The sequence below is a fragment of the Mercenaria mercenaria genome, chromosome 3 (assembly GCF_021730395.1).
Source record: "Mercenaria mercenaria strain notata chromosome 3, MADL_Memer_1, whole genome shotgun sequence".
In the NCBI taxonomy this organism is placed as follows: Eukaryota; Metazoa; Mollusca; class Bivalvia; order Venerida; family Veneridae; genus Mercenaria; species Mercenaria mercenaria.
In genome coordinates, this window is record NC_069363.1 from 101,360,421 (window position 1) to 101,432,509 (window position 72,089).

The 72,089-nt window shown below is 35.2% G+C and overlaps 2 protein-coding genes across 2 annotated transcripts; both read left to right on the forward strand.

The window, feature by feature from the left end:
- The first annotated feature begins 11,368 nt into the window (after positions 1–11,368).
- On the forward strand, positions 11,369–44,426 carry LOC123523822 (uncharacterized). The gene is made up of 4 exons (XM_045301529.2): positions 11,369–12,601; positions 37,117–37,287; positions 40,154–40,297; positions 40,980–44,426. The coding sequence occupies exons 1-4, from the start codon at positions 11,713–11,715 to the stop codon at positions 42,395–42,397; spliced, it is 2,622 nt and encodes an 873-aa protein (XP_045157464.2). The 5' UTR covers positions 11,369–11,712; the 3' UTR covers positions 42,398–44,426.
- Positions 44,427–61,068: 16,642 nt separating this feature from the next.
- On the forward strand, positions 61,069–70,903 carry LOC123523725 (regucalcin-like). Its single transcript, XM_053539885.1, has 5 exons — positions 61,069–61,260; positions 61,973–62,152; positions 68,706–68,921; positions 69,200–69,370; positions 70,518–70,903. The coding sequence occupies exons 1-5, from the start codon at positions 61,083–61,085 to the stop codon at positions 70,721–70,723; spliced, it is 951 nt and encodes a 316-aa protein (XP_053395860.1). The 5' UTR covers positions 61,069–61,082; the 3' UTR covers positions 70,724–70,903.
- Positions 70,904–72,089: the final 1,186 nt, after the last annotated feature.

Consider the following 72,089-nt stretch of genomic DNA (forward strand, 5'->3'; position numbering starts at 1 on the left):
AAGCAAAAATAGATTAAATTTATTAGTTTTGATTTAATGTCACACAGACATCAACGACTGTGGTCAAACAGGATCAGTCCAGCTTTAATGGTGGAGGACAATCACAAGTTCCCCATCCAAGAATTTAATTGAGGTACAGGTTGGTATTTGTTTTGAACCATGCAAGCATAGTCGGGTGGTCTTCTGAACAGAATTCGAGCACACAGCAAAGAGAAGCAAGCAGGACATCTGAATTCAGCGACTCCGACAAGTTAATCTCAAAGACATCGACCTTTATATAACCGAGCCTCTGAAGCAATATGACAAAAATGTAAAATATTAAATTCATTTTGAGAAAGTTTCCAACATTTCTATCAGCTCTATTCTTTGTACATATGTAATATTAGCCACACGAATCTTCATTTTACAAAAGTATAATGTAATGAAGAGAAAAAAAGAAACATTTTGTTTAGATTAAAGATAAGATAAAATAATAGTAAAAGTAAGCTTATATTTCACTTTCAAAGTACTAGAATGTCATAAGTATGGAAAGAGAAAGTTAAAAACCCCTAATTAGTGATCTAAGCAAGATCAAAGATCAATGAGTTGATTAACATATTTATAACGCTACAAATTATGGCTATTGACTAAATACCTGGAAGATTATCGTAATCTTTACTTATCAGATTTAGGAATGGTCAGCCTGGTGCCAACCTGTTTGTAGGACACAAGAGCCCATATCTTCACACTTGTTAACACCTTCAAGTTCCTTTAACATCTGATCGTGAAATGAGGTTGTCCACTAAGATAACATGTTTGTTTTTTTTTTCTTAAAGTGCAATGGTGCAAAATTATTGCAAGAACTTTGGTTTGTACATGAAATTGTATGTTTTTGGCTAAGAAACCGTAATTCATTAGTTTTCTAGAGAACACAGGTTTGCTAACTGCACTATGTGCAGTTCCGGTAATTAACTAAGTCTATTTATTAATTGAACGAGAAAAGCTTCTTTTGAATACACTATGATAAAAACTAATTTGAGACTACATCAGTCGGTGCTAAGATTATAGAATCTTTGACCTTTTATGACCAAGAACTGTCACTATTTAAAAATGTATCTTAATCATACATTTTGATCAAGATAATTCTATATGAATTGATAACAGCACGACTTTTATTTTTCAGCCTGATGTTAAGAGCATATGATAAAAGAACAAGAGCTGTCTGATGACAGCGCGCTCGACTATTCGAAGAATTGATTGAAGAATGGGGTCAAAATATTTCCACAGATATTCAGACAAAAGAAATAAATAGATTAGACAAACAATGTTCCTGTATTTCTTTGATTTCGATAAGTCTTGCACTAAATGGCAATGTACGAACCAATTTCAAAGTCCAAAAAGGGCCATAATTCAGTCAAAATAGTTATGTACTCTTGTCTACAGATGGAAATCATAATGATAAACAAGTGTTCAAAGTTTAAAAGCCATATGTCAAAAAGTTTTGACAAAACGTGGACTTGTATGAAAACAGAACCAATTTCAAAGTCCAAAAAGGGCCATAATTCAGCCAAAATAGATGACAGAGTTATGTACTCTTTCCCACAGATAGAGACTATTATACTAAACAAGTGTTCAAAGTTTCAAAGCCATATGTCAAAAAGTTTTGACAAAACGTGGACTTGTATGAAAACAGAACCAATTTCAAAGTCCAAAAAGGGCCATAATTCAGCCAAAATAGATGACAGAGTTATGTACTCTTTCCCACAGATAGAGACTATTATACTAAACAAGTGATAAAAGTTTCAAAGCCATATGTCAAACACTTTACAAAAAATATGAACTGGTACGAAAAACTTAACCAAGATTTCTAAGTCAAAAAGGGCCACAATTCAGCCAAAATCCATGATGGAGTTATGTACTCTTGCCTATAACTGGATATGGTGATGGTAAACAGGTGTTGGAAGTTTCAAAGCTTTATCTCAAAAGACTTTGTCAAAATATGAACTGGTACGAAATATTAACCCAGATTTCTAAGTCAAAAAGGGCCATAATTCAGCCAAAATCCTTGATGGAGTTATGTGCTCTTGTCTATAACTGGACATGGTGATGGTAAACAAGTGTTGAAAGTTTCAAAGCTTTATCTCAAAAGACTTTGTCAAAATACGAACTGGTACGAAAAACTTAACCAAGATTTCTAAGTCGAAAGGGGCCATAATTCGGCCAAAATCCATGATGGAGTTATGTACTCTTGCCTATAACTGGCCATGGTGATGGTAAACAAGTGTTGAAAGTTTCAAAGCTTTATCTCAAAAGACTTTGTCAAAATGTGGACTGGTACGAAAAACTTAACCAAAGTGTGACGCCGACGCCGACGCCGTGGTGAGTAGGATAGCTCTACTTATTCTTCGAATACACGGGTATGAAACGTTGCCTGCGGCACAAAATGTGCCGCACTGAAATGAAGGCATCGCGCCTCCGACGGCGCAGGCATTGCGCAGGATGTTTACAAAAATAACGAGCAAGGTGAGTAAAATTGAAGGTTTTTGGTTATTGTCTTTTTACAGTAAAAACTTTTTAGAAATCGGGAATGCAGCGGGGTGTAGTTGTGTCTTGCCGACAAATTCATGCCCAGTTTGTGAAGAAATATGTAATATTGTTATTTTGCGCGTGTTTTTCATCGGATACAGTAACGTGGAAATTACAAAAGTAGTGAATATTCCGAGTCATTTCACCTCCTGCTGAAAAAGAAATGATGTATTTCTGTAGTATATTATATAAAGACATGGTATCTGATCGATTGAGATAAAATACATGCCTAGGAAAAGGCATATCCCCTCGTTCTGGCCGACTTTTCAGTCCAGTGCCGCAGGCATCTCGATGGTGCCGCAGACATTGTGAGAGGCGCAGTCATCTTGAATACTACTGTAGTCAGTAGTACGTACAATTTCGACCTTCTAACATGTATTGAAGTACAAAAATATCAGTAACAATGTTGTTCCTCCAGTTATTGTAGTTGTAGACAAATCTTCTCAATCCGAACTTAGTAATATAAATAGCTATTTAAGAAGTTTGCAGTATTTTTCTCGCTGTTTTGGAATGGGCCAGGGAAAATCACGTCATTTTGTATCGATTTGGGATTCATTTTCTCTCGTAAAATAGCAATATTCAATTACTAAACATCCCATTTGTAACAATTATTGATGCTTATAGTTCAAAGCAAGGTATGAAAACCAGCATCGGAGCACAAAAACTGTCATAACTTTTGTTTATTTTTCAACCAATTTTAATGTTTTTGTTTCAGCATCGAGTTTCTTTTCTTTACAGTTTGAGCGTAACTTTTTTATTAGCGGTGAGCTGAATTCAGTACTCCCCCCCCCCCCCCCCCCCCCCCCCACCTCCAAAAAAATATAAATAAATGGTGAGATTCGCAGTTTTGTCGTTCCGAAAACAAGGAACGCAATAAGACAAAACACACACACACATAAAAACATGGAATTTCTCTCGCTCATCTCGCACCATGTTTTTCTGTAACAGTATATCAGCACAAATTTAACTGTTATGTCAAGATATTTAGATACGAATGAAGAATATTTAAAACGATACTGTTCCCAAGTTTTGTGTAGAAAAGAACCAATGAAAAAATTGTCCAAATGGGGCTTAACTTGTTCTAATTATTTCTGAAATTCTAACAAAATACTTACGTATTTTACCCACTCTTTGTCGTTCAACTATGATTTAGGTCTGTGCACCGACTGTACACATAAAGTTTCGTCTAATCATAAGGAGAAATTATTTTTTTTTTCCTTTTAATATACACTGAATGCATGTGCATCTATCTGAAAATATAATATATCAAGATATTTAACTATCGATAACTTCATTGCTTCTTTTCCACACAAAACTTGGGAACGGTATCGTTTTAAGGGAAGTTCAGTGATTTTTTACGAGTTTTTTTGTGTGTGTGTGTGTGTGTCTTTTTTGCCGTTCCTTTTCTTCGGAAAGCCAAACAGTGATTTTTCGCCATTTTTTTTTTCGGGAGAACGGGGAGGGGGCGAAATTCAACTCATCGCTTATCAAAATAGTACGCCCAAACTGTAAAGAAAAACAACAACAACACAACTTGATGCTGAAACAAAAACATCAAAACTGGTTGAAAAATGACAAAAGTCATGACAGTTTTTGTGCTCCAATGCTGGTTTTCATACCTTGCTTTGAACTAAGTATCAATAATTGTTACAAATGAGAATGTTTGGTAATTGAATAATGTTTTTAGCAGAAAATAATCCAAATTCGATACAAAATGATGTGACTTTCTCAACTGGGAGGCACCTGGTCCCATCCCCCAAAAGAGCAAGAAAAAATATTGCAAACTTCTTAAAATAGCTATTAAAAATTACAAAGTTCGGATTGAGAAGATTTGTCTTACACAATAACTGGAGGAACAACATTGTCATTAGTATTTTTGTACTTTAATACATGTTAGAAGGTCGAAATTATACGTACTACTGACTACAATAGTATTCAAGATGACTGCGCCTCTCATGATGTCTGCGGCACCATCGAGATGCCTGCGGCACTGGACTGAAAAATCGCAGAACGAGGGGGTATGCCTTTTCCTGACATGTAGTTTATCTCAATCAATCAGATGTCATGTCTTTATATAATATACTACAGAAATACATCATTTCTTTTTCAGCAGGAGGTGAAATGACTCAGAATATTCACTGCTTCTGTAATTTTCACGTTACTGTATCCGATGAAAAACACGCGCAAAGTAACAATATTACATATTTCTTCACAAACTGGGCATGGATTTATCGGCAAGACACAACTACATCCCGCTGCATTCCCGATTTCTAAAAAGTTTTTACTGTAAAAAGACAATAACCAAAAACCTTCAATTCTACTCACCTTGCTCGTTATTTTTGTAAACATCCTGCGCAATGCCTGCGCCGTCGGAAGCGCAATGCCTTCATTTCAGTGCGGCACATTTTGTGCCGCAGGCAACGTTTCATACCCGTGGAATAGTCGAGCTAAAAACTTGTGATATGATGTTGAGAACCTAGGTTATCAAAGACAAATTAAAAAAAGATACCGTGAACTTACCTTAAGTTTTTAACTCAAAACTACGTTCGCAAAACTATGCTTTGGAATGGAAACGTAAGTTTTTGAAGTTTGTATAAGGATTATGATAACCTATGTTCTTAGAAAAATAATGTGATATAAATTGAGAACATAGGTTCTCGATCATACAGGTTCTCGTCTGGGAACCTAAGTTCTCATTTGAGACAATTACCTGCCCTACAATTAAAACAAGATCATCCATAAATTAAGTTCAACGTTAAATTACCTTACAAGACCAATCCCTTTCTAAACACGAAACAAATCTTTCATGGTTTTTGGTTTAACGCCATTTTCAACAGTATTTCAGATTTTGTTATTTATTTATAACAAATGTGAAAGAGATGCGTTTTCAAAGTTTTTTTTTTAAATGCGGACAGTGAGCTTAAATCTCTGATGCTTGCTAGGAGGGCATTCCAAAGCTTTGGAGCTGCATGCTTGAAACTTCTGTCACCATACTTTACTGTTCGACTCCTCGGTACAACCAAAGACACCGGGCCATTTACCGAGCTTAAGTCTCTACGAGACTTGTACATGTCCAGCATATCGACAATGTACTTAGGAGATTCATTGTGCATGGCTTTGTATGTAAGTGTCAAGATTTTGAACTCAATGCAGTGCTGAACCGGAAGGCTGCCAATGCAACTCCTTCAAGACCGGCGTGATGTGTTCGTATCTTGGAGTCCTGGTTATGATGCGGGCCGCTGTCTTTTGTACACATTGAAGTTTTTGCGGTGAATCTTTGGAAATTCCATACAGCAGCGAGTTACAGTAGTCTGCTTTCGATGTAACCAGAGAGTTCAAAAGAGACTTGGTAGCATCAGCTGTGATGTACTGCCTGATGTGGCCAATTTGCCGAAGTTGTGCGTAACTAGCTCTACACAGAGTGTTAACATGCTGTGTCGTGACCATGTTTGAATCTATTCTATCACCGAGATTCTTCACACAAATTGATAGTTTAATCTTTCCCAATTTGCACAAGTACAAGCCTGTTTTCCTAAGTAACTGCCAACTTCCCCACATGAATCAGAGTTGGAGGACAAATGATGTCAGACACAATGTACTAGTATTTTACCAATTCGTCACGAAGAACATACGCCCCGCCCGAGGATCGAACTCACGACCCCGCGATCCGTAGATCTGTGCTCTCCCTATTGAGCTTAGCGGATGGACTGACTATGCATTTGAAGACAGATAACTGACTGTACATTGGATGTCATAGAACTAACTCTATATTGGAAGACAGATAACTGAACTGACTGTACATTGGAGGACAGATAACTGACTCTACATTGGTGAACAAATGACTGAATCTACATTAGAGGTCAGATCACTTACTCTACATTGGTACTGACTGCATTGGAGAACAGGTTACAGACATTGGAAGACAGATAACTGACTTTAAATTGGAAGACAATGAGTTGACTTTCACTGGAGGACAGCTAACTAAACCTACATCGGAGGACAAATAACTAACTCCACAATTCAGGACTGACAGAACAGACACCTCTTTGACTTGAGAAATCCTAGTTGGTAAGAAATGTACTGACTCCACATATGAGGAGGGACAACTGAGTCCACCTTGAAGGACAACAGATTCTGCAGTTGAGGACATAGGATACACCCTAACTGACAGTACAGACTCATATTTGATTTCAGACTTCCTAGCTGGTAGGAAGAACATTGGAGAACAGAAAACAGATCGTACATAGGAGGACAAATAACTGACTCTACATCGGAGGACAAGGAACAGACTGCTGTACGTTGGAGGACGGGTAACTTGACACTAAATTGGAGGACAGAGAACAGACTGTACATTGGAGGACAGATAAATGAATCTACATTGGAGGACAGAGGACATATTGTACATTGGAAGACATTGGAAGACAGAAAACAGACTTTACATTGAAGGACAGGTAAACGACTCTACATTGGACTGTATATTGCAGGATAGTTAATTGACTCTACATTGGAGGACAGAAGACAGACTGTACATTGAAGGACAGACAACCCATTCTACATTGTAGGACAGAGAATGGACTGTACATTGGCAAGCAAGACTCTTGTTTGATTTGAGAGATGATTCTGCTTGGTAGGATAAAAACTGACTCTACATTGGAGGGTAGGGGCTATCTTCTTCATTAGAGAACAGGTCAGAGACCACCAACTCAAAATAGTACAGGGAAATTTGCTACATTTTATATGTACTGAAAAAAGTTTTATTAAACGAATTTCTCCCGCCATGGCAAAGATGTAAAGAGAGAATCATTCTCGAAATCACTGTTCGTATATTTTGGCCGATATTTTGGTGGAACTAAAATAGTTCTTTAAAAGTGTGATTAGATATACATGTTTCGATTTATCGAAGGCCGTACACGCTATAATGTTATAATGGAAGTCTTTTGGAAAACAATTGGTGTTCTCTAACCAACAGATTATATACTCCTACTGACGGCATACTCGTCTTTGACTGAAGAGACCCTAGTTGTTAGGAAGAGGACTGACCCTATATTTAAACCGCGCCCTGAGAAAATCAACATAGTGCGTTTGCGACCAGCATGGATCCAGACCAGCCTGCGCATCCGCGCAGTCTGGTCAGGATCCATGCTGTTCGCTAACGGTTTCTCTAACTGCAATAGGCTTTGAAAGCGAACAGCATGGATCCTGACCAGACTGTGCGGATGCGCAGGCTGGTCTGGATCCATGCTGGTCGTAAACGCACTATGCTGGTTTTCTCATGGTGCGGCTCATTTGAGGATAGAGAACAAACTCGTCAACAGAGAACATTTAATACACAAATGTAGATCACTATATGGCGGTATCCCAATTTTCGTTAAATTTCGAGTCATTGCACATTAATAGCTTTACATGAAAATTAACATAAATACATGTATAGATCACTATAGCGCGGTGGCACACATCGTTTAATAACTGCAGAGTTATTGCCCTCAGTAGGCATTTTGATTTTGATTTCGGTCTCGGTACTTTAGCTGCGACGGAGTACTAGTTAAAAACACTCGTGCTTCGTTTTTATCTTCATAACGGAAATCTGTGGGAAGTATTTTGCCGGTCTTGGAGCAAGACACTCATTATCGTCTTCTGTCAACGCTATACAACCAAAGAATCTTTTGTTATAACATGTGTTTAATTCGGATATTTACAGATATCTCATGTTGAAAGTTAAAGTTAGCGGATAAATCGATGTCGTTCAGAGATCAGTTTCCGCGCAGTCTGGTCAGGATCCATGTTGTTCGCTAACGGTTTCTCTAACTACAATAGGCTTTGAAAGCGAACAGCATGGATCCTGACCAGACTGTGCGGATGCGCAGTCTGGTCTGGATCCATGCCGGTCGCAAACGCACTTTGCTGGTTTTCTCATGGTAAGGCTCATTTGAGGATAGAGAACAAACTCTTCAACAGAGAACATTTAATATACCCTAACCGAAAGGACATACTCTTCATTGAATGTGAAGAGATCTTATACTTCCCTTTTGAGGACAAACAGACATAATGTCAAGTAAGTTGTAGCTGTCCTTTGTTATTATTTTAGACGAATTTGGTATGACAGATTTGTTTTATTATCCCACGCCGAAGGTTGAGGGATATAGACTTGGTCCTGTCCGTCCGGCTGTTTATCTGTGCGTGCGCGCGCGCGTGCGTGCGTGCGTGTTGGACCGTCCGTTCGAAATCGAAAATGCTTATATCTACAGGGAGTTTTGTCTGTACCTAAGTAACCTTTTGATGGAATTTCATGAAGCTTTACACAAATGTAGATCACTATATGGCGGTAGCGCAATTTTCGTTAAATTCAGAGTCATTGCACATTAATAGCTTTACATGAAGTTAACACAATCACTAAAGCGCGGTGGCACACATCTTTCAATGACTGCAGAGTTATTGCCCTCAGTAGGCATTTTGTCAGCCTGGAGTACATTTTTATGTCGGTCTCGGTACCTTAGCTGCGACAGAGTAGTAGTTAAAAACATTCGTGATTCGTTTTAATGTCCATAACGGAAATCTGTGGGAAGTATTTTGCCGGTGTGGAGCAAGACACTCATTATTGTCTTTTGTCTACGTTATACAACCAAAGAATTTTTTGTTATAACGTTTGTTTAATTCGGATATTTACAGATATTTGATGTTGACAGTTAAAGTTTGCGGATAAATCGATGTCGTTCAGAGATCAGCTTCCGGAAATTTTTAGATATATTTGTTAAACACATACTAACATTTCTTATTTCAATGCTTGTTAATGGCTTAGCAAATATGAATGATATTTTAAGCGATAATATTTGTTCAGTTATGGTGGGTTTATTAAGAAAAGACGATGGTGACTTATTGATTAATTGTACTCTATAATTATACTTTATCACCGTTAAAAGTGCGGGTAAGTTGTTTGAAGAAAAATGAGAAATGAAACACCATGTCAATAAATTAACCTCACTAAATAGGTTTTAATGTTAGTTAAGTCCGTGAAAAATATCAACAAGATCCCGGATGGTGTAGAATGATATAAATACCCTCAAGGTCGACGCCAGTAGAACAATATAACAGGAAGTCGCAGGTTCGAGGACCGCTGAGGAAGTCTCAGCTATCAAAGGTTCTACAAAGTTTCGAGATGAAAAAGAGGGTGATATACATCTTATATAAAAATAGTACGTGAGAACGCACTGGGGACAAAGACTGCTTTTTATCATATGACAACATTAATTGTAATGACATTATGAAATAATACTGTCATTTACAAAAGTTCATTATTGAATAAACTTAATTTCAGGGGTTGTGGCTTTAAGTTTCGCAAGTTCCTCAATAATATATCAAAGAAGAAACAAACAAAATTCAGAAATATACATATTTCAATTAATGTTAAAGCTGCAATGGCTATGTAATCAATTGGTAAATTAAGACTTATTTTGTTAATTTTTTATGACCAGTGCAGAGCTAGAACAATATTAGTTAGTACACCGAAGTTTGAACACAAGCCTTCTTACATTTCAGGTGGACTCAATATTTTGCTACCAAAACATGTACTACGCCTTTAGGGAAACATAATCTTTTACAGGATTTTGAATACCGTTGTTTTTTTATTGTAAATTCGTCTACAGATGACAGTAAGGTGTCTTTATTGTTCAGTAAGCCAGTTAATATCTTAAATATCCATGACGCTCAGTATATAAAAAAAAACCTTACGCTTACTAAAATGCTTGCCGGTCGATAGTCGAATTTTGCTCAAGGTTCGAAGGTTGAGTATTTTACCTCATGACATTAGAAAAAAATCATTTTTGTTTTCTTCAAGTTTTGACTTTAGTCCAGCAAAACTTAGTGTTGAACTTTAGACCAGTCAATAACACAAACTATGGACCGGTTATTTATGTAAGGAATCATAGTATTACAGTAATAATTAAAACTGTTAGCATTATGATTATGTCTAAAACGTACACGAATTCTGCAGTAGAAATATCACACAATTTTGGACTTAAATAACAAATAAATACAATGGTACAGAAGCAGGGCGAACCAGACGAGAAGGCACTTCAAGCTGATAATGTGACTATTTAATATGAATAAAACTTTATTACGCAGGTTTGTCATGATAGTAAGTAGGCCTACGCAACACCAAACTCCCCTTCAGTTGAGTTTAGGGGAGAAAATCCAATAATCTTACATAAAGGCAACTAGATACTGGTTTTTGTCCTTAGAATAAGATTGAAACTAATGACATAGTACAATGTACTCTCCTATCAAGATTGTTCTTGAAAAATAGGCTATTTTCAAGCACAAGTTGTTCACATGCCGCATAATCATTTTATATCTCCATTATACCTGAAAGTGTCTAAATAACATGTTCTTTTATGATTTTATTCTTTGTGTTTGAAACAATGACCAGCTGTCTCAATAGGAATTTTGCGTTTATTGCGCTTTCGACCTCTGTGCCATAAAACTTCACTAAATATTATTACTCTGATTTGGACATTATTAAATGTTGACAATAAAAACTACAAAATGACCGCATGTCGGGTTATTTAGCACTAGCAATTACGAAAATATTTATAGTTTGATATAAAATCTGATTTTAACAAAGCTGAACATAAAATTAATAGTTTTTGTAACTTATCTATGCATGAGAAACTATTATTACAATTTTTTGGATTCAAAGATTGATTTTATTTTAAGTCGAAATTAACAAGAGATACATAAACACGTTACTTACGTATAAATTATGTTAATTATGTATATAACTTTATTTTTTATTTACCGAAAATGGGTCATGTGACGTCAAGAAATGAGGCAATGACAAGACATGCAATTAATTCATTTCTTTCCTATGGCTGGGTGATTACCTGACATGTCGTAAAACAATATGATGAATGAGACCAGGAGACAACGCTCGTTTATGTCTCCTTTACCGAATGTTTTTGATGTTTCTATTGTGAAATAGGCTAGTTTTTATGTGTGAAAATCTTAGAAAAGTTTAATAATCTAGTGTTAGTTTTTGTGTGATGTTTTCACTAAATAATTGGATTAATTCTTTGTGCTTCTGTCGCCGCCGGATTTCAGTATGAACAACTTTACAGCTTTTTAGGGTGTAGTTTTGGAACCATATATACTAAAATGAAGCTGCTAGTGATAGTTATAAGTATTTTTGGAATACAGCAAATTATAGGCGGATTTGTCAGGAATACGAGATATAAACGGTCATTTTTAGGGTCTGATCAACTGGACAGGAAAGGACGAAAATGTCACGACTTTTGTTCAATGATTCCCGAGCTGTGTCGGAATGGCGGTACGTGTGTAACGGACGAAAATACGTGTATAGGAAAATGTATATGTGCCCCGGGTTGGACGGGCCAATGGTGCCGTGATCCTTTTATAATTCCTGATTTTAGAGAAGATTTGATCAAAGAAAATGATGTAACTACTGCGAGTGATTTAAATGATATTGTAGAAAGTCCTCCGTCCGCTAAAGTTGCACGTGCAATGGAAAGCACGAGTCTTGTGGACGAATTACGCGATGGTATTTTGAAAGAACTCCGCGGTAGATTCTTTACACTAAGACCTTTGTTTTCCTCCACTAGTACTCCGTCGAAAAGAGCCATTGTTGGTTCGTCGGCGGCTGCGAATGAATCTATAGATCCTGATGACGATTTGGCAATGAGAAAGACCTGCGAGAAAAATTGCGTTAAAGGCGACTGCATAAAGATTAATGCTATTTATAAATGTAAACTGCGCGTGAACGCCACGGATAAAAGTATTCCAAAAGTTTGTGGCCCGGGCTTTGAGTGTGATCATGGTGTGTGCGACTTGGAAGCCCTGAAGACGAACTCGTATAATTGTATCTGTGAGAGTAATTATGTAGGTCAGTTCTGCACGTTGAAATGTCCCTATGACTGCGGCGAGCACGGGCATTGTGATATACACGTGGCTGACAATACATACAAATGCTTCTGTCAGTGGAACTACACGGGACTTAACTGTTCGGAGCTCGTGCCAGAAGATCCTGGTAAGTCTTTCATACATGTATATACATTACGTAAACCAGTGTGCCATTATGTTAGCAGTGACCAAGTTCACCAAATGAGAATGATCTGTGAATACTTTATTTCATAGAGATGTCCGTGAATGAAGTGTTAATTTCTTTCATGCAGTCTCCCATGTAAGGTTGTCAATCTTGACACACCCGCTTCTGAAACATGTAAAAATCGGCCTATATCATACTGGGGAAAATCTACCTATATTGTATCGAGGAAAATCGGCCTATATCATACCGCGAAGCTATACAGTTTACGTAAATTCTTCAGGTAATTTCTGAACACTTATTTGTGGCGCCTCTGGCAATTCCCGACTGCTTAACAAACGCGCACTTAAAATTCATTAGGTCAATCAATCCAAGCTGATAATCACGTTTCATCAGGTTTTCATTTAACGTCATCCGCCGTTTGAAACCGTTAGACGCACGTTCGACAGTTCTAACGTGACTCGTACAAAGTACTTCGTGGAAAGGTCAGGAATAACGACAACCACGCAAAGGAGAATTTTTGGACGTCTGAATTTTAGCTATTACATGTTGTTCTTTACCTTAAGAAGAGTGTGTCCTTTTGATACTTTTAGAACGTTGCAAATGTTTCTTTTAGCAGATGTGCCTCTTTAATTTCATCCGTTTGACGTCAACAAGTCTAAAAACAATATAGATCGTGTCCTTCTTTATTCTAACCGCAAAGATTTCAACGGCTTAAAAGCAATGTATTCAGAAGCTTAGAAACATAAACGTCCAACACGGCTTTACGCTTTATTATAACGGGATGGAAAATAGCTTATTAATATATATCCTATACAGAGAGGATAGTATCCTTGGTGGGTTTTTTTTGCCGAAGTTCAAGGACGAATTTAAGTAGGTGAATTTAATGAAGTTTGTATGAAGTGTGATATTTTACCTGTACATAGCTATTAGCAGGTGACAAAAGCAGTCTTGTTTTTATTTTTACTCGTGTTTTTCTTACGAACGTTCCAAATTTAAAGTCAATGTCATCTTTTATTATTCTCCGACATGAACCAGGCGTAACTTAGAAATGACAAAGTTAGCTTTGTTATGCTATTGTTCAACATACTGAGACTAATATTGATACGGCTGGTTCTCAGCTTGCTAATGCATTTGCAATCGTGCGCACAGAAAGCAAGGTAAAAACAGCATCCATGGGATCCTTTCGTAATACCCACTCGTCGTAACAGACCGGAACAAGTAACTTCATTTAATTGGAACTTGACAGATAAGACCATATTTTATGAGCTGTATCACGGTGTGAAAATAATGACCATCGAAATTCAAAGAAGAATGTTCCAAACTTATTGAAAGTACGGGTTCTTCTTTAGTAAAATAAAACGCTGTCGAACCAACTTATCATCTCGTATTCTGCACACAGCTAGAATAATAATTTGTAGTTTTAAGACACTGTCGTTAAATCGCTTTCCATATTTGAAATATGTTAAAATTTATATGTGTTTCACATATATTGATTTAAATTCATTTCCCGGATTTTATTCTGCTTGCTTCAAAAAAAAAAAACAAAGAAAAATATCAAACAGGGAATGCCACGCACCAAAAGCGCAGCCTCCTCAAAACGAACCCCCCCCCCCCCCCCCCCAGCACGCAAACGCGTGCACCACACACACACACTCAAAGCTTACACATCAGGACAAAACGAACAACACACACACACACACTCAAAGCCAACACATAAGGACAAGACGAATAATAAGCATACACACACGCGCGCACACAAAGTCAACACACAAGGACAAAACGAACAAACAAAGGAACACAGTGGGGCACCGCCTTGGAACGGTCAGTGGCAAAAACACCACTGGGGAGCTTAAACCGGTTTATGGTGCGCACCCAACCTCACTCTTACCCCCACCATGTTCAAAGACATGGGACAGTGTAAATAAAAGTAATCCCCTCCAAGTGAATCTCTAACACACGTAATGGAAACAAAAAGGCATGGCATGTAAAACACAAAAATGCTCGTGTATAAATATATAAAAAGCAAACCTTAAGAACCAAAAACGTATGTACTCAATGCCTTCTCAGAAGACAGAGCAACAAGAGAAACACCCTTAAGGGCCCGACGAAACAGGCCAGAAGACAAATATCAAAACAGTTCAGTCCTGGTAGGTTTTAAAAACTGCTCATCATAGAGTCCTCCCCCTCTTCCGTCAGACGCAATCAAAGAGGGAAGCGTAGTGTCCAACTGTAAACGGGTTGAACACTAAACATGCAGTATGTCTCAAAACAGTTGGGTCGTAACCTCTTTTAATAAAACGTTTGATAATCTTTCCAAATACATTTGGAAAATTACCATGACCCAAGATCTTACGAAGTTTGTAAACCACATCCCCATAAAAAACGGGTTTAGAAATACCTTCTCGCAGAAGTGTCTTTAAATTACTATTGAATTTTAAAACTAAATCAGAATTACGATAATAAAATTTAGTAAAATATTTACGCAATTTGTAATAACGGTAGCCTTGCTGAAGAAGTTTACTTGTAATATGTTGATTACGTTCATTGAAATGCTTGACATCAAACCGCATATTGGAAACCAGTCATAATCGTTTTAAATGTATAAAAATGTTGAAAAATTCTAAAATATATATTCATATCATGAAAAGACTGAAGGCAGTTATATATACATATACCTTCAACGTTGTAGTGAATTATCTGAAGTAGAATAAACGTAGCTTTTTTTTTTCTTGACAAAGTTAAATAAAATTGATAAACGGATTAATTGTTTTCCATTGAAATTGTTCTACATGGTCAAATTTGTTACCTCTAGATTCGTAAGGAAATCTGTTTCTGGGTTTGAAACCATCTTAGCTTTAAGTTGAAATGAATAAGCTCGGAGCCAAAATTGCCGCTAGGCCTTTTATGATTTTATAGGTATTTAGGCGGAAATATCTGGATTCTTTTAATTGTATAATCAAGATTATTTCTTAAACAGAACTGAATGCTCTCCAGCTAGCGTGGACTTGTTAAAATAGGTGGGGTTGAGCCATAGTTGACAGACAGACAGAAAGACAGACAATATGTCATCTTCTGTAATAGTTTACTGAATGTCTGAACAGGGTACACTTTGATTTTTTCTCTCCTTTTATTAAAATTTAATTCATTGAATTAATTTTGAAAGGTTAATTTATGATAATGGACATACTTATTATATGTGTCGGATCTTAAGTGTATACAATTGTCATTTTTGTTATACTCTTAAGGATACCTGTGTGCGCGCTACATGTATACGTGCTACTTTCAACACACGTACATGTTGCATTGTTTGTCCTGTAGTGCACACACGTTCATTCTTAGTATTTAAATATTATAAACTATTAAAGGACTTATGGGAGTTTTTCTTGAATGTTACCGCACATCCAACATAAAAAATTTACTTGTTTTCCTTAGATGTATGTGATATATGCATTTCCATTTTATTCAGTAAGAAAGTATATTAAATTACCAATGCGCATGTACATTATATTGCATGTATATTTGAGTAATATAAAACTAGGGAAATGATCAATTTATCTTTTTTGTCAAGAGGAAAAACAGACAGCAATGTATGTTATGTCAAATGTCATGCATATGTAGGCGGACGTTACAGAGAGTTCGTTTTCTATTTATAACTTTACGAGTACATCACAAATCATATGTTATTATTTCATTTTGAATAAGTGTATGTTTTTAGTGACACGAAAAACTAAGTTAAGTTTGGTTCAAACCAAATAACACAGAAGTTGCATAAATGAAACAGAATGATCAATGTCGACTCAATTTTAAAACGATATAAAGTCCGTACACACGTGTCAATACACCATTTATCCATGTTTTCTTTACGCGCAGAACAAACATTTGGAACGAGCGAATTGGCACTTGAAAATAAACTGCTGTTCACTCCGTGTCTAATAAAGTATACATCCCTCAAAGAAAAAATATTTTGAGGTAAACAGTATGGTACAGATATCCATGAAAATTAATTTGATTAAAGAGAACTGAGTATTTAATATGTAGTTAAAATCCACCTAATATATAATGAAACGTTGGAGTGTAAATCTTGTGAACTGATGGAGCTAAACCTGAATGTTGTTTTCTCTAGGCGATATGTATTTCTGAGTGGGTGATTCAAAAATACTTCAAGCTTTCTCAATGAATGATCTCTAATATTAATTACTCGTCAACCCATGTGAACAGACCATTATGTATAACATGTAATTCAAAAGGAAATTAAAACTTAGATTGATTTGAACCTATTAACAATTTATAAAAATTGGCTGCTTTGGTGTTTTATGACCTTTTTATACAAAGTATGAACAGATTGAGCTAATGTATCACTGCGCTTAAAAAATTCAAATGAGGAATTTATGTTCATAGATGGGACTTTTAATTAACAACTTGAAATAAATACACATACACTGAGATTTACTAAAAATAGTTCATCATAAATGATGAGTATTTCGTACCATATTTTTGGCACACGTTGTGTTCTTTCCAGATGGTTCTGTTTATTGATAAAATTTTAATGGGCACGAACGTTGGTTAAATGTGCTTGGTCATAGTTAATCTGAGTTGGAAAAGCGGATCTATAAATACTTGCAAAACGTCTACAAATATAGAATGTGTCCATCGAAGCAATATTAAATGTAGACTAGCCACTAGACTTATAATAACTGTATTTCTATATTTTTTTCCTTTTTTAAATTCAATTTCATAGAGACAAAAGCCAGTCTATTTTAGAGATTTTCACACAGGACTGATGTTGAAATTATCAGTCTAGTACAATCCGAAATGTTCTCAGAGAGATGACTGGCACCTATGGCTATTAGATTACCCATGGATAATTTGGTACATCATGCTAGTGGTCAAGTGTTATGCTGCTGATCATAAATCTGTTTACCTAACTGATTTTTAATGGTGATAACTGAAGTACCATTCTCATCTAGAATAAACCATTTTGCTACTTTTGAAATCTTGATGTGTCATCTTGCAAATATATTTATTAACAATAATATGTTAATTTTATTTAAAGGATTATTCTAATCAGTAAAATTCTGATACTAAAGAATGGATTTTAAAAGTTTATGTCATTGTCAAAAGCACATTTTAATTAAAAGATATGTTCAATGAGTTCAAGTTTATTCAAAGATAAAGAAATTGCTTTGTATAATATGTGGCAAAAAAGAAGATTATGATTGCTACCATATAAAACTTTTTAAAGGTGTTAATAAAACCGAGACTTATTGTCCCACTGGAAAGCCAGTAGATATAGACAAAATTATGAGAAAGCTATACCAAAATTAAAAGAAACACAAGTGTCAGCAAAAATGATTTCTATTCAGTGACCAAGCACCATACTGCAGTCACTGCAGCACTAAACAAAAAAGACCTTTTATTTTCTTAACAAAGATTGACAAATAACAAAACTATTGAAGGTCGTTGCATATATAGGAGGCTGGTGCACCATTCTTATTGCCAGATATCTAATTCTAATCGCTAAATACAATATTCTTGCTCTCATAATATGCAAAAATTTCAAATATCTAATGTTTATAATGCTGAAAGATAATGCTAATTGTCCATTGATTTTATGAAATAAAGATCTGCATCATGTTTCATGTGTCTGATTTGAAGCATGTTCTACCATGTCATGCCAGCATCGGACAATGCATGTTAGCATTCAGCTTTGTATGGTGCGCCATGCTAATATATTGCTGAATGTCAATTTTAATGCTAAATGCCAATAACCTTATGCTAAATACATATTATTTAATGCTAAATGCCATTTTTTATTAAATTATTTGTCATTTAGCATGACGCACTGTCCTTCCACAGTATTGATTTGCCATCGCATTTGACAATTATGACTCAATGTTTAAGATTTAGCATTTGGCATTAAATATTTTGCATTTGGCATGTGGCATTTTTCAAATGAAAGGGCGGAGTTATAATGTTAACTTCCTAATGCTTATTTTATGCGAAATATCAAATGCTTACTTGTGTTTAAAGTATTAAACATTTTTGATGTTAAAATGAGGTATTGGGTAAATTGAACAAGCCTTCCATGAATAAAAACTATACTATTATCAACTACATAGCAAATGAAGTGGTCTAATAAGATATGATAACCAGCGCTTAAAATTTCAAATAAAATTACTTTATAGTATACATAAGATTTTCAACCATCTCCAGTCCTCTCTACACTGCGATTAATTGAACAAATGCATGTACCTTATAAGAGATATGTAACTAAATGTTAATATGTAGAGTTACCTTTTCAACACCAAAACACTTTGAAACCACATGTCTCTATTTAACATTATATTTTTCACAAATCAATTAATTTTTATTTTAAAACATTTGGCTCTGTAATATTTACTAAAGATTATACTAGTATGGGGTTTTCTTGATTTGTAAAGCATTAGATAACTAACTGGAGTTAACTGAAGAATATAGTAATAAGTATGCAACATGCGAAATTTGCACAAATAAGAAACATACAAGAATTATAAGCTTAAATGTATTTCTAACTTTGAGATGTTTCTATCTTCTGCAGAAATACCAATTTTGATGTGAAAAATGTGCTTTCATGTATTTACATACAGATTTTTAAAGCTAAAAATTCCCTTCAGAAAAGCCATAGACCTTCTTACTAACATAATACAGGATAACAAGAAATGAAAGCATTCTGTCCGAATATTCTCAGAGCAAGATTGCAGAATTATGTGTCTGTACTTGTGTTTCACTGTCCTTCAAATACAACACTTCAATCAGCCCCTGAACCTGGATATTCATTAATGCACCAAGAGGTGATACCACTATATTATATGTGCATTCCGTCTATTGAAGTTCAAGGTTTTAACACAAATATCGCAAAAGCTAACTTTTTCTGCAACCAGTCCGGGTTGCAAGTACAAATACAGAGAAATGAAAATTCATTTCTTACAAAATTTCAACTCAGCTGACCCCTGCGGTTGTAAATCCCAGCTACCCAGATGGTCTCAATAAATTGCATAAACATGTGGCAGTAAACCACTGATCTCTATCAGTTAGGCTGTGGTCATTTCTTGACATTGATTGATAACAAACCTAAAAAGAGGTTTGTGAATTTTCGGATTGTACTAGACTATGATATTGGACATAGGATATAGACTGGCTCAGTTCACTACATTCAATCATAAAAATGTAAAAAGATATATCATAGTCTAGGAGCTAGTCTATATTAAATGGTGTAAGAAAAGTTCGTTCCAACTGAAAATGTCAAGCAGCATAGCAACAGCATAGAACGTAAATTAATGTTGATATGTTGACATATTGCTACTACTTACAGAAATTTGGTAAATTTTCGAAGTTCGTTTTAGAGAAAAAAAATCTATTTTATACACTATATTCAGAAAAAATAACGAATATTACTTCTTTAATTGATTCTAATACCAACAGTGTTTGTTCAACAACTGTAATGTAAAGCAAAATAAATGTCTTCTATATACAGTGTGAAATACTTGTCATACAATATTTTACAACAGTAGTCTTTATTCTCCCCGTACTTGGTCTCAGTGTTGTTATATTTTCTGTTCTATTGGACTCATAAAGCACACTCATTTTTACTGTAATAGAGTTCCGCTTTAGCCGGTGCTATGGGGCGTTAGGGGTGTTTGCACATTTCATTACCTCAATCAAACCGAGTCTGCTATTCTATTACGTTGCTTTGCTGCGTTTTATGCTATCCATCGAGTGTACCTTTGTTAAGACGAGTACGTTTTTGTTGAGGGTGACAAGCAGACGGTATGCCATGTTGTAGAAAGATTTACTGAACGTTTCTACGGGGTACACCTTGATTATTTTTCTCTCCCGTTATTGAAATTTTATTCATATTAGATTAATTTGAAAGGTTAATTTATGATAATGGACACACTTATTATGCGTGTTAGATCGTAAGTGTATACCGTGAATTGTCATTTTTATTATACTCTAAAGAATACCTATCTGCGCGTTACATGTATGTGTTACTATCACCACATGTACATGTTGTTTTATTGTTTGTCATATAGTGAACACACACAAACCTCATTCTTGGTACTAACACATTATAAACTATTAAAATACTTAGGTAAATTTGTTCTTGAATGTTACCGCACATTCAACATGAACACTTTACTTGTTGTCTTCAGATGTAAGAACAGTAGATGCATTTCCATTTTTATTTTCTGTAAGAAAGGATATTTCAATGCGCATATGCACATTATATCATATTAAAGTAATATAAAACTAGGGAAATGATCAGATTGTCTCTTTTTGTCAAGAGGAGAAACAGACAGCAATATCTGTTATGTCAAATGTCATGCATACGTAGGCGGACGTCATAGATAGTGAGCTTTTTTTATTTATCATTTTACGTGTAAATCACAAATCAATTGTTATTTTGAGTGGAAGTGTATGCCCTTAGTGACATAGAAAACTATGTTAAGTTTTGTTAAAACCAAATTACACAAGAGTTGCATAATTGAAATTGAATGATTAATGTCAAATCGGTTTTGAAATGGTGTAAAGTCTGTACACATGTGTCAATAAAACTTTTTCTACGTATTTATTTACACCTATGTGATAAAAAACAGACGGAACGCTCGAATCGACACTTGAAATTAAACAACAGCTGTTCACTCCGTGTCTAATAAAGTATACATCCCTCATAGAACAAATTTCAAAATATAATAATCTGAGGTAAACAATATGGTGCAGATATCCTTACAAATTATTTGAATATTTCATATGTACTATTTCAGTCTGAAAATCCATCCAATATAATATAACGTTGGAGTGGAGATCCTGTGAACTGTTGGAGCTAAACCTGAGTGTTGTTTCCTCTAGGCTATATGTATTTCTACGCAGGTGATTCAAAAATACCTCAAGCTTTCTTCATGGATGATCTCGTATTATTAATAACTCGTAAACCAATGTGAACAGACTATTATATATAACATGTAATTCAAAGGGAAATTATAACTTAGGATTGTAATCATATAAGATGCTGATATTTTGACATATTGTTGCTAAAGAAAAATTTTTAAATTTAATATTATTGAGAAAAATTGATTTATTCTGAATACTATATTCAGAAAAAAAATAACTTCCAAAAACTAAAAAACATTACTTCTTTAACTGATTCTAACACCACCATCTTTAGTCAAATCTTATGTGTTTGTACAACACTGTAGTAATTAGATCTACCTGTGTGTCCACAGTCTGTAACCAGGCACTTTCTGTCCGGGGTACGTGCGAATGAGGCTGTTCTACGGCATAGAAGCTCGGAGAACCTCTAGAAGATGCTGTTCAATATGGCGGAGCGGAATGGAATGTCTATCTGCCGTTTCTTGGTACCGTACCGTATCCGTACGTTCGTACCACAATACAAACGCATCAACTGTAACGAACAAAAAAAACTTCTAAATACGGTGCAACATATTTGTTTTCTTTAGTCTACAAATTTTAAAAGCCCCATAAAATTTCGTGACCAAAATGCAATGTTCAACAACGCTGTATGTCATTCATTTATCATCAAACGCCCAAAATATGATCTTAAGTACATACTCTGGACCTTTCGTAGTTTCTGTTACATCTCAATGAAATAATACAGCTGTTTACTTAAAGTTACATAATATATATTATATTATATCGTCTGAGTTTCGCACCTGATGTTTCATTTAGCACGTTTTTCAAAATTGTTTTATTCAAAAAGCGTCTAACAGGGCTAAGCGTTTTGATAGAAACTATCGTTATATTCAAAAAGCGTCTAACAGGGCTAAGCGTTTTGATAAAAACTGTATTTCCATTTTTCCGCACTGACTGGAAAAAATCATCCAGGTAAACAATTTACAAAATTTTCTTTAGCAACAATATGTCAAAATATCAGCATCTTATTTGATTACAATCATAAGTTATAATTTCCCTTTGAATTACATGTGATATATATATATATATATATATATATATATATATATATATATATATATATATATATATATCGTAAAATTATAAAATGACTTCACACGCTCGCTTAGTTTTTCTTAAATTTTAATATAAAAGTCACAAACTAGTTTCGCCGTGAATGGCTCATCAGTGTGTCTAAATATATAACAATAAGAGAAAGGGAATTTTCTTTTTTATTTCTTTTTTATTTGTTATATATATATATGTATATATATATATATATATAGAGAGAGAGAGAGAGAGAGAGAGAGAGAGAGAGAGAGAGTATATATTCTAGAAAGTTTTGAACATGTATGTCAAATATGTCAAAGAAGTGCCACTGCTGAGAAGCTTTTGGGACCCAAAGTAACGATAATTGAGCCGCACCATGAGAAAACCAACATAGTGGCTTTGCGACCAGCATGGATGCACAGGTTGGTCTGGATCCATGCTGGTCGCAAAGCCACTATGTTTGTTTTCTCATGGCGCGGCTCAATTAGTATTTATTTAAAACAGCTTGTTGATAAAAGGTCTGTGTAAGAAACTGGTTGGCAGACCAATAAATACTCGACTTTAGAACTAATAAACTGAGGGGAAATGTGTTTTGGTCGAGTTGTCTGGAATTTAGTGGTACAATAATAAGATTTCTGTCAGCCAAACTGTTTGTTCTCCTTCAGGTGTGCACTTGTTAACATGAGGACAAATTGTCGGTACGTTTTTGTCTTTGTTGACAGGCAGACACTATGTCATGTTGTAGAAAGGTTTAGTGAACGTTTTTGCAGGGTACACCTTGATTTTCTTCTTTTGTTGAACATTTAATTCATTAAATTAATTTAAAGGTTAATTTATGATAATAGGCGCACTTAGTATGCGTTTAGGATGGTTAGTGCTCAGAGTTGACTTTTTGTTTCTTTTTCAAAGAAGTACATTTTTGCGTACTTCATGTACGTGTGGCTTCATTTTGTTGTCCTGTAGTTCACTCGCAAACCTCAGTACTTTTTGTACTTTAGCATTTAACTAATAAAAATTATGTAAATATGTCATTGAATGATATTTCAGATTGTAGATATGTGAACGTCTCGGCTAATCCTATCATATTGTTTGAAAAAAGTCTTCTAGAAAATACCCTACAAATTTGGAGTGCATTCTAGTAAAATAGAAATAGAAAAAGTGGAAACACCACAGGTCGCTCAACACGACAAAAATGAAAATGTTGCAAGCTCGGTTTGATTGAGCCTGTTCATGGACGGTAGTGGAAATGCATGCTACCGTCCACGCCCTCTAGTCCCGGGTTGAGCAGAACTAAACATTACACATGCTACAAGTACAAAAACAAATTAGAGACATTCGCAGACGTGTTCATACTGCGGTGAACATGGAACCTTCAATGATACACTTGTGTGTAATTCCATGATAAGCGGCGTATGGTCCCCAGTTAAAATTATGGGCTTGCCCTAAACGAGAAAACACAGGGCAGAACTAAACAAACTGGAATTTAGAAAGGGGATCTGAGGTTATGGAGCCTGCATATCACAGAAACTGCCAAAAGACAAAATTAAAAAGCAGGCACCATATCTAAGGGGTGATTATACAAAACCTAAAGCTATAAAAGCGGGAGTATTAGAACCACCCAGGCCGAAATGTTCAAATTCAGAAACTAAACAGTACCAATAACACGACATACAAGTCGTGCTGTACGATCTGAGAAGATCGAAATATAACAGCCCTGATTGAATGTAGACTCATTCTGTCTTTATTTTGTTGGGTGTAATCATTTAACTCATTATATTGATTTTTCAGTAAATGGTTTTACCTTTATATGTCTTCGGTATAATAAAATAAATATGTTTTCTTCACAAATCATAAGTGTTTTTACAGTAAAAGTGCTTGTCTTTTGGTGATACGAAACCTTGGATAGTCAATCTAGTCCAATATAAGTTACCCAAAGCCTACTTAGTTATCATGTCTGCTCCGTTTTAACTGACGGCAAATCCGTACAAACGTGTCGATGAATATTATATGCATGTCTTTATTTTCAAACGTATTAGGCATTTTTCTCAGTGATATATAACTAGTAAAAATGATTACATTTATTTCATCATGTTTTAATTTATTTTCATATGTGAATAATGTCACGCTTAATCAATTCTTTTGATTGAATATAATTATATAAGATAAGTAAAACTGAACTAAATTTTCTTTTCAAATGTCCTTGATGCTTTCACATTTTTAGGTGCTAGTTAAGTTTGTTATGTAAATATGGACGTAATCCAGTCACTGAACTCTCAGATGCATTGAATATAATATTCTTTGTCAAAGTAGATGCACCTAATGATATCGCTAACCCCAGTACTTTTTTATACTTAAGCATAATGCACTATTAGAAAACTAATGTAAATTTGTCATGGAATGATATTTCAGAAAAAAGATATGTGAACGTCTCGGCTAAACCTATCATATTACATGGAAAAAGTCTTAAGAAAATACCCTACAGTATCGGAGTGCATTCTAGTAAAGACTCCTGTCATTATTTTTCAGGGGCTGATATAAGAAAGGACTTGACCGAGTACGCACCATGATTATATGATTGAATATAAAACTAAAAGCTAAGAAAATCATCAATTTATCTTTATGTTTTTTATGAAGAAAAACAAACAGCAATGCCTGTCATGTTGAACGGCATATGTTTTGAAGTGTTGTGTTATTTATTTACATTTGAATGTGTGCATCTCAAATCATACGGGTTTTTACAGTAAAAGTGCCTGTCTTTTGGTGATACGAAAAAGTGGGTTAGTTAAGTCCAATATAAGTTATCCAAAGTCTACATAAATATCGTGTCTGCTCCATTTTAACCGATGGCAAGTCCGTACAAACGTGTCTCAATTAATTATTTTATGCATGTCGTATTCTGATATAACTGAAAAGAAAAAATGCTTATATTTATTTAATCATGTTTTCGTTTATTTTCTCATGTGAATAATGTAATACTTAATGCTTTAGATTGAATATAATTATATAAGATATAAAACTGAACTAAACTTTCTTTTCACATGTCCTTGATGTTTTCATTTTCTTCAGTGCTTGTTGATTTTGTTATGCAAATATGGACGTAATCCAGTCACTGAACTCGCAGATGTATTGAATATGATATTCCCTATCAAGGAGATGCACTTAATTAAATCGTATATATGAGCCGTGCCATGAGAAAACGAACATAGTGGGTTTGCGACCAGCATGGATCCAGACCAGCCTGCGCATCCGCCCAGTCTGGTCAGGATCCATGCTGTTTGCTAACAGTTTCTCCAATTCAAATAGGCTTTAAAAGCGAACAGCATGGATCCTGACCAGACTGCGCGGATGCGCAGGCTGGTCTGGATCCATGCTGGTCGCAAACCCACTATGTTCGTTTTCTCATGGCGCGGCTCATATGCTGTTTGGTATTCAAAAATTTAAATTCCATTTGATCTATATTCTATATCTAAAACTTCTTTAATGTAAATCTGTATGCCATGAATTAGTAATATCATTCTTATGTAATTGAGATGAGCCTTTTAAATTTTAAAGAGACATGCCTGCAAACGCTCTTCAGTATAATAGTATTATTATGCAAATAGAAATTATCATAAAATATCAGAAAACTAATTTCTACCAATGAGGGTTGCATGCAGTGGTAAGTATTTACAAATTTTATTTTAAAGAATCCATTTTCTTTGAGTACTATAAGTTTGCAAATGATTTTAAAGAAGTTTTTGAACCGCGAAATTGAAAACTGAACATTAAGAGAGAATAGTATTCAGATTCCACAGACTTTTTAATACGTAACATTGTGCCAATGCTACAAAAGCATATCAGATCTCCAGATAGCCATATGCTAGAATGTCGAATGCAATTTATATCTTCCTACAGCCTGTGTTGCGTTTGTGTCATATGAAACACGTAAGTGAATCTTAGTTTGTGTTTCTTCACTGAATTGAAAACAGATGAACAGCAATGGCAGAAATGTCATCAACATATGCATTAATAGTATAAGTATTTGAAATATGCACAAGTCGGCATAAGAGCCTTTACACAAAAGCGGACAGTAAAACGCAAAAAAAAAATCCTTCGTTCTGCAAACATTTGGAACAAACGAATACAACAGCTGTCCTCTCTATAAAGTTTACAATCTTCTAGAAACATGTTTCTAAAACAGTTGTGATGTTTTAAGGTAAAAATAATATGACACTTGAAAAGCATTTCATTAAGAAGAAAAAAAATGATATGTACGTGTACAATTTCAGTCTGAAATAAATAAATAAATAAATAAATGAATAAATAAATCTAACATGATCAGCGAATAACCTACATACATGTAGAGCAAAATCTATCTCGGGTTATTCTGCAATAAACCACTCGCGTGCAATGACGTCATCCGATCTAGGTGAGAAGCACGCCGTAAAAAGTAGTTACCATTTTTTCTAACACTGTTGATACTAGTATGTCGTGTTAGAATCGAAATAATAAGTTCCCAAGTGTGATTTATCGTAGAATAACCCGACTTTTTCGTTCTTATGCGAAACAATATATCACTCAGGCCTACGGCCTTCGTGATATATTCTTACGCATACGAACTCAAAACTCGGGTTATTTAAGAAATAATAAGTTCCCAAACGTCGTTTATCGTAGCATAACCCGAGTGTTGAGTTCTTATGCGTAAGAATATATCACGAAGGCCGTAGACCTGAGTTTTGAGTTCTTATGCGTAAGAATATATCACGAAGGCCGTAGGCCTGAGTGATACATTTTTTTCGCATAAGAACGAAATACTCGGGTTATTCTACGATAAATCACACTTGGGAACTTATTATTTCGATTCTGACACGACATTCTAGTATCAACAATGTTAGAAAAAAAGGTAACTACTTTTTACGACCGTGCTACGGTCCTGAATCGGATGACGTCATTGCACGTGAGTGGTTTATTGCAGAATAACCCGAGATAGATTTTGCTCTACATGTATGTATGTTATTTGCTGGTCGTGTTAGAATCTACGATAAACCACTTATTATTTCTTAAATAGATTAATTAATGAAATGAAACGTTGTAGCGGTTATCTTGTGGATTGGTGGAACTAACCCCGAACATTGTTCACTCTAAGAGACATAAATTCAGCAAGGGTGATTAAAAATGCATCAAATTTTCCCCTTGAATGCTCTCATATATAAAATAGTACAGACTTGTAATACATTTTAACTCTTCAACCAATGTGAGCAGACCGTTATATACAACATGTAATTCAAAAGGAAATTAAAACATGAGATTGATTTGAACCTATTCGCAAGTTATAAAAGTGGGCTGCATTTGGTATTTAATGACCTTTTACAAGGTATGAACAGATTTGTAAAAGTAAGACTAATTAATCACAACGATTAAAAATTGCTTGAGGAATTTATACTCGTAGGTGTCACTTTAATTTTACAATTTGAAATACATACATGTACATTGAGATCTACTTTCGGTAGTATCCCAACAATAGAATTTGTTCAAACTTTGTATATGAACACAGTTTCATGTTAGAAACAGAAAAATGCAAAAACAATCATAGGTCACCGTGCTTGTTTAGGAGTCTTGTGCACTTAAAACTGGATTTTCTTCAAATTTGCATATTTAAGGGCAGATAACTCCTGAACAAGCATGGTGACCTATGATTGTTTCTTTCATAATTCTGTTCCTAACATGACACTGTGTTCATATACAAAGTTTGAACAAATTCTATTATTGGGATTTTTTTACCCAAAACTGCCGCAATCGTCCTTAACATAGTTCTGTCCAGACTTTTAAGACAATTAAATGGGCAAGAAAGTTATGATAGTGTCCTTGTTCATAATTAAAACTGATTTGAAACATTTAGGCCATATAGAACGTTCAAGCTGTTCAGATATTCAAAATAAAATAAAGCATATGTCGCTTGAGTTTCGCACAGCTTGTTAGTGTTACATTTAACACGTTTCTTTCTTAACTTTATTTGATAAAGTCCCCAGAATTCTTTTTTAATCATTCGAAATTGATAGCGCATCATGTACTTTCCGTTGAGGTTGAGAACTATAATACTTTATAGACTATAGTGTCTTTAAGTAGACCAGTAACCCCCTTATATGTTGAATATTGCGAATACTAAAATATAACCAGGATAAATGCCGGAAAAGCAAAGCAACATTAAAAGAACAACATCTAACATAGATTGTATGCATGTGTACACAACTGTATACACATAAACGTGAATAAAAGCTGAATGAAGTACCGGTAATGAGACATATATGTAACACATACACAAACATATACATAAAGCAGGATCACTGCAGGGCACCGGTGGCAAAACCACAACTCTGGAGTTTTAACCGTTTCATCGATTTATTCTCCACTTTATACGTTCGGTAAGGGACTAATTTGTGAACACTTTTATTTCGCGACAGTAGCACTGTTAAGAGTTTTTTCTCCAGAGTTTTTATATAAAAAAATCGTTCTCCCATTAAATGTCTAGAAGTAGGTGCAAAACCTCATTTACAGATCAAAGCTGTAACCTTCTGTAAAATTTCTAAACCACGTGTTACACAGGTATGTTTGTCTCCTTGATATAGCCTGTAGGTGAAGGTCAAGGCCAAGTTAAGGTAGGTTAACATGTGGTAACGGGAAGATGAAACCATTTGCAACCGTTTTTATGAACTGTACTCTTTTTGTACCTGTCTCTACAGCTATCAGTAGGTGTTAGTTTCTGTCTGTTGTTTTCCTATCAATATCCCATTTGTAAGGGTAATGACATCTTATTAATATTCAATTTTTCCGTGACATTATCCATGTGTAAAGTAGGAATAACAAGAAACATCATTGAATGCACATCCCCCACCAAAACCGCATGGCAGAAAAGACCATATTTAATAAGGTTGTAACTTTCATTGGATGACATTTACCTTTTTCGGAATCAGCTTTATGTTAATGCGCTGAAACGTGCTGGATTGCATCAACTGGCTATAGCGAAAATCGTAATAAATGCCAGCTAAATTTACTAACAATACTGATTTGGCTTTAAAGCGACATGATTGACAGACGTTAATAATTGTTAGGCTTACAAGGCATTGTATTTGCTTTATCTGTTACCATAGCATTCCATTGTTCCCTTGCACTTGGAACTATAGGCTGGATATAGTAATTTATCATTATAAAATTGGACAAACAATTGTCGGCACATTAATAATGTTCGTGGTGTTTCTATAAACCATTGTATTTTTAGTTGTATAATATCATTTTAGATTCTAATTGTTTGCTTATCAAGGTTTCTTTATAAAACCTGTTTAGAACATCAAAATTGATACTTCTGTATCAGGTTTTAAACAATATTCTAACTGTAATTTTAATTTGATCAGCTCGGAGCCAAATTGTCGGTCGGTCTGTAAATTAAACCTTACTGAATTGTCTGGGATATTTAATGGTTCTGTTAAGATATCCGTTAAACAAAACCGGCAACTATATTTCTGGCGTGACTATGAACATTAGACACTTTGCCGCAGTTGACATGCCAAGGTGTAAAATAGTGTACTGATTTTTAGTGTTGGTATACCTAGATTTTTTTCCTTCTGCTTTTAATATATATATATATATATGATAATGAACCCACAATATGATTTTAAAATCGTAAGTACTTATGGTTGTCTTTAACCTAATAGTTATCCATGCTCATTTTCATGTTACTTTATTGTTTGTCCTATTATGTACAGCCTTACTCATTATAAAGTGTTAAAGTCCTTATGAGTGATATTTTAGAATGCCATAACTTCAGCATGACACTGCAACCTGTTACAGTAGTTAAAAAATAACTCCTTCTTTTTTCTGCAATTTATGGGTCTGGCTAATGATGCCAATGATAAACAAACGTGTAATAAAAGGAAGCACATGATCAATTTATATTATTGTTATCCGGAAACACAAACAACGATGTAAATTTCTATGTTACGTCATTTTTCGTTCTGTTTTGTTTATAACACAAAATATCTGAAAGAAACAATATGTATCATATATGTCTTGTAATAAAGCATTTGCATTTACATTAAATTTCATATGAATAAAAACAACTGTACAGTTTAAAGATGTTTTTGAATGCTGTCCCGTAACCATGCCAATGAACTTTTAGGATACGTTTAGATGTGTGCTTTCTATAGGTGTATGCATATTCTTTCTTGACATTTGACTCCGCTATAAAATGCTTATTTAATTGTATAATGATACTTTTGTAAAGGGCATTATGCCATAGATAATTCTCAAATTTGAATGTAACTACATAAAATTAGTATAACGGAACTAAAGTTTCTATTTTACATGCCTTTGGAGTGTTCATTTTGATTTCGTTGTGTAAATTTATATGCATGTATTGCAGTCACTGACTGCTCCGATACAGCATACGTAATTATGTTAGTCCCTCTCAAAGTGTTTGTTTTTAAGCTAGACTGATCATCAAGCAGTTACAAGACGTTTAAAGTCCGCATATGTCCATCCAAGCCTTATTTGTTTCAGTAAGACCAAAGTTATATAAAGCATATTCCGTTTTGATTTTCGCTCAAGCTTAATTTGATTTTGTTCTTTTAAAAATTGAAAACTGTTATGGTTAGAAGGAGTCTTCTCAGATCGTTCAGCACGACTTTTATGTCGTGTTACTGGTACTGTTTAGTTTCTCAGCATGAACATTTCGGCCTGGGTGGTTCCAATACTCCCGCTTTCATAGCTTTGGGTATTGTTTAATCACCCCTTGGATATGGTGCCTGCTCTTTAATTTTGTCTTTTGGCTGTTCCTGTGATATGCAGGCTCCATAACCTCAGATCCCCTTTCTAAATTCCAGTTTGTTTAGTTCTGCTCATTGTTTTCTCGTTAGGGCAAGCCCATTATTTTAACTGGGGACCATACGCCGCTTTTCATGGAATTACACGCTAGTGTAGCATTGAAGGTTCCATGTGCACCGCATTATGAACACATCTGCTGATGTCTCTAATTGTTTTTTTTTTGTACTTTTAGCATGGTAAATGTTGAGTTCTGCTCAACCCGGGGCTAGAGGGCGTGGACGGTAGCATGCATTTCCACTACCGTCCATGAACAGGCTCAATCAAACCGAGCCTGCAACATTTTTTGTTTTTGTTGTGTTGAGCGACCTGTGGAGTTTCCATTTTTTCTATTTTATATTTTATCCAGAAAAGTTTACTTAAAAGTTTAGCATGCTTTAAGCTATTTGAAACATAATGGTTATAATATGTCTCATCAGTCTTGTTACTTTTAATCGAATTTCTAGCTATTCTAAGTTTAGAGACTTTTTCTCTTTTTAAGCCAAATTTAGTAACACGAAGAAAAAAAAAGCGGATAGGCCTTGAATGTGTTTTTTTTTGTCGAAATATCTCGATTAGTAATGATACAATTATCGTGATTTTGCAAACAGAACGGACTTGTTTTCTTTCGAGCGCCCACTTGTTAACGTGAGGACAAATTGTCGGTACGTTTTTGTTTTAGTTGACAAGCAGACAGTATGTCATGTTGCATAAAGGTTTACCGAACGTTTTTGCGGGGTACACCTAAATGTTTTTGTTTCTTCTATGGATAAAATTTAATTCACTAAATTAATTTAAAGGTTAATTTATGATAATTAGGTCGTTAAGTATGCGTTTAGGATACATTATTGCTTACAATTGTCATGTTGCTTTTCTTTGAAAGCTTTTTCTCCGAACACTATCCACGTCTTGCTTTATTTTCTGTTCTGTAGTGCACACAGCAACACTAATCTTCCGTTCTCGAACATTATAAACTAAGTACGAATCTAAATTTGATCTTAAATGATATTTTAGAATGCCGCGCCTTTAACATGTCACACTTGTAATAAGAATTAGTGCATTTCCTGCAACGAGTGATATTCAATAAAAACACGGAAATGTGCTTTCATTTCTTCCCGTATCATAAAAAATCGACAAAACTCTTATATCATATCTTCCTTGGACAAATAATTGGAACTTATGGCAACGTCATGTGACGTCATTCGACCCAAATTTGTCTCTTCCTACTTTTCATTCGACAAAAAGATATAGATGTCATTGGCTTAGCTTTCAAGCTACAATTTCTTAAATCGAGTGAACATTTACGTGAAACATCAATGCTATGCGAATAACTTAAAGTTATAAATCTGACATAATTAAAATGTTAAACAGTTATTTTATGTTTGTCATCGCTTGAATATGAGAGTTGAATTGAGATATGCTATAACATTTTGTGGTCAAGAAAAGAGACAAATGCTATATTGCATAAAGTTCAAGAGGCAATGGCTGAAAACTTCATTTTATCGGTGGTATAAGAGGTGTAAAAGTGGCAAGGAGAATATCGCTGACGCATCGCAATCCAGACGTCCAAAACAAGAAACGTTCTGTCAAATTTCGGAAATTAGAGAGCATGTCCATCACAGTTTATTGTCTCCTTTCATCAATTTTACTGGAACATTATTTGAACAATGGCGAGAACACTTAATCACTGTTGATCACAAGTTGATTAATTTTGTTTGGTACGGACAGTGTCACAGCGACGCTGGACCGCTTTAGTGATAGTGGCGTTGTCTTAGAAATGGTAAATAAAAAGTGTTCATGCTCTGAAATCTTATATTAAGTACTAATATTTAAAGAAATATGAACTTAAGAGCAAGGACATGTGAATATAAAATGTGTTTGAGTTTTAATAATTTTATTCAAAAACGTTCAATCCAGAACATGTTTTTTTTTATATACATGTACACAGAAATAATCTATTACATATGTATATAAATATAATCAGTTTTCAGTGATAAATCACGAAGGAAAATGCTTACAGACTTGAAAAGAAGTTTGAAAATGAAGACATACATACAAAGTTCCTTGACACGTTACAAAGGCTTGACTTCGGTTACAACAGAGCTGACATAATACTTTCAAATTTAACTTTCTGGTTAAAACATGTTTATACACTCGGAATATGCTACTGTAGAAACGTATAACTTGTATATCATGCTCGTGTAAAATTAAAATAAAAACTACACACACTCAACATTACTAGAAAAGATTAACTGACGAGGTCCACACTTTTAAGTCGTACATATTTATAATAGGCCTCCTTTATATACAGAAAATTCGAGCTAGGGGTGTTTAAAAATACTGGAAAACGTGTTGTAATATCTTTATCTCTGTCTCTATTGTATTGAAATCTAAAACTATGATACAATACTACAAAATCAACAGTGACTATGTTCTAAAATACGAACGATTATAAAGTAAAAAGTCTGCGTATTTAAGTTGACAAATTAATAAAGTAAAAAAGAAGGAAGATAAAACAAAAAGATAAACGGATACAGATATGAAAAATCAAAATGGTTTAAGGATAAAATACTGTTTTAAGCTTTTATATGAAGAATCTCGGTAAGTTTGCAAAGTGTTGTAAAATTATGTATGTCCAGTAATGTTTATTGTTCCATGCTGTTCTCTAGTTACTTGTTCAATGTATATCAGGTTATGGCACAACGTTGATTTAATTGTATGTGACGTTTCCAGGGAATACGTTCTCCATTTTATCAAACTTTTGAAAGTAGCCAGTAATGTGGTTACTCTAATCCGTAGAGAGAGAGAGAGAGAGAGAGAGAGAGAGAGAGAGGGAGAGTCTGAAAAGCTCCATTTGTCATACATCGCGGATTTAGTCTTTGGCAAAAACTTATGTCGCACTGTCTCCTGATGTCTTATGTCTCTACGGAATGGTCTTGTAGAGCGGTATAGGTGTGGGTCAGAATTTTATACTGTACTCCATTTTATTGGTATTAAAACTAATGGATTTCGGACTCCTTCAGCACAAATGTAATCTGTCTATGGTGGGACGTCCTATTGAAAAGACATCTTGTACCGTTACGTGTGATAATGCGAGCTTCTGAGGTAGAAGATGTAAAGTTTCATTGAGCGAACATATGTTACACAGTACTACTCCCTTTCTCATAGATTATGCAATTATTTTAGAACGAATTCCACAACATTGCTAATTTTAATAATTTTAGATGAATAATATAATTAAAATATGACAAAGACAACTGCATTATTTTGAGTTTTAAAAAGAAGTGACTAATGAATGTGTACTTTTGTCTTCTATGAAACCCATCAGATAAATTGTGAAACGTCGAGATCAACCACAATGCTACAATATGTAAGACAACTGTTTTAACTAGATGTGGTCAAAAAAGCTTACAAGTTTTCTTCCCGATTTGCCTAAAATATAAATTCACATAAATTAAAAATACATCTTTACTCTTATGTCAAAGCGTGCGGTCCGATCTGTAGCCAGCAATTTTGAAGGAAGTTAAAGTTGAAGATTGATTCAAGCCAATTCATAATGTGTAAAAAGTTGGATGCGTGACCTTTTTTTACATGTACAAAACGTTTAGTAACAACACTTGGGCTAATTTATCATTCCACTTTTTAAAATCTATTACAGAAGAACTCTTTGCACGTAGGTGTGACTTTAAACATACAATGCACTGTCATACGTGTGTAGTGGGGTCCATGAAATCCTAGGTTGAACGCTACAAAATCAAATGTAAGCCGACGAAGGTGTTGTCACAAGTAGTCCAGGAGTATCGTATTTTCTTTACTCTCCTGGGTCGTAGTGTGTGTTTGTAGAGTTATATGATAAAGCTGCGTGTTCATTCGTATGCTTGATAAAAAAAATGAAGCGTAAGAATTTTGGATCCCGGAAAGGTTCCAGAAAGAATAGAAAAGGAGTTAATTTAGGGGTTGTTGTAAGGAGTACTTTCAGAAGTCATCTAAGTATACTGACTATCTTATTCCCATTAAAGAAGGGGAAAAACCCGAACGGATGTAAAGTTTTGTCTGACCCGTCCTTGCAGTCTGGAAGAAAACTGAGTTACTAGTTTTAAAATTCATAAAGCTGAAGTAGACAAGTCGTTTTACAGGCTTCTGGTAAAACTAAGATTTCAACTTTCCTCGCATTAGCGTTTATAACAGAGGCACTTGCTGTACCGTCGCTATCACTATAAGCAGCCAATAGAATGTACATGTATGGCGACATCTGTAACAGCGACTGGCAAATGTTACGTCCACACTGTAACTGTTACCATCAAAATTTTGATCAAAGTTGCAAAAGGTTTTTTATTCTGTCCGGGTCCTGTGCGAGTTCAGTGTAAAAACTTTTAAAACGTGATGAAAAAACATATAGAATATAGTTTGTGACTTTTACGACAACCTTAATAGTAACTATTATAGTAATGATGTAATAGCAAATAAGTTCTGATTTAAACTGTAACTGTAACCTAACAATGATATAAATGTTCCTTATGCTCCTTCGAGAGCACCCGGCTCTCTACTGTACAACATGCAAGTATTTTTAAATAACTTTAAAAACTAAATATTTGAATACATTTATGAAACTTCGCTTATAGTATCTGTAATCTTGAAACTAGATAAAACATATTGCACTTTTAATGAGAAAAAGATGCTTTGTTCCATTCCAATCTTGTGGTGCAAAAAGATTTGTCAAAAATATTAAACTGCGGTTTTTTTTACTTTCACCACAGACTAATCTACAAGCATGTCACGATTGTAAAACCTTAATTACAGAAGGAAAAAATCTTTCAACCCCAAGACTGATGAGTAATGTGGGGACATATTAAACGAAAGACAAAACGATATTAAGAATACAAATTATCTCCATATATGGGCAATGTTAAGTGTCATTATAAATGCAAATTTTATTCGCCAGTAATTACACAAAACACACTTATCTAAACTATTACTGAAAAGGTTTCTTTTTTTTTCTTATTGTTCTTAAACGAATTTATTCTATATTTTAAGTCAGAATTAAACTGGTTCAGAATACAAATTACACAATTAAATTTAAATTACTGAAAATCATTGCAATTTTATTGAAGCGTGCCTGCTTGAACAATTTACTTGTAAGACGCACATTCCATCTAATAACTGATTTGAACGAACACGGTAATGGCGTATTGACCTTTACGTAGCTGCAAGGTAGAATGGGCAAGAAGAACAAAATAGCAAGAGAGAAGCTCTAACAACAATGAACAATTATTGAGATCAGAGTTCTTAATATGCCTTTCCCGTTTTGGGCGGAGAGAAACATAAATTATGCTACCTTCCCTCAACACTCTTAGCATTGGAGTGCGTGTTCTTTAGTATCCCCTGCTCCTATGTTTATGTCGGGTATCGTGATTTTTCCAAAATATCCAAATGAGGCATTCATTTATTTATTTAGATATCTGCTTTGCTTTCCCCTTCGTAAGAACAAAACCGATCAATCTGCCGTCTTTGCTTTGCGGTTCACGTGGCTGACAGATCCAAACAAATTATAAAATGATGCAACATATGTGTTCTAGCAAGACAATCGCACGAACAGGTGCATGTATGTCTTACTAAAATAAGGCATTCATTTTCCAGGCTAATGACTTTTTTGTCTTACATTTCAGGAACACCACCACCGGACGAAGTGATATTTCACTGGTACGTGGTAGGAGTGTCGGTTGCCATGGTGATTGTGATGATATCAGCAGTGTTTGTTGTAGCATATTTCATGTGGAGGCGGCGGCTTGTTTTTATGCTGAAGATAGTACACTACTTCCAACACTATGAGGAGGACGGTGAGTTACCACGTACTTTCTTCTGAAAATGTTCTTAACTACGAGTCCAACACTGTCTGATATACGGATACTCTGTCCATGTGACAATTGATCTCAATAATACTTTGTACAGTATTCCGTATTGATAATTTCTCCGAGTCGAACGAAACAACGAATAAATGTAAATGATAGAAACAATTTTATAATGGAAAAGGGGTTTGTTACTAACGATGGCAAGGTCATTTATTAGCGATGGTAAAACGTGCATGTTTACAGATGCGATTGAAACGTGAAAAGAGGAGAGAGAAAAACGTTCAACTTGACATAGTTTCAAATGTTAAGCATCTGCGCAGTAATTATCTGGGGAAATGTTAATTTGTGGTTGAGAGGAAATCATAAACAGCCTCTCTGTTACACGTAACCATTCCTTAAAGGTTACTTAATGTCACGACAGTAAAAAATATATTGTTATGAAGTTATTTTCTACAGTTATTAATGAAGACAAAAGGAGTTATCCAGCCATACACAAAAACTCGTTAATGTTACGTTTACATAAACTGCATCTTGTATATGCAGTAAATTTCATATTTTCAAAGTAGTATACTGTTAAATAGACTGTAAATATAAAAAAGTATTGGAAATGGTCTTTTTTTATTTTATATATTTACAAAATTAAATTTATGTTTCACAGCATATGCCTTTGGTTAGTCGCCTAGGGCTATGAAAAGATGTGCAGCTCTGCATAAATATGCGACTAATGCATGTAACAAACGCAAATCTAGTAAAGTTAACTAAGTTTAGATTGCCGATGACTCAGAAAAAAAAAACACCTCTAGTCTCAAACAGAACAAAGAAAAGGAAATGCCTTTTCCCTGCACAAACAGTACCCCCTTTGTGCAACGATATCTTGCGTGAAATGTTAAGCTGACATTTGGAACACCGTTTAACCTTCTTAGAATGCAAATTCTATTTAGAAAGAAACAAACATGTGCAATAAATTTATGGAATGTGTCAAATATGTAATTTAGAAATCAAAAGGCGTTTCAGACATACGCTTAAAATGACCTTAAATAAAACTTAAAATTCATTTTCTTGATAATTTCTTAGAAGAAAATATTAATCATATCTAGAAATACTGTAGATTTGGAAATATTGGCAATGTTTTTTTTTCGCGAATCATGCCAGTCGCGATTTCAAAATATTCGTAGTTGGTAGTTGGTTAAAAAGCTCATTCAGAGCATATATTGTATTGTCATATGTCTTGCCGACTTATCTTATATTTTTGTATGTTAGTCGTGGATATTCAATAAGTTAAAATCTGCTAAATGCCCTTAAACAACACTCGCGTTCCGCGAATTCTTAACACCGCGAATAAGATTGTTACCCATGAAATCGCTAAAAAGAGCATATACGAAAGTTACTCGATCTACAATAATATACTTACAGACATTTAAAGGCAATGCACCTAAAGCATTATATTTTGTTGAGGAACATATCAAAACAATGATGAATATTACTTGGTACACATAGGTCATATTCCTTACTGAAAAGAGAGACATTCGTCTTAAAATAAGACAAACTGAGCGTAGTGTAAGTGTGAAATTACATGTCCACTATAATCAACGTCTAAATACTGACATGTGTGCTTTTTGATGTGACACCACATAAAGCTTTGACTATGACAGAGAAAAATGAAAAGAAAACATGTTTACAACAGGACAGTGCTCCCTTTTATTTTATCCTAAAAGCGTGTAATAAAGTAACATTACATTGCATAAAACAAAAGGGTGACATTCAAACTGCGGTTTTTTTTATTTTCATATATCACACGTTATAACAATAAATAATATTTTAAAGTGCAATGACATCATAATTAAAATTTATTGTTATACCTATAAAATCAAGAAATTTTGACAATAAAGTTGTAAGTACACAAATCTAACTGTATACATGATATAGTTATCATTTTTCTTATACTGATAGCAAACATTTCTTCTTTTCTTGCTTACAATGATGGTATGCTGGTCTTCCCAATTTAGTCTAGACAAGTATGCAATTTCCATCTTAACTTAGCAGCTGCTATGCCTCTGTTGTATAGTGCAGAACTTCAGGGAAATTGTCGGTTCTTTGAGCCATCCTTGCTGTAATGATAGAATGAGAAAATATGTTATCTGAAAATAAAAATGCTGTTCGATTACAACGAATTATTCAATGAATTTTTCAAGAGATAAAAAGATTATATTAATATTTACATTCTTTATCTTTAAAATACACCTCCAGATATAAAATTTCTTTATCAACATAGATTGCTGCCATTCCAAAGCAATGACCATATCACATCATATATACGTCTGGCTGAGAATCAGTATTCACATAGACGTTTAAAGATATAGTATGCGCATTTTACACAAAAAATATTTTGTTATTAAATTTAGAAAATCCTCATCAAATGTATTTAACTTAGATAAATATACAAAATAACTGTGAATGTAGAACTGCATTCTCTATAAAATGTCCAGAAGTAATGTTTGGTTCAGTCGCTTAAATACTGCCTGTTTATTAGCAGAAGTACGAATTCATGCTGTGAGTTATATACATTTATTGAGTGTGTACTAATTTATTCCTACGTGTAGTTTTTTTTAGTACATGTATATACAAACTTGTTTATTTCGTGTTGACGTTGATAATGTATAGTTTTTTGCTTTTTTTTTTCAAATATGAAATTTGGGCATGATCTAACTTTTAAGATTTACTGTAAAACCCGATAACCGGACATAATTATGCTAATTGATACAATCTTAATTTTTAATAAAAAAATTAGATAAGTTGATGAAGGCAATACTGTATATCTACAAGGCATAATTTGTGTGTATGTTTCTATTTACAGACGGGAAGGAATATGACGCCTTTGTCTCCTACAAGTCCTGTCCTAGAGACGAACAGTTTGTCCTCCATCAGCTGTTTCCTAAACTAGAGGGTGAATACAACTTTAAACTCTGTATGCACTTCAGAGATTTCTTACCAGGAGAAGGTAATTATCAGTTAATCTCTTACTTCTGTTTCACAGTCTTTGCTCTTTGTGATAGTTAAAAGCAGAGTAATTATGCAATATTTATCATGGATACAAAACGTATTAAAATGTGTGTTGAAAGTTCACTGTTACAGAGGCTTGGCAACAAGCCATAAAACATCTTTGTGATGATTTCATAGGACACCATAAACTTCTTAATGAGCTAAGTATGACACTTTCCTGCTAGTTTCAAGCCATGTCACTTGCCCTTCACTGCTGTGACTTGGAAACCTCGCTTGGCCTGTAAAATTCTTTCATGCAAGGAAGCAGTCCATGTTTCTTCGGAAGGTTGATGGTTCTACCCAGGTGCCCGCTTATGCCTGAAATAATACATGAAGAAACGACTGGGTTTTTTCCCTCTTCTCCCAAGCTCCTCTCCACCATGAAAGGCTGAAAGATCGACTTATGACCTATAGTTGTGTCAGTTTGACGTTTAGCCCAATAAAAACAATGCAAAAAAAAAAATCAAGTCATATTCTATTATCAGTGCAAAAGTACATTCTGCGTTTCATTTTAACAGTGATATAAAAAAAAATAGAATATATATTATGAACGTCTGTACCAAGACTTGGCTGCAACCTGCTCTGAAATAACTTGGTACTTGAATCAAAATTACTCATTTTATTTTTATTTTTAATTACAGCTATTGCAAACAACATTGTGTCGGCAATAGAAAGCAGCCGTCGGACGATAATGATTCTGTCGCCGGAGTACGTCCAGTCGGAGTGGTGCCGCATGGAGTATCAGAAAGCACAGCACGAGATGCTCAAGCTAAAACACAAAATCATCCCAGTCGTACTTGCAGACCTCTCAGAGGTCAAGAACATTGACAAAAACCTAAAATCTATCATGAACAGTGTCACTTATCTAGAATGGCCTGGACAAGAGAACACTAAAAAGGCTGAAAGGTTTTGGAAAAAACTGGAACTCTCATTACCGAAGAAATCATCACAGCCCTGTTCACAGTCAGACTCGGTCCCGTCTGATTCATTCAAAGAGCCTGTTCCAGAAAGTACTATGACGTCATCAGAGCTAGTTCCCTCTAGTGCTACAAACTCTCCCATTTCACCTGGTCGTGATACAATATGTCGGTCAAGAGCCGAATCACCTACACCATCTTCAGAACTTACGGATAATAACTCACCAAGATTTCAGAAAAATAAACGAAAAGACTTCAAACATTTTATGGATAAGCTGGTTCGAACCAAGTTGTTCAGTAGACAGGATAGCAACAGTAGTCAAGCTGACCTCGTGGATGACGACACGGTGGCTTCTCGAAGTAGTTGTGGTTCGGTATCAGAAAGCACGCTTAGTGAAAGCACTGAGTCTATATGTTCTACTCCTGACACTGGACATGTATTCCTGAATGAAATAAATGAGGATATAGAAGCAAATGCTTTTATACCTTCTGTACATAGTGATACGGATTTAAGAATAGTTAAAGGACATTCACTAGATCGAAATACAAAACGATATTTTGATAGACGTCGAAGAATTAGTGAAAAGTTAAAACCAAGTAAAAGAAATAAAGAGTGTCTTGTTAGCTCAGTTTGTGAGAAGGATCATTGTGAGGGAGTTCAGTGTTCAAATTGTACGAAATTCTGCGAAAACAAAACACATTGCTATGAAAGAAATTCACAAGAATTTCTTAACAAAGGTTTCGAAGATGATACAAAAGACAATATTGAATGTGATTATTGTTTGTATGAACGGAATCGGTCAGATAATAATAGAATCCGCATATCTGCAGTTGATGGCAGTGACCAGCTCCGAATACAAAGATTGTCACGTGACAATTCTTCATGTCCATATTGTGATCACGTGATTAGCCGATCTCAGCCTTATAGAGGTAGTGTTAAACAACATAAAGATGCTCAAAATTTTGAAATTATGATACAAAAGCGGAAACGCAATGCATCTCTTCCACGAAACTACAAGAGAAGCACTATACAAAATCGAGATGGTACCTTAAATACTCGAGACTTACGTGCAGGTACTCATGTAAAGAAAAGTGAAAATAGTGAAAACAGTTATTATATCGACGTTTGTGAGGACGTTTGAAAAAAAAGTAAAATACGTATATACCAAACTTAGGTAGCCGCAAAAACATGTTTCTTTCATTCACGGTCACTATAAGCGTGAGAGATGTCAAAGCAAGACAACAGTTTTGGATCCCGAAGGATTTGGGAAACCCATGAGTGTACGCAATACATTGCAAATAGAGCTAGCTTTGAGATATAAACATATTTCAATCCTCCCTCTTTTCGTGACAACATATGCAATGAACATATAAAGGAGATACAAAAACAAATTAAGAGAGGTAAAAGGGTTGGGCAACAAGTTCATCTAACATTAGTAATTCGGTCCGTCTCCGAAGGTATATCTAAAGAAAAATTTGTATTACTGATTGCATTGTATTCTCATGGACAATTGACAAAAGTTATTTGGAATAAAAAAGTTACGACGCTAAGCGAAGTGAGAGAGAACAGTGTGGAAAAAGAAATGAAAATGGGAGAAAACAATGTGGGAAATAAAAATGAGCTCATTACAGAAATTAAGCTTATGTAAGATAGACCGAGAGAGAGGGAGAGTCCGAAGTCCTGGGTCATAAATCGGGGAGGGGTGTTTGGGGAGGGGGAATCGTTCAGCTAATACTTTAGCAGCAAGCAGGTATCCTTACGAAACGATATCTATGTTTGATATATTTTTGTACTTTTAAAAGTGTTAGTGAATTTTCTTCCTCGGTATAATTTTCGTTACCAAAGTATTTAGTGGATGGAAAATACACACTAGGTATATATGCAGAGCTCACATGTATGTATGTGGAGCTCACATGTATATTATGTAGAGCTTACGGGTATATATGTAGAGCTCACAATTACATTATATGTTATAATAATACTCTTGAAGAAACTGCGTTAATACTACCCACTTTTCGTTCAACGTTGTTCATATAAACTAATATTCTACAAAATCATAGCTGAATATTCGTGAAATTAACATAATTATGCTACATTCTTCTTGTGATTTAATACGGTTTTATTATCTTTTTATAGCACGATTAAGATGTTGCACATTATGGCAAGCATTGTGTAAATGTCGCACGCATAACTTTATTTAAGCATGTGTCATGATGACTGTATTTCCACACGAAAATATATATATTTGTTTTTTCTTTTCGTGTTATGTTTTATATTTAAATATTTGTCTTGAAATGTTAAAGGGGCATTGTTTGTATTTTACCTGTTTCAATGCATGTTTTCGAACTTTGTATGTTGTCTAAATATATAAATCAAAGACAATTTTGACAGAATTTATATACTTAATACATTCAGATAACGTGCTTTAGTGAATTTTAATATGTTAATATTTTTTAAAAGTGATCACATGTCTAATAGGTTATTGTATTATAATCAAATTTGTTATGCAATATGAATATCTAAATAATGTTTATTAACATTTGTATACTTTATATATTTATAATGATATCTTTTATAGATAATGCATATTTTATACAATTGTATCTTGCTTAAAGTAATAACTTGGAAAGTGAAGGTCGCGCGTTTTTTTTTTAATTGATGGCGTTTGAAAGTAATTGCCTGTGTAAATTAGCAATTAAAGTTTTGTTACTTCATCTTTTTTCATTAACCTGAATTTGATAGAAAAAAACGGCGTAAGACAGAAAATAGTGGGCGTTGCCTATGTTTTATGTTAATTAGTCACATTGATTATAACAGATAGCTGGTGTTGTCCGTGAGTGTTTTATGTACATTTACTTAATAATGACAATGGCGTCATTTCATACAAAATTCAGTTCGGTCATAATCTGTGGTTATAAATCTTTCATAATGTAAGAACAATAGACAACAATGCTTCATACAAATTATAATATTTATCATTTTACCAAATTGTGATTACTTTTTATGGCTCGTGTATATCTGTTCGTTTTTCTTTGTTTTATTTTTTAACGTTTCTTGCGTTTTATAAACTTTTTATGGCAGTTTAATTTCTTGTTTTTTCTTCTTATCAGATTGTATGTATGGCAATAATTATATACTTATCTGTTACTCCAATAAAATGCAGAAATACGTATCTCGTTTTGTCTTTTCTCATTAGAGATGAGTTGTAATGTAAAATGTATGGTACCACTGGCAAACTTACAAACTTTCAAACGTAAGAACGTTTACAAAAAAATCAAACATCGCAAAACAATATTATATCAGAAATGTTTTATGAGAATGATATTATACAATTATTGGCATTGATAGATACGTTCTCATATTGACCGACCCTAAAAGGCAACAATCGTTTTATTACCAAATACAACGTTTCATAGGTTATTTGAGAAAACTCTCATCATTTAGAGCGGTTGGTAATTTTTCCGGTATTAAATTTTGCAGGACGTCTTCTTGCTGTGACGTTAGGTTTGGCTCCGCCTACGAGTCAAGGAGAGGAGTTTTTAAATTTTGAAAAACAATTGCCATGAATCTGGAGACATACATACCTCATTAATACAATTGCTGCATTATATAATAAATGAATTGCAGTTTACCAGACCTCGCAAAATAGCAGTAAATATAAATTTTGTACAAGTTTCACTTTAATTTCAATTTGTTTACAATACACAACTTGCTCCCGTTGTGACAGAAATTGTAAATCGATCACTGCTATCTGGTGTGTTCCCTGAGGAATGGAAAAGTGCTGTGATAAAACCTTTGTTAAAGAAGAAAGGTCTCCCACTTGAACTGCAAAACTATAGCCCGGTGTCAAATTTAACATTCCTCTTCAAAAATTCATGAAAAAGCTGCACTAAACCAAATCAATAAGCATACTGAGGCTAACAATCTCCTCCCAGCTTACCAAAGTGCCTATAGAAAATATCATGTGGTTGAAACAGCAATGGTCAAAATGTATAATGATGTTTTGGAAACCATAGATGAAAATCAAGTAACAATCGTGGCCATGATCGACTTGAGTGCAGCGTTCGATACCATCGATATCCCGATACTGATTCAAATCCTTCAAGATGAATTTGGTATACATAGCACTCCCTTGAAATGGATAGAATCTTATCTCACGAACAGAACAATGAAAGTTTTAGTCGAACAGTCAGCATCTGACACGGAGCCATTGAGGTTTGGTGTCCCGCAGGGTTCTTTTGCCGGACCCGTGATCTTTACCCTGTATATATCGGCTCTCAACCGAGTGGTGCAGAAATATCCAGCCGATCTCTATGGATACGCGGATGGTCACAAGATTGCATTTAAAATCCAAGCGGGAAATTCTCAAAATGAGACAACTGTTCTTCAACAATTCGACAGTTGTCTCAATGAAATCATAAAATGGATGACAACCTTTGAACTGAAAATGAATCAATCTAAAACTGAAATAATTATGTATGGAACCAGACAGCAGTTAGCGAAATTGAACATCACAAGTGTAAACGTTGGTGGGTGTAACGTAAAATGCGTCGATCATGTCAGAGACCTGGGTGTAACTATGACCAATACACTCAACTTTGACCATCACGTCCAGAAAAAGTGTCAGATACTCATGGGCAGTTACGAAACCTTAGGGCTATACGGAAACATCTCACACAAAAGTCAGCTGAATCATTAGTGCATGGATTGGTTCATTCTCACATAGACTTCTGCAACAGTTTATTTACCGAAATTCCAGCCTACCAAATCAACAAACTACAGCGAGTCCAAAATCATGCCGCTAGAGTAGTCATGAATGCTTCCTACGAACAGCCAAGTGCTGAACTTCTGAAAAAATTACGCTGGCTTCCAGTTAAGGCTTGAGTCATGTTCAAAGTCCTAGTAATAGTCTTCCGTGTCATCAATGGTACAGCTACAGTATATCTGAGGGAAATGTTTGTACCTACTCGACACCTAGTCGGCGAACAAAATTAGCAGACAGATCTATGGCCGTCGCAAGGGCGTAACCAGGGGGTGCGACGGGTGCGATCGCACCCCACATTTTCGGCAAAGCTTGCATTATTCATTACACCAAAATACCCTTAAACATCGAATCTTTGAATTTTTCGGCTCGCTACGCTCGCAAATTTACATATATTTACTACTTTTGACACTGTAATTTTTGTATAAAGTCTGTTTATGACCGTCTATATCTCAAACGATCAACGGATTGGGCCCCGGCAGCTTTTGTATAGATTTTTAGTTTTTTACCTAATGTTTCAATATTGAATCTGGCGATTTTACAGAAGGTTCGATCCATGTATCTATCAATACAGAGGACTGTTATTACAACCATCATACATTTAAATTGATCGGCTATAATTGACACACCTTCATCAAAGGAAACTCGAGCTCAGAAGTCTTATTTACTGAAAGTGCGAAACGACTAGTGAATATGGATTAGATGCTGACATTCGGTCCATGTATCTATCAATACAGAGGACTGTTATTACAACCGTCATACATTTAAATTGATCGGCTATAAATGACACACCTTCATCAAAGGAAACTCGAGCTCAGAAGTCTTATGTACAGAAAGTGCGAAACGACTAGTGAATATGGATTAGGTGCTGATATGACAAATGCATTACTGTATAAGTGTTTGTTTTTATTATGGATTTCATACGAGTACTAGATCTAGCCTTATGAGTAATTAATCTAACATAAGTGATTCTGCATTTTTCACATGAAACTGCACATGAAATCAAATTTTAAAGCTGTGCCTTTTCCTTTCTGTATACTTTTAATCATAGATACATTGTATATTGTAAGAAAAATACAGTGTCACGCTACTGCTGCTAAAAACAGAAAATTTATTTTGTCGTGCGTTTTTTTAAACGCCATGACGACATTTCCATTCAAAGACAGATTTTCCTGCGCTTTCATGAATTTAGGTTAGATATGAATTGACAGAAAAGCGTATTTTAACCCCCATTTCTTTTCTTTCTAAAGCTGATGCCTAATTTACATTTGACCCGGGCGCCGTGCGATAATTCCTTGCGGATTTTGGGGCACCGTAGATAGATACGAGCTACGGCGTATGTGTTCACATTATATACGAGCATCGTGCCATTTTTTGTACAGGCCCTCTGGGAAGGCCGGGAGAAATCCGTACGGACGCTGAGCGGAGATTATAAGTAAACCGTGCCATTTCAGTGCAGTTGCCGTGCAGTCTCCACAAGCTTTCCACGGAAATCGTACGACGCCCGTACTGCTTCCGTACATGCAGAGGCTGCACGGAGAAAAAACGGTGACAGTACAAGCCTGGACGGCAGTCTAGGTCCTTAGAAATTCTGGGGGTCAGTCTGTCCACCATCTCCCGAAACATGGTTTACGGAAGCCTGTATGGGGCACCCTGATGATAGGATGATGTCGTCTATGTTGAGTTGCACAACACAACAAGTCGTCAAAAATGTGCCGAAAAACCTCTATACACCACATCATGTTTTTTTCTTAAGATATGTCAACGTGTCGAGTTATTAAATCCCGACAAAATAACATTTTATATATGTCAACTTGAAGTAACATGCTGACATATTGTAAGACAACATGTCGTGGTGTATAGTTTTTTGTCATAATTTCGACGGCTTGTTGTGATGTGCATCTCGAAAGAGACGACATCATCCCATCATCAGGGTGCCCAATACAGGCTTCCGTAATGGTTGGCTCAATTCTGAGGTACGCTTAGAAGTCCCCTTGGGATTCCCGCATCAACTCCTGCATCAGGGTGTCGTAGTGTCCTAGGGTGACCCGTCTCGACAGCAAGAGCTTCACGCACACCGCCCTCTTCCTGTGCCTCTGTCGGGCGTGCTGCACATCAAGGACGACCAGGCTTGTAATAATCTGCTCTCTTCTCCTGACCTGCCTCAACTGCAACCGCAGGTATGCCGCTAAGAGTCTTAGTGGTACTATCATTTCTCCCAAGAGACAAATACACGGGTACTAAACAGTGCCTGCGGTACCGCCTGTGCCGACGAGGATTGAAGGCACCTCGCTTCCTGTACCGCAGGTACTTCGTCAATGTTTACTAAACGAGCGAGATCGGTGAGTGACTTTTGTCATTTTTGTCATTTTGTTACTGCATGAAGCATTTTTTAAAAAATCGGGGAATGTAGCGGGGTGTAGATGTATCTTATCTACATATCCATGCTAAAATTTGTGGCAAATGATCAATTTCCTAGAAACGTAAGGACAAATAAGTTGGGAATGAAACGTGATTTTTTCACATCAGTGACTGTTTAGACTCATTTCTTTTTGCTGACCCAAACGATGTCGTCTCTGCCGTGGTAAATTGTATTTATAAATGACATGTGAGTTGCTAAAACATAAAATGTGTCCACAAAATTCCGAATTTGAACGTTATGCCAATTTTGGAAAAGTGCCGCAGGCATTTCGACGATGCCGCAGCCCCTTCGAGGTGCCGCAGGCACTTCAAAAAGTTTCATAAATTTGGCCCATAACTAACCAAATCTCCAATAACTCGCATTCGCACGATTATATTTTATATTCACTAACATCAAATAGTATAGCAATCGGTTTATCTTCGCGGGTAATCTTAAACTCTAGTACGCGATTGTTACGGTCAGTTGAAGCAAACTGTATTTCCCAAACATTATGCTTTTTGAAAATTTCCTTCTCTGTCCGTCCTAAGCTGCTCGATATGGTTTTTTTTTTTCTCAAAGTATTGTCTGCAGGAAGAAAATAGGTTTTACGTACATGTAAAAACTATTACATTTCTCCCGTTTGATCGTTTATGAGCTATACTTTTTAAGTTCTCCATTTTTCTGAAAATATTTTCACAATATTTTTTTTTGTAGATATGCTTCATATTTCCAGGAAACTTTAGGCTATTAAAATAACTATAGAAAATTTCGAAATATCAATATAGTTTCTGACTTTATACCGAAATAACTGTCTAGCTAGTAAATGTCAGCTGTCCACAATGGGCTCTTACACAAATGGTATCGAGATTGCAATATTTACAGAAAACTTTTGACTCTAATTAGAAAACTTCGCTTTATCACGATAATTTCTTGAAGTATCGCGACAACTACCTACCTATCTCGTGGCAGAAATATAGGTTATAATGCAGTAATTCGGTCAGAAATGTGCTTCCGTGACTTTCGAAAGATGTCCCTAATAAGTAGATCCTAATTTTTTTTTTCCATTTTTCGCGCATATGCGCGTAAATCGGGAGCCAAATGGGCATTATTTCACTCGTGGAATGATTGTTACATAAAATAGGACACTTTTCATGCTAACATTCGCATGTTTTCGAGTTGTTTACGTGAAAACGAAAGTAGGGTGTTTATTCTGCGGACCGTTTTCTGAAATGCGGCAATATGAGGGTACCTGACTTGCATTTCACTGCATACTATTCAACACCCCTTTTTTCTTTTCGTTTCCTTGAAGGAAATGTATGGATATCTTGTGGAAAATAGGTCTACGATGGAGTGAAAATCTAGAAACTGTAACAAAATTATTCTGAAGTAGCTGAATTTTATATGAAATTTTTATTGGTTTATAGCCTATGCCACCATAATGGATGGATATTTAAAGCGTAACAAAGGTTTGGTCCCTTTTATTTTACAATACTATAAAGTCAATTTATTACAGTATCATGGGGGCATTTAGATTTTGCCCTTCTGTTTCTTTGTTTTTCCATTTGTCTGTTTGTCTAGTTTCGGCCAAATTTATGTCCCGATACGTTTTGAAAGTGCCTGCGGCACCTCAAAGGGGCTGCGGCATCGTCGAAATGCCTGCGGCACTTTTCCAAAATTGGCATAACGTTCAAATTCGGAATTTTGTGGACACATTTTATGTTTTAGCAACTCACATGTCATTTATAAATACAATTTACCACGGCAGAGACGACATCGTTTGGGTCAGCAAAAAGAAATGAGTCTAAACAGTCACTGATGTGAAAAAATCACGTTTAATTCCCAACTTATTTGTCCTTACGTTTCTAGGAAATTGATCATTTGCCTCAAATTTTAGCATGGATGTGTAGATAAGATACATCTACACCCCGCTACATTCCCCGATTTTTGAAAAAATGCTTCATGCAGTAACAAAATGACAAAAATGACAAAAATCACTCACCGATCTCGCTCGTTTAGTAAACATTGACGAAGTACCTGCGGTACAGGAAGCGAAGTGCCTTCAATCCTCGTCGGCACAGGCAGTGCCGCAGGCACTGTTTAGTAACCGTGAAATAATGAAAACATGTTGGAAATGGCCAATATAAATAACCGTCTGAAAAAATGTTTGCGGCAATGATGAGGCCGCTTGCCGCGCGATGATTGATTAATATTCGTGCGTTTTCACGGGTGCCGCATAGGCAGCAAGCGGCAATCTTGCGACAGCTGTGCGAGGGCCGTGCGAAGGTCCCACGGGTCTACAATCTCCGTACGATTTCTTTTGGGCAACATGTCCACGAAAATCGTGCGCTGGCTGCACGATCAGCGCAAGGCCTCCTAAAGATACCCATGCGGGGATTGTGCAATGCGATCTGCGACACGTCTGCGAGCTACGGGCTTTCGATTTTTCTAATTTGTATAACTTTTCACTAAATTCGTAGAGGCTGCTGAGCCCGTGAATCCGTACGAAAATCGCACTGCCGCCTCCTGCAGTGGCAGTCTACTGGTTCCGCAGACGCATCGCAGGCCAAATATGAACTAGACATTACTTGCCAAATATTCTCAGCTGTGAACATATACATGTAGGCCCTAATTATTCTTTGTATCATAGAATATGATTTTGAGAAAGTTCAGAGCATTACTTTTATGCGAAAATGATTATGTATAGCTATTTACCTTTTCACAATAGTGGAATGAAATATATAAAAATTACAGTTTAAGTTTACATTAAGTTTCTTATAAATGGTGCAATGTAAACTTTGTTTCATAAACAACAATGACCTTATCCTACGCAAATTGCATCTGTCAAATTTTTAAAAAAAAATTATAGTGTGTCTTCCTTGATATTACTTTTGTATTATTATCATTATGACTTCTTGATTTAAACAATTTTCTTGGGGAGGCCCCCCATAGCCCCTTCTGCGGGAGGGAGAAACCCCCTACCACACCTACCCCCACTCGTACTTGCACCCCCCTCCGAGAAATTCTGGTTACGCCTATGCGTCGTTGGTCCAAAATGGTGGAACGATCTACCCAGCTATCTGAAAGACATTCAGTCTGAAGCAAGCTTTAGACCAAAACTGAAAACACATTTGTTTAGTCAGTTTCATGAGCAATGAGTACGCTCTTGTTGAAAAACAAAATATCAGTAGAGGTATAAAATAGTATTTATATATGTCTAAATCTCTAAATCTAAGTTCTAGAATCATGTTCATATTTTGAATGTATATATTTTAAATGTGTGTTAGGGCCTATATAATTGTAAAGCGCAATAGAATATTTTATAATTTTTGCTCTATATAAATGCCATGTATTTGTATTTGTATTTGTATACTAAGACAGCCATGAATAAACATAAGTGAATATATAATTTTGTGTACAATACTTCTTTTCACAGAATATATTCAAATATTATAGTAAGTTAAATGAAAACATTTATTCACCTGCTTCAGATATTTATGGCTACAAGTTATGGTAAATATTTTGTTCATATCGCTTTGTTACAGATTTACTTCAGCCATATGGCTGACGTTTTTATGTTTCAGTTAAAAGCAGTCTTTTATACGAAATGTAAAATAGCTGTATAACCTAAATACAATTAAGTTATTAATAAATTAATCATAAATAAATTTAAAAGGTATAAAAATGACAAATTTTAATTCTTGAATTTCGTTTCCGTTTTTTATGGGTTAAAGTCACCGAAACCGACACAATTTAGGTCATAGGATGACCTTCCAACTGTTATGTTAGATTATACTTATTTGCTTTAGCTCGAATGTGATGAAAGCTTCAAGACTACTACAATACAAACACTATGTAGTCCGCTTCGTGGAAAAAGCCCCTAGTGGGGCCCGAACATACGATCCCTGGGTTGAGCTGCAGACACCTTAACACCGAAAATTAATTTACGGAGACACGGAATATTCATGAGTGCCAGGTCAATTCTTACGGACAATTCACAGTTAACGCCTTTTGTCTTAAAAAAAAACAACAACTTTTGTTTGATAGTGTAAACGGACTTTAAAATTTATGACTGTAGGTTTTGACTGATTTTTCTGGCACAGTGCTAACTTTGATTAACATTCACTGGACTCTAAGATGATATCTCTTCGACTATATGATTTTAATGAACTTCTGTGAACAAATGACTATACTTGAGGCGCACCATGAGAAAACCAACATAATGCATTTGCGACCAGCATGGATCCAGACCAGCCTGCGCATCCGCACAGTCTGGCCAGGTTCTATGCAGTTCGCTAACGGTTTCTCTAATTGCAATAGGCTTTGAAAGCGAACATCAAGGATGCGCAGGCTGATCTGGATCCATGCTGGCCGCAAAGCCACTATGTTGGTTTTCTCATGGCGCGGCTCATATATCAAAATGTCAACAAAATCAAAGACTATGCCATTATACAAGTCTGCGATATTTTACGCCCTCAACAAAGCGACACAATATTCAAACAAGCGAAAATTATTATGGCGGGAAAATGACAATAAACATACATAAAAAGGGTACATATCGTTACTCTGCATCTTTTATGGTCCCTGAAGGGGAAGCATAAAATTTTAGTCGCCGCTTCGTCCGTCCGTTCATACCGTATTCTTGTCCGGAGTATATCTCAGCAACCGCTGACTGGAATTTAGCGAAACTTCATAGGAAGCTGTACTATCAAGAGGACATGCATATATTGTCTTCGTGTTCCGCTCAGATAATATTCACCAAGTTATTGCCCTTTGATTATTTAACAGTAGTATACTATAGTACAATTCTTGTCCGGAGTATTTCTCAGCAACCACTGGCTGGAATTTAACAAAACTTAATAGAAAGCTTCACTGTCAAGAAGAGACCACTCCGACCTTCCGTCATGCTAATACATAGGAATACAACACAATCTCATTGTTATTAAACAATTATTTACTGCATACAAGTCTAAAATATTTTGATGAAATTCTAAAATAGTCATTCCCTTAATTATAAATAGGCTAGGGACGCTGTTTTAATCCAAAAAAAGTCCGAGTAGATTTACCGCCTTATTACTTTGTATGGTTTTCTTGTCCTACGCGCCGCAGTGACGTTTGACGATATGACGTAATAGAGAATAATAGGTTAGTGCCGTAGATGAGAAAGTTTATCTGGCGAGGAGGTTATCGGGTGAGCCGAAGGCGAACCTGATAACGTCCGGAGCCGAGCCAGAAACTTTCTTCATCTTAGGCACTAACATATTATTCTATTTATCTTGTCATTACTTCATTTTCCGATATTTGGCAATTTATTTTACAAAAATAAATGTGCGACAACCGCTTTAATGACGTCATATTCGTAATGACGTCACTTATATAATGACGTGATTACCGGCAAAATCGCAATAACTTCTTCGTTTTTGAATAAAAACTCATTATTTGACCATTCATTTTCTTAGTTCGGACATTTCCAACACAATGATGATGGTTTCGTTGCAAAATTTCTTATGACAACAATATCTATCATAAGGTCACATGATCAACTGACCGTATATCACCGGTCACATGATCAAGTGACGGTATATCAAGAAAGATATACGGCACCCTGATATCGGGTCGAAAATACTGCAAGTGACAGGATAAATGACGTACAAACACTGATAATTTTGCATCATAACGCACAGTTTCAGTCTTCTTTTTTAATTATAAAACAAAACGTGTCGTGTAAGAATGATCCCTAACACAATTTAAACACCTAATTGTTTATTTATAATCAAGGGACGGACTATTATGGAATTTTATCATTATATTTTAGACTTGTATATATAGGTTACATTCTCTGTTGATTATGTGTTACACTGTAGCAGTATAACCCCACTATCAAATTGGAAAAACGTGTCACATGCTGGCAATGTATCCTCTTCTAATCAAAATTTTTACGGTAGCCTACCAAAAATATGTTATGAAAAGTGTCACTTGATGCCAGTTCCGGTCATAGGGTACCAACTCTGGTCAACAGATGCTAGCTCTGGTCACTAGATACCAGTTCTGATTTGTCGGTGCGTATTCTGGTTACTGGGAGACACTTCTGGTAGCACGGTACTAGTTCTGGTCACTGGGATCAACCTTTGGTAACTATGTAACAGTTTTGGTCACTGGGTGCAACTTCTATTCACTGGATGCCAGCTCTGGTAACAAGTTGCCAGTTCCGGCCACTGGGTGCTAGCTTTGGTCACTGGGATTCATATCTAGTAACAAAGTGCCAGCTCTGGTCACATCATATATCCTATCCTCTCCATACACAAACACAAACCCTCCTATGGGGGAGGGTGGGGCACAGCCTCCGTAACTAACCCCTGTCAGCGCTTTGCCTTTACCATTCAAATTTACCTAACAACCACGAACAAATGTGCATACTCAATTGCCTCGGTAAAATTTAGTATCTCACTACGGCCAAACAATAATGTTTTGATGAACATCGGAAGGTTTATACCATCAATTCAAAAGTGACTTGTATGTTTGAGGTCATTTGAATATCTTTGCAAATATTTATTAATACTCGTATCTCTATGTTCTTTTACTAAATAGAATGCCATTGCTCAATACTTGTATTAGGTAACTTTATAAGGGTTGATACAATAGTTGCCTTGCAGGCAGACGGAAAATCCCCAGATTTTTAAGGAAATTACCCCTATATCGATTAAAAAACAACAGAAATGGGAAAAAGCTAGATAATAAATGTAGAATTAATCAGAAAGTAAAACAAAACTTAATTTCTTCAATTTTACGATATAGATGCATTTCCACCACCGTCCATGAACAGGCTCAATCAAACCGAGCCTGCAACATTTTGTTTTTGTCGTGTTGGGCGGCCTGTGAAGTTTCCACTTTTCTCTATTTTACGATATAAGCCCTTTTTTACCTTAAGATACGCTCGTATCTTACTAGATGATAGAGTTAATAAACAAATCTTACAAGCAAGAAAAGGTGATTATTGCGATTACCTTAAGACTTAAGGGACCTTTTAGTTAGCCACCCCTGGTGCAGTATACTATACATACGTGTATACTTGATTGTAAGCGTAAGGTTGTTTCCCTTAGTTTAAATCGGGCTTTATTTGTTTAACATTAAACAAGATAAACGGTAAAAAGACTGATCCGCAAGAAGACAACATTTTGACAGTACTTGGCAGATACTGGGTGGGGAATAAAGAGTAGTTGTGCAAACAAGAAAATTTAGCAAACAGGTAAGACTATTTGTTAATTCTTAATTTATGAGACAAAAACAAAGAAACGTATCATATATACGCGTGAAGTTATGCAGTTTGCCCTGCAGTTCTATGATGCATCCTCTTGTATGCAGCAGTTACAACGTTGGGTATCGCAATTGTTTGCTGGGACGTTTTTAAGTTATCTTGTTTACTTAGTGCTAATATAGACTTATTTTCTTGTTTACTCGTACTGTGACTGCAAATACTGTAAAAGATTACATATATATGTGATATCTTCTCTAGATGCAGAACTGTTCTCTGAATCATATTTCAGCGAGTGATATAATTTCTACTTAAGGAAAAATGTTTTCCACGGTTAAAAAAACGATGCATATTGACTATATTTAAAAATATGTAATCAAATATGAACACACAAAATTTTAAACTTTTAATAAAAAAAAATAAAGATTTTATTCACAATTTCGTAGAATCAGTACCGCAAATAGTTTAACACATTAATCGACAGCTGCAGGTTTTTGTTTCATAAGCAGCTACACGCGTTCGTCTCTTAAATGACACTAGAATCTGCAGCAAATGTGACATAGCACATCATTCTCCATTCACAAAAGTGCACAATTCCTTTACATTCCACATACTAAGTGTTGTCTGTTACATACTACTCAGTAGCGCAATTATAAGGCCTAGAATAATTGCTTGTTCAGGGTAGCAACCACGGAATTAGTTGAAAGATAGGTAGGCTTTCTACTTTTTTATATAGAACATCAGAAAAATCATTGTTTATATTATATGTCAGAAAGGGGCGTACCTGGATGATTTTGAACTGTTCTCCAGAGAGCAGCATAGCTACGAACCAAACAGAGATGCTGCGAGTGTGGGGTAGGTGTAGGAGGGGGTTTCCATTTGCCTGTGGATTGGGTCTTTGGGGCTCCCCCTTGAAAATATTGAAAAATGTTTGGAAAGAGTTATTCCAGCAATAATATATTTTGTTTGTGACATTTGTACTACATATTACGAAGATAATCGTTTAAATTCATAGCTTATTAAGCCGCTCATGCTTACTGGCAGGGATCGTGACAGTGTCTAAAACTGCAACTGGAGCAGCCCCGGATATTTTGAGGAGTATAACATGTAACTTTACCCTGGAAAGTATGTGCTTCAATAGCTCGATCGCTCTGGCACGATACTTGGCCCGTACTTGTAGTCAGTAATAATTCTATATAAGATTTTAAAATGCTTCATATCTATCTTTAATTACTTCGATACAACGATAAAATGAATTATGCCAGCTCAGAATGTTAAAACATCAGAGTTCTGTGAATTGCTCTATACAATACAGTCAGGACACAACTTAAAATCAACAGTAACAGTAGATATATAGTTATGTTTCAAAATATTTGCGTCATTGAAACACTATATATGTCATTCTGTGATATATTTTATTGTGCAAATGCCAAGATCCGCCTAGGCATGTTGTGTATCGCCAAGGAGACCTAACAATGTGTCTGTTAGGGTAACTGCATCTAAACTCTTATCTAATTCCAACTGTTACACATGTGAACAAATCGCATATCCGAACCGTGTGAAAAGCTGTTATTATCATTATTTATTTATTTATTTATTTATTTATTTATTCATTCGTTCATTTAATATCCACATATTTTTTTCGAAAGTTGCATAGGCAAAACTCACACATTATGGATATACTAGTTTTTGTTGTTATCGTTTTTGAAATCTGCGTCAATGTTTAATTCAATGCACGACTTCTGCAGATTTTTGATAAGTGCATCTACCCGCACATTGCAGATATTTCAAGTTTTCTCATGCGAAACGTAACCTTTTACTAGTTAAGGTAAACAACATCTAATATATTGGCAGATACAAATAAATCAAAACTGCGTATTTTCAAATAATTGCAAACAAAAAAAAAGAAAGGGAAATAGCTCTACAGAGCAAAAAAAGGAGTACCATTTTTTCGCACCAGTTTCCTTCTTAGTGTCTTTATACCTTAATTGTGACCCTTGCATTGCTTAATCATAAAAAGCCATCACAACGGGCGCGGAGAATAAATATATTGCCATAATAATTACATGTATAACAGTTAATATTTACTTCAAATTAAACAGCATTACTATTTTTAAATGGATGTAAGAATGAAACTAGTACCGAACAGGATTGAAAACTGAATAATCAAAATCTGTGAAGCGGATTATTCATGTACATATAGGTACATTAAAGTATGTTATATAAGATACATAATGGACCTCAAAATGTGAATAGTTTTTACCTTTTGATAGCTTATACATGATATACATGAATTCAGTTTATTTGTTTATGTTAAGTTCAGTAATATGATATTTTAACGATGAAAATAAATTAATTTGCCCTTTTAATGCGACTTTTTTTACAAGTCCACACCCCCCCCCCCCCCCCCCCCTTTAAGGACCTTATATCATTTTTCCTGAGCCACGTATTTTGAATGTTTATAAAATGTAACTTAATAAATAAACAAAATATTCGATCTGGAGGTCAGTGCCTTTAAGCCTAAACTCAAAGTTCACTCCTTCACAATGAGAACTATTAGATACACCAGTAACATCATTAAACTGGTATAACAGCTTTAATTCTAAGTCTTAGTAACTGTTCTAACTGTTATCATGGCGCTACTGCTGCACTGACAACTGACGCCGGTAAAAAATATGTCAATCCGATTAATCGATTCACGAAAACACAACACCGTTCAGGTCAAATACCTACATATAACACTAGCACGAGGTCATATGTCATGGATAGCCTGTCTTTGTTAAAATGTTGCACAAATATTTATAAATAACAAGAGCTGTCCGTAAGACAGCGCGCTCCACTATTCGGGGACTTGACAGTAAAATGAATATACGTCTGAATAAGAGACCTCTACTTTAAAAGGGAGATAAACCAAGGGGCATAATTCCATCAAATACACAAATTTGAGTTATTAGAATTGTTACAACACATGCAGATGATGATGATAAAGATATATTTTGAGTTTCAAGTCATTATCTTATATAGTACCAAAGTTATGTCCTGAAAACGAAGTTTTTTTTAAAAAAAAAGTATAAAAGGGGCATAATTCGGTCAAAAATACAAATCAGAGTTATGGGGATTGTTACCACACATGCAGATAAAAATGATAAAGATACATTTTAAATTTCAAGTCTTTATCTTATATTGCATTAAAGTAGTATCCAGAAAGCGAAGATTGCAAAAAAGTTTAAGTACAAAAGTGGCATAATTCTGTCAAAAACACAATTAGAGTTATGGGGTATGTAGCCATACATGCAGATGATTGTAAACAAATACTTTTAATTTCAAGTCATTATCTTTTAAAGTACCAAAGATATGTCTATAAACGAAGCTTTTGAAAACATTTAACATGAAAATAATTCAAAGTATACCTCCTTGGTGACCTTGACCTTAGGTATAATGGGCCCAGCCCCTACACATACTTTGTATGTATGCTTGGCAATGTTTATGTGAACTTACAGTATGATATAAGCAAAAGTAACAAAAGATATGACAGAAAAACAAAGGTTGCCGAAAAACTTTAACCTTAAAATTAACCTAAGTATAGGACCTTGGTGACCTTGACCTTCGGTATAATAGGTCCAGTCCCTATACATACTTTTTTTGTATGCTGGACAATGTTTATGTAAAGTTACAGTAAGATATAAGCAATAGTAACAAAGATATGACAGAAAAACAAAGGTTGCCGAAGAACTTTAACCTTAAAAATAACCTAAGTATAAGACCTTGGTGACCTTGACCTTGTTCACTTGTGCCAAATAAAACTTACTTAAACTTACTTACTTACCTTCGGTATAACAGGCCCAGTCCCTATACTTACTTTGTTTGTATACTGGACAATGTTTATGTAAAGTTACAGTAAGATATAAGCAATAGTAACAAAGATATGACAGAAAAAGAAAGGTTGCCGAAAAACTTTAACCAAGAAGGGTCACGCCGACGCCGACGCAGGGGCGAGTAGTAAGCCCCCCTATTCTCCGAATAGTGGACCAAAAAAGGATGTTGGCAAATTAATACAGGTATGCAATATCATTACCTAGTTATAACAGTACAATTATCATTCAAACATAGCGCTGTTGTTTCTTTTTTCAGTATATAAATTTGTTTTGAACAGTAAAACATATCTTGTTACATTCTATAATTAACCACTTATGTTTTTCAAATACTTTGTACAATTTTGACACAAGTATGAAACAGCTGTCCTATGTTAAAAAGAACTGTACGTAGTCAGTTTACCAAAGACTCAAATGCATCATTAAATAGTATTTCAAAATTAGATCATTATAAAAATTTCAAAACAACGTTTTGCTATGAACTATATCTAGATAAGATTGCCAGTGACACTTATAGAAAGCAACTTGTGTTAAACACATTTAAGACTTTGTTCAAACATTAAATATAAAATATAATTACAAAGCTATACAATGTAGTTGATTAGACAAAGAAAATCGTTTATGTAAAATGTGTAATGAAAATGTAACAGAAACTTAAAATCGTTTCTTTTTATGTGTGTGCTAGTCATGTACACGACCACGTGCTGTTAGCTGCGGTTTGGGGAGGAAGGCTGTGTTTTGGAACGTGGCTTTCCCTTTGGACATTAATCCTTGCTTCTTTACGATTTATGTTCTCTTTATTATGGATAAATCATGTCTGTCTTGGACATTATTGCAAATACATATAAAAAATGCATGTGTTTGCACTTCTAATACAAGTATCATAATATGTACTAACAACTTTGAACTATCCGGAAGCGAAACCCCTTCCTGGAGTCCCTTTCCGGGTTTTAAAGCATATTTGTATTTGAATAAAATGGCCATCTGTAGCAGCATAAAAGGATGTTTAATTTGATGTTCGATTTTCATATAAAAAGAAAGTTTTTTCTGTCGTTATGCGATATGTCAGTACATTAGAACAATGGCTTAGATATAAATTCATTAGTTGACCAATATACATAAAGTCTATACAATGTAGTATCATTTTAAGTTGTTCTAATATCACAAATAGTGACGTTTTCTGATATTTGTTGAAGTGTTTTAAGCATATAGATCTAACAGAAAGTTGATCTCTTTATTGTACACAAAATTAATTATCTTTCATAAATATTACAACATTTTCTCTAAAGACGTCTTTTAGCTTAACAGATAAAATAAATATAGTAGAAAACACTTAAACATTCAAATCTAACGATAGGTTTGCAAAAACGCCATTCAAATGAAATGTGATATTGAAAACAACGTCATCAGTGTTTTATCTTGTGGAGAAGAACAAAATAGGGTATGCTATAAGACAGTCATGGCTTTCCATACATGTAAAATTCCAAAGATTTTTGTGATATTAATTATTTCTGTTACAGACATTTACATGAAAAAAGTCTGATGGCCGCCGAAGTTGAAGTTGTGATAGAGAAAAGCTGTCACACTACAGGAGAAGGGCCACACTGGGATGAACGGACACAAACCCTGCTCTATGTTGATATAAATGATGGTTATGTCCATAGATGGTCACCTGAAACCGGAAAAGATGAAAAACACAAGTTTGGTAAATATACTTCCTGTGATTTAATTCTTTGTGAAAAAAAATAATTATGTTATATAAGCCGGAATGGTTCTTTTGGCACTACAAGTACTTGTCTGACTAACAGCAAAAGGGAATGACACGTTGCTTAAATAATAATGTATGAATTGATTTCCATGACCTGAAGCTATTGGGCAGATCTATCTCAGACGGACCTCTACATCGTTTTACTACAGCAATGTATAGCAGAAATAGTTACTGTAATGCATCAAGAAGTTACATTGAAACAAATGTTCAACAAGCAAAAAAAAAAAAAATACAACCAAAAAACACCATACATCACGATGCAAAAATGCGTATGGCATAAAACCGAGATCCCGCCTTAAATTTATAAGTCACTACTATCCGAAAGCATTCAGAGAACGTCTACGTGTTGCTGTTTAGGCATTTTATACATTTTTATAACATTGCTCCTTGTATACATCACCGGTCCATAGTTTTGACCAGTATATTTTACACACTAAATTTTGTTGGACTTAGCATAAAACGTAATAAATATCTCTGATGGCATGTAAACTTACTAGTATTGAACGTTTTTTCGGTCAATAGTCAAGACTATTACCGGACCTCGGGCAACATGTTCGCCTATTTACCGGCAAACGATTCAGTAAGTGTATAATTCAACTACACTTAATTCAAGTACACAAGATGCATCCGAATGTTTATGGTCACTCAGGGACCTTTTTTTCAGATACATCTTGCTCTCTAGTGGTTCCATGTAAAAAAGGTGGCTACCTAGTTTCAGTTGGGACATCGGTCTGCCATTTTGACTGGGACACAAAGAAACTGACAACTCTACAAACAGTTGACAAAGGAAAAGAGACGAGAATCAACGACGGAAAATGTGATGCTTCCGGACGGCTCTGGTTTGGTATGACTCAGTTTTCGTAGACTGTCTATATGTTTTAACCCTTACCAAGCTAAATTTCTATAATGAACTCGTCCATCTTTCAATTTGGACAGCACCATTTTTTTTGGTGGAGGGGCATATAGATTTGTCATTGTCCGTCCGTCCGTCCGTCCGTCCGTCCGTCCTTCCGAGAATGTTTTGCCACGCCTAGCTTCAAAAGTATTTGACGTAGAGTCACAAAACTTTACAGGAATGTTGGTCAGCATGTGTAGTTGTGCACCTGGGTTTTCGCGTCCGGATTTATTCAGTCGTGTAGGAGTTATGGCCCCTGACTTAGTACAAAATTGGTCATTTTAATGTTGTGTCGCGCCTAGCTCCAAAAATATTTGACCTAGAGTCACCAAAGTTTACAGGAATGTAGGTCAGCATGTGTAGTTGTGCACCTGGGGTTTTGCGTCCGGATTCATTCAGTCGTGTAGGAGTTATGGCCCCTGACTTAGTACAAAATTGGTCATTTTAATGTTGTGTCGCGTGTAGCTCCAAAAGAATTTGACCTAGAGTCACAAAAGTTTACAGGAATGTTGGTCAGCATGTGTAGTTGTGCACCTGGGACTTCGCGTCCGGATTCATTCAGTCGTGTAGTTATGGCCCCTGACTTAGTTAAAAATTGGTCATTTTAATGTTGTGTCGCGCCTAGCTCCAAAAGTATTTGACCTAGAGTCGCAAAAGTTTACAGGAATGTTGGTCAGCATGTGCAATTGTGCACCTGGGGTTTCGCGTCCAGATTCATTCATTATTGTAGGAGTTATGGCCCCTGATTTAGGAAAAAATTTGTGTCCTTTGTCATGTAGTGGGGGCATCTGTGTCCCATGGACCCATTTCTAGTTATTTTCTATTGTGCATGAAAGTAAAGTTTTTAAATACCTAAATAATCTTTGTACCAGCAACGCAACATACTTAAGCGGATCCCTTCTCGTTTTATCAAAGCCGCTGCTTCACTCACTTCTGGGCCTCTCTCATACGGTATTAACTTGTCGATTATACAAGGGGTGACAACAGATGACTTGATATGTGCACGGGTATTTCCCCTGTTTATACAGAACGAAAAGACGGATGTTGAGAATTATCGTCCTGTCTCGATTTTGAGTATTGTATCAAAAATTCTCGAGAGGGTTATTTTTGACCAGTTAGATGAATATCTTGTTCAAAATAATCTTCTGTATGAGTTTCAATCAGAATTCAGACATGTTTTTTTTCAAAAGATACTTGTCTCACCCACCTGTCAGATTATATTCGCTTTGAGATGAATAAAGGTCACCTTGTTGGTATGGTCCTACTTGACCTACAAAAAGCCTTTGATACAGTCAACCATTCAATTCTCTTAATGAAATTAAAAGCCTTAGGCCTTGATGTTCCTACAGTTAGTTATCGCCCTGACAGACATCAGTTAGTTGACATATCAGGTATATTGTCTACAAAAGGAAATATTTCTTGTGATGTTCCTCAAGGATGAATATTAAGGCCCTTTGCTCTTTTTAATTTACGAAATGATAATTTCTTTATGTCTGCAGTTATTAAACATAAACTACTCTTATATGCAGACGACTTTGCAATCTTAGTCAGTACCGAATATAAGAAAGACATAGATTGTCTCTTGAGTGAGGACTTGAATACTGTTAGTGTGTGGCTTATTGCTAACAAACTTTCTTTGCACCTTGGTAAAACTGAAACCATCCTATTTGGGTCTAAACCAAGGTTAAGGTCCCAGTTCCAGCTCAGTATAAAATGCAAAGATCATAGCATTGAATCCAATCTTCTGTCAAATATCTTGGTGCAACTCTAGATCGAAGTCTGTCTTTTGAAACTATGGCAAGGTCAATATTAAACAAGAAATATCTTTAAAAATGATAGTCGGCGAATTGTAATAAGGAAATAAGTTTATGAATTTTTCATCTAACATTCATCTTTCATCTAACATTTTTCAAATTGCAAAACTAAACACCACACTTTAACAATTTAAATGGTTCTCTTTTAATTTTTTCGCAAAGGTTTCGTAGGGTTGCAATTATGTTTCGTTTATCCTTAGACGAATAATTACAACAGTAGTTTGATGAAGATTCACGAAGCGGTTCATGAGAAGAGGTCATTAAACGTGTTTATATTTTAGCTAAACTGGTCCCTATCCCCATTTGTAACAAAATAGCAGAAGACCTTACGATATTGTTACACATCAAGTTTGATAAAAATCCATTACATTTTAGTGGTTAATGCGAAGAAAGGCATATCTACTTTTAGCTATAGTGGTCCCTAATAGGACCCAAGTTCCAATATAAATAAATCTGGAAGAGGACCTTATAATGATACTCCAGACCAAGTATGACAAAGATCCACCAAGCTGTTCATGAGACGCTGCATAAAGGCATTTCTAGTTTTAGCTCTAGCAGCCCCTAAAAGGGGTCAAATGTCCCAGCGGAACAAAGTTGGCTGCGGGCCTAATAAAGATGCTACAAATCAAGTTTGATTAGAATACATGAGAAAAAATCAATTAAAGGATATTTTTTATTATTTTTATTTATTTCTAAAATAAGCCAACTGATCCCACTTTAACAAATAGCATATTCGCTATTCATCAATCTTTGGACAATCACGTCACACCTATAAAAATTTGAAGGTCAAACAAAACATACAATTGTAATTATTTCAATATTTCCATTTCATAAGCAAGGTTTGACCGTAGTCATATCACATAGTTAAACTGTATGCAGCGTACCTTCATCTCTGGGTAATGAGATTCAGTCATTATATAGCATATATATGATAAAACAGATTTCAACTGAGTTCAATATTTGCATACCATACTTAAGAAAAATATTCATATATAATAAATCAGTTAAATAATATATAACAAATAAATCAAAGCAAGCAAGTACTCATTTTAATATGCAATCTGAATAAGTCACAAAAGCAAGAAACATTTTCATATACAGACGACAATTGTAACAAGGAAAATCTTTTAAAGTGCACTTCTCTACATAAAAGACTCTTATCACACCCTTATTCATGTGATACGCAGACCGTATTCAGCTCTTTCTTTAATTTGATATATATTGGTATTTAAACAGGTTTTTATCATATTTATTAAACTTACTTATCATTTTGAGATATATCAATATTCTTGCTAAATATACTGAGCCAAAATTAGCTTTAAAACTGTGAACAGCGTCGTTTAGGATAAACGCTTTGTCTACAATGCGTTATCAAGTAGTTTGATTCGCAAACTGAAGTCACGTGGCATAGGTAACGAAAACGAATTTAGACGGCGTCGCCGAAAAAAACAAATACCAGGTTAAATTTTGTGCATAGATAAAGTCAGTTTCTCACTCAGCATACAAATAAACTCCTCATAGCGTCACTCATACAATGCCATTTTGATTATGCGTCTTCTGCTTGGTTCTATAGTTTAACTCAAGAGTTTAAACAGAAGATACAGGTAACACAGAACAAATTAATCAGATTTATTTTTAATTTAAACGCCAGGTCACATATTGATAAAGAACATTTTGCATGCCTTATTTGTTTGTTTATTTATTTGGGTTTTACTGCGCACCAACACAGTATAGGTTATATGGCACCAAACAGGACTACAAATTTTGGTTCCACACCTCATTTACATCGAAATAAAACATGAGGTATGGAATTGCACGCCTTCACTGGTTACCTGTAGCAAGTAGGGTCAGTCAAATAACTCTATGTTATGTCTTTAAGATGCACTCTAACATTGCTCCTGCTTACATGAGAGAGCATCTATTTCCTGTAAGTGCAGTTTATAGGAATAAGGTCAGTAATTCGGTCGAAAATGTGCTTCCGTGGTGTAGTCGAAAGAAGTCCATAATAAATAGATCCTAATTTTCCCATTTTCTGCGCAAATTCGTGTAGAACGAGTGCTTTAATCACACTTTTTCGCTACTAGAATACATTCTGCATGAAATGAGATGGTTTTCATGTTCATACAACCCACATGGCAAGTTTTGCAGATCGAAACCGGAAGTCGGTGTTTATTGCGCGGAGGAGAGCAAATATGCGCCATTTTTAGGGTAGCAGACCACAACTGACTGGCATTTCACTAGGAACTATTCAACCCCCTATTTGTTTTTCATTTTTTCGTTAATTTGTGATAGAACTTTCATGAAAAATTGGTGTAGGAAAAGGTGATGTTCTCTAAAGATACGTAAAGACGACATGAAGTTGTCGTTTTTAATATGAAACAAAGAAGGATTTGAATTACTGACCTTTAACCTATAAGAGCTGAAAAAAGACTATTCTCGGAACACATCGCAATTAGTCCTTATAGCCATAAATCGGTTGTATATGATATAAAAGAGTGTTTCCAGTGCAAAATAATAATGAAATTTGAAATTTTTTGAATTTTGACCTTATTTTATGTAGATGCGCCTATTTCAGCAGCGATTTCTGGGATTAAAAAGCCAATACTTTGTCTCCAGAATGTCAGAAAATGCACAAAATGCATCCTTCTGGGTCTTATTCATGACGGAATGAATGATATTTCAGAATCCCAGTGAAAAATGATGCAAAAGAGTGAAACTTTTACCAAAATATACAATAAAATGTCCATAAGGCCAAAATATAGCCCTGTAAATGGGTAGGGGATGGCTTCTATTAAATGTCTATATTTCTCTAAAATCTCGAAATTTCACAATGAAACTTGGCAATATGTTTGGTGTTACATCTTTCTTGGAAATAGAGATGAAAATGGTGTGAAATTTGATAAGAAACATTTCTTATAGGAATAAGGTCAGTAATTCGGTCGAAAATGTGCTTCCGTGGTGTAGTCGAAAGAAGTCCATAATAAATAGATCCTAATTTTCCCATTTTCTGCGCAAATTCGTGTAGAACGAGTGCTTTAATCACACTTTTTCGCTACTAGAATACATTCTGCATGAAATGAGATGGTTTTCATGTTCATACAACCCACATGGCAAGTTTTGCAGATCGAAACCGGAAGTCGGTGTTTATTGCGCGGAGGAGAGCAAATATGCGCCATTTTTAGGGTAGCAGACCACAACTGACTGGCATTTCACTAGGAACTATTCAACCCCTATTTGTTTTTCATTTTTTCGTTAATTTGTGATAGAACTTTCATGAAAAATTGGTGTAGGAAAAGGTGATGTTCTCTAAAGATACGTAAAGACGACATGAAGTTGTCGTTTTTAATATGAAACAAAGAAGGATTTGAATTACTGACCTTTAACCGTATAAGTACCCCACAAGATTTAGTGTAAAAGTTGATTCTGCTTTAGTCAACATGAACAATTCTTATTCGGATAGTAAACTTTTTGCTATTCCAAAAGTGAAAGGTTTCGGTAAAAACTCTTTCGCATATAATGGTTGTAACCTGTGACACAGCTTACCACAAGCTGTTAGGAATGCAACAGAACTTTCAACGTTTAAGTCAATGTCAAAGAACACCAGATTAGTATTATCTGAATTTGTTTAAAATTGTTTTAATCATTTTTAAGGTTCCAGTACGATTTTATTCGGATAGATTTATTTCTCTGCTAGTCATTTTTGTCAGATGTTTCCTGGCATCATTTCACCATAGTAAGTTTCATATATTACATTCATGATTTAGCTTCAAGTATTGCATAAGGTGAAGTACTGCGCGCTTGGACTGCCCAGGCAGCGTACTTGTTACCTTATTTTATCAGGTAATTTTGCAATCTCAGTTATATAGAATAATATATTAGATGATAATATATAATACTTATTTTTTAATCCATCTATTGTGATAATGTTATTTTTTATAATGTTATATCTATGAATTGTGATAACCTGAGTCTTTCGGGGTTTTTTCTGTGATGTTCTCCCATGTCATACCATATTATACTACACAAGGACCACAATGGAAATAAGAGATGATTTCTATCTCTTTTTTTGTGTCATCTTTTGTGTTATAATGTATATGACATGGCTATATTTAACATGCATACTTGTTCATTGTTATCTGTATGTTGTTACTTATATTGCCATGAATATGTACATTGTACACATAAATAAATCTACCTATCTATCAACACTTGTCGCAAAGGCAGAATAAGTCGTGTTTAGCATGCTAAGGGTTAATATAAATATTTCTAATGCACATCTTGTGGAAATGTTCGTTCCTTTATTGCGGAAAATGATCTCCATGACTTTAGACAACAAATAATCATCCTCCAACCATAAATAATACTGAATCATTTACATGTTGGATTGATTAATATTCCATATTAAAGAACTCTGGTGTGTTAACTTTCCATCTATTTAACTGAATTATAGATTTTGGAAACAACGGCGTTAATTCTCAAAACAAAACGAACAAACGGTTTTCTGTCGTATAATCCTAGAACTGGAGTTATTCGTGAGTTATGTTAGTTTCCTTGAGTTATGTTAGTTTAAAAGTTAATGTCATTAAATGACCACATGGACTGGGAATATAAAGAAACAAAACCACTAAGATTGTTTCTAGTGTCACGTGGTTATTATATCCTCCCAGCAAATTGTGCAAACGTTTCAGCCACAATGGGCTTGGAGAAGACCCCGGCTGTAGTGAACAAACACCAAGGTTCCCTTTTCAGCCTAGAAATCGATGGTTCTGTAAAGAAACACATAGAAGGGGTCAGTATTTCTAACGGTTTTGCATGGACAGCTGACAATAAAACAATGTACTATATTGATTCAATTCCAAGGAAAGTGTTCGGCTATAACTTCGACATTAAAACTGGCACTATGAGTAAGTATAATAGTCTATTGTAATAATTTATGCTTTAAGTTTTAGGGTCTGGTTTCTGTCATGTCGTGATGTCGTGCCAACGCCCCTATCAGAACTACAACAGGACAGCACGATACATTTTTGGTCGACTCCCCCGCCAGCACGACAGGTACTTTGTAGTAACCTCATGTTTTCGGGTGACGCCGCCGCCAGATCGGAAATAGTGATGATTGTCATTACGTTTGCAAATTGCAATATCTTCAGTAGAACGCCATTCTGCAGGATGTTTTGTTTTTAAGTGGCGACATTTTTTTTATTATTTATCAATGAACGTGTAGTTGTAGACCTTGGTAGGGATGACACGATCCCGACGTTAGCTTTTCCCGACGGAATGACGATTGATACAGACGGAAAGTTATGGGTCGCTTGTTTCTACGCTGGAAAAGTGTTCCGCTTCGATCCCGAGACAGGTAAGACAAGAAATAATTCCGCAATGTCATGTATGGGTGTCTTTAGAAGAAAACATAATTGCCGTGAATGTTTCGGCAAAAAGAGAATTATCTTTGTGTTTTAAGGTATTAGATCACTTATAGTAATGTTTACAAAATGGCCTTTGCTTGGTATATTCTGAAAGGTAACTGTGTTTTGCACTATTTTGCAGTTTTGAAACAACTTTTACCGTGCCGTTTTTTATAAATTTTGTGTAACTTATGGTGTCTCCTCAAGCTCAAGTAGAGACAAATTTCAAAGTGATAGCCACTATCCAAAACGTTTGCAGAGAACTCATTTTACCATTAATTTTAATAAAAGAAACATCAAACTATTGGTAAACAATTATAAAACACAAAATAAAAAAGTCAATATCATTTTTTCCATGGTGCTTCAAGTAAACGGATTTAATGAGACAGAATTCATACATCAACATTGAAAAAATAAGGTCGAATGCTTTGTTTCTGTTTTGAATTTTGCTTACTCCATTTAAAAATAACCTAAGGGCAGACGTAAAACCTACCTAAATTTCTTCCACAATAAATGATCTAAGAGTGAAAGTAAAATAGAAAACTTTCACCGCGTGTAACTCAATATTTTTAAAGATGTGTAACTCTACCCCTTCTGTTTAAGTAGTAAATTCACTGAAAACACCAAGAAATCACTTATAAGTTTTATCTTTTTCCATTTTTGTACAAGAAATCAATAATATGCCTTGAAAGAAGTAAAAACTTACTAGAAAAAAGGATAATAAGGAAAGAAAATTTGGTCTCAGTAGGGCTTGAACCTACGCACCCACTAAGAATTGCAGTAAAAGTAGGTTTATGGTAGGAATTGAATATTCTTCAAAAAGGAGGTTCTCTATTAGTGATCTAATACCTTAAACAGAAAATGTTTCGTTGTTAAAACAATTTATCGCCTTTAATAATACTAGGACAAACAAATCTTATCTTAATGATAATGAACAGAAGGATGAGTTAAAGAAAAAGATCTGCACCAGTCAATTATTGCTGTTATTGAAGTTCTCTTGATTTCAAAAGTTCACAAACAGTTCATGTCTCCCGTAACCATTTCCCGTTCAGCCGTCAATATGTAGGATGATAATATAAGACAAGTGTCACCTTTCAGGTAAACAGATTGGTGCAATTGATGTTCCAGCAAAAAGAACTACCTCATGTTGTTTCGGAGGGAAAAACTTTGATGAGATGTATATCACGTGTTCTCTATATGGTGTCACTGAAGATGAGCTAAAAGAAACTCCGTTAGCTGGCTCGGTATTTCGTGCAACTGGACTTGGTGCCAAAGGCACACCGGCACCGGTATATGAAGGATGACTAAATAGAAGGATATTCCATGAAAGTACATACTGAACAATAGTGTTGAAATTGTGTTAGAATAAACGAACTATATTGTTATGTTTTACGAACTTGATAGTCCGGCAGAGATTAATCAAAACATTTGGTTTCCTATGGATACATATTTATTATAGCAATGCATTACCATATGTGTTTCAAAATTTTGAATCAGGATTAAATATACAAGATATAATGCGTTAGTTTTGTTCCAAGTTTTTCTTGGAAATAAAAGACATGTACAGCCGACTTAGTCTCTGTCGTAGACGAAATATCTTTACTTGCACAAACTTCAATGTAAACTGGCTCTTCAGATCAAAATTGTTGCTTGTAACTTTTAAAAAATGACCCATTCTTTCTATAAATTTCGTTGGGGCATTTGATACAAAAGTGATATCACATGTGTTATCATGGAATTTTGTATTCATTACTTGTACTTCTTCAATGACCTTTATTGTTTCGCATTATAAATTGATGGTACAGGTCTTTGTAAAGTTTTATCAATTTCTGTCCTCTGGAACTTTATTTTGAAATGTTATTGTGATTCTAAAGAAAGAAAAGTAAATTGATATATTCGCTATGAAATTGACCAGGTTTGCGTTGAGTTATCATCTTGCCTTCTGAATTTCAATCAAACTTCTTCCCACAGCGTGTTTGTGCGATAAGATAGCTTATGTCTACTTCACCAGATGGTGATTTACAAGGACATAGCTTAAATAAACAGAGAAAATAATGTACAAGGATAATAATCATGCACATATTTTTATTGTTACTCATCAGTATGTCGAAGTTGGCACATGTAGTACATTTGTGTACCCAGTGTTTGAAGAGGTCGAATGTGTCGAGGCCAAATGTGTAGTTGCCGAGTGTGTGTATAAGTCGACTATGTAGTGGCCGAGTGTGAGTTGTGAATTAAAAAAAACAATTGTCAAACTATAAAACACTGCAATTGTTTCATTTATTTTACAAAATAAAGGTAAATAGAGGTTTGTGCACTATTCTCATGTGATTTTATTTAAGGTGAACCTGATTTCTGTTATAACGTCTTTCCATCAATTTAAATAATTGAGCCGTGCCATGAGAAAACCAACATAGTGAGTTTGCGACCAGCATGGATCCAGACCAGCCTGCGCATCTGCGCATTCTGGTCAGGATCCATGCTGTTCGCTTTCAAAGCCTATAGCATTCAGAGAAACTGTTAGCGAACAGCATGGATCTTGACCAGACTGCGCTAATGCGCAGGCTGGTCTGGATCCATGCTGGTCGCAAAGCCACTATGTTGGTTCTCTCATGGCGCGGCTCATATGTATATTTCAAAAACTATCGTAGTTCCACCAAACGTACGGAC

Bases quoted from the DNA above. Each gene is read 5' to 3' on its own strand.
- LOC123523822 (XM_045301529.2), top strand. From the start codon at position 11,713: ATGAAGCTGCTAGTGATAGTTATAAGTATTTTTGGAATACAGCAAATT. The intron at 12,602-37,116 runs GTAAGTCTTTCA...CTTACATTTCAG, and splicing joins GCTCGTGCCAGAAGATCCTG to GAACACCACCACCGGACGAA. The intron at 37,288-40,153 runs GTGAGTTACCAC...TTCTATTTACAG, and splicing joins CCAACACTATGAGGAGGACG to ACGGGAAGGAATATGACGCC.
- LOC123523725 (XM_053539885.1), top strand. From the start codon at position 61,083: ATGGCCGCCGAAGTTGAAGTTGTGATAGAGAAAAGCTGTCACACTACA. The intron at 62,153-68,705 runs GTATGACTCAGT...CAAACGTTTCAG, and splicing joins TTCCGGACGGCTCTGGTTTG to CCACAATGGGCTTGGAGAAG. The intron at 69,371-70,517 runs GTAAGACAAGAA...GTCACCTTTCAG, and splicing joins CCGCTTCGATCCCGAGACAG to GTAAACAGATTGGTGCAATT.